The sequence below is a fragment of the Lontra canadensis genome, unplaced genomic scaffold, assembly GCF_010015895.1.
Source record: "Lontra canadensis isolate GAN:19392208 unplaced genomic scaffold, GSC_riverotter_1.0 scaffold4, whole genome shotgun sequence".
Classification (NCBI taxonomy): domain Eukaryota; kingdom Metazoa; phylum Chordata; class Mammalia; order Carnivora; family Mustelidae; genus Lontra; species Lontra canadensis.
In genome coordinates, this window is record NW_022630998.1 from 36,511,202 (window position 1) to 36,583,290 (window position 72,089).

General features: G+C 39.3%; 2 protein-coding genes and 2 pseudogenes across 8 annotated transcripts in view; 2 read left to right on the top strand and 2 right to left on the bottom strand.

Annotated features, from left to right (window-relative positions):
- LOC116863946 overlaps positions 1-26 on the bottom strand; it is a 752-nt pseudogene extending 726 nt beyond the window's left edge.
- A 5,151-nt stretch (positions 27-5,177) lies between these two features.
- On the top strand, positions 5,178-44,149 carry POC5 (POC5 centriolar protein). Of its 7 annotated transcripts, none has more exons than XM_032848190.1 (13): positions 5,181-5,311; positions 6,549-6,594; positions 9,337-9,432; positions 16,473-16,614; positions 18,508-18,594; positions 20,941-21,146; positions 22,594-22,770; positions 25,005-25,109; positions 26,726-26,905; positions 29,079-29,232; positions 32,475-32,749; positions 39,258-39,434; positions 42,655-44,148. In XM_032848190.1, exons 3-13 carry the CDS (start codon positions 9,349-9,351, stop codon positions 42,796-42,798), a joined length of 1,731 nt encoding a protein of 576 aa, XP_032704081.1. In that variant the 5' UTR covers positions 5,181-5,311; positions 6,549-6,594; positions 9,337-9,348; the 3' UTR covers positions 42,799-44,148. The 7 variants fall into 7 exon arrangements, with proteins under 7 accessions (XP_032704134.1, XP_032704081.1, XP_032704092.1 ...); XM_032848201.1 differs by having other exon boundaries at positions 18,511-18,594; XM_032848192.1 differs by lacking the exon at positions 5,181-5,311 and adding an exon at positions 5,352-5,450.
- LOC116863569 lies at positions 27,501-28,928 on the top strand (annotated as a pseudogene).
- Positions 44,150-47,032: 2,883 nt separating the features above from the next.
- Positions 47,033-72,089, bottom strand: part of ANKDD1B (ankyrin repeat and death domain containing 1B) — a 63,780-nt gene continuing 38,723 nt past the window's right edge. The window contains 8 exon segments of the mRNA XM_032843880.1: positions 47,033-47,265; positions 48,132-48,263; positions 50,472-50,673; positions 54,568-54,663; positions 59,699-59,797; positions 62,492-62,590; positions 65,135-65,233; positions 71,340-71,438. Coding sequence (XP_032699771.1) covers positions 47,204-47,265; positions 48,132-48,263; positions 50,472-50,673; positions 54,568-54,663; positions 59,699-59,797; positions 62,492-62,590; positions 65,135-65,233; positions 71,340-71,438 — 888 coding nt within the window. The 3' untranslated portion in view covers positions 47,033-47,203.

Below are 72,089 nucleotides of genomic sequence, written 5' to 3' on the forward strand. Positions count from 1 at the left end.
GAAAGGGAGACCATCCCTGGAAGAATTTTCCTTGTTTCTCCAGGGCTGGATTCCTAGAAGATGATACTCTTCTCTTCCTGCTTCTTTCCTGACTAAAAATGCAGTGTCAAGTTCTGACTATAAACTTCTTCATGAGAGATTTTGTGGGTTAGGCAAGAGCAGGAGCCCGCGCTGCTCCTCCTTCCTGGGCCCCTCCCCCGCCCCACCCCACCACCTCTCACCTTCCACCTCCCACCTCCTGGGCTTCTGCAACTGTAACCCCCAGATTGCAGGGGGACCATGGCTGGCTCCGAGGTTCAGTCCCAGAATCCCAAGAGAGGTGACCTGTGCAGACCTGCAGAGCTTTTACTGAACAATCATATGAAATCTGTTGATAAGTGCAGTGGCTTCTGGTAGGTTTTCCATGTGCATTCTTAGACTCCAATGGCACAGATTCTTATCACTGGGCTGAATTACCCTGATTTGCAAACCCATCTCAGAACCCCTGAAGACCCAAGAATACAGCATCTGTGTAGCACTCAAAACATCAGTGGGACTCACTAACCTTGTTCTCTGAAAAACAAATTAATCCTGCCTCTTGCAGTTGGACCTAGATGGTTTCACCCCAGAAAAAGAAATCCTAAGGGTAGGGAAGATTTTACATGGCGAGAGGATGCTAATGGAGAGGGTCCAGGATGAATCGTTAAATAATTAGGAAGAACAGAAGGCTGATGAGGAAACTAAGAAATGAACACCCTTCTGCAATAAAAGGGCCAGGGAGTGGGCCCAGATTTGCAACTAAAGAAAAACAAATCTATTTCTTTCTAGAACTTATTTCTTTTTCTCCATAAAATCACAGTGATGGGCTAAATTACAGTTGCCACCCTAGGACAAGTCATCAGTGTTACAGATTCTCAGGTTGAGGAATGTCCAGCTAAACAAATCATAGCGTAAGGAGACAGAAGCCCTTTTAGATGAATTAGGGATGACCTGAAAAAGAAACGAGTTTCAAATCAGTCTCCTAAGCCAGGTCTAGCAAAAATGACATGGATTTCAACTCCTGCCACCACAAATACTAAGTGTTCCCAACAGGTAATGAGAGCCAGAAAAGCTTCCTGCTGACTTCTTGGAAAAGGTTATGAATTCAAACCTTATGTGATTTTTGCCTCACTTTAAAAAAATTTCTAAATAATCTCACATATGTTACCTCTCAACAGCATCATATATCCATCTATACCCACCTAGAAGTGATATTAGAGTGATGGCTGTAACAGACTGACCCCAAAACACAGTGACTTTAAGGGAAAAAACATGTTTTTTTAATATTACAGAACTGGCAAAGGAGTTCTATTCCACATGATCATTCAACACAGTGGGGAAGCAGAAGGCTCAGAAAAAAACATACCTAAAGTCTTAAAAACCAGTTCAGGGAGTAGTACATTTCACTTCCATACATATTCTATTGCCTCACTTAACTGCAAAGAAGACCGGCACATGTAATCTAACCAGGTGGCCATCTCCCCAGCTTCAAGAGGGAATAATTTTCGTAGGTAGATAGTTGATTCAGGTTCAGGTTCAGGTTCAGATTTAGTTTTGAGAGGTTCTATTATTTTCTCAACTTTAAAAAAACAAGGCTTAGGCTCATAAAAGATATAAAGCTCCCCTAAAGTTGTACACCTCTTACACGAACAATTTAAAGACTCCAGCCTAGATCTTCCAAGTTTAGGAGGGCTTCAAAAGCCATATAACACCATGGAAGATTTTAGAGGAAGAAGACATACGATGCAATGTTCTTTTAAGAAGATAATTTGTCACTATTGTGAAGGGTAAATTGTAGAAAGAAGATCCAAAGACACACAACTATAGAAACAATGCAAGCCAAACTCAACAATGGCCGAATCTAAAACGGTGGTGATTAAAAGATGAAAGATTATTAGAGTAGCAGTTCAGAGTTTAGGGCCTTTGGAAACGCCTCCATATTGTCAAACTCATCAGTCACTTCACTGCCATTTTACTGAAGCCTCCCCAGGTTCTCCTCCCACTTCTCTGGCCCCTCCTTCTTGGTCTCCTTTGCTTCTCCTCCACTGATATCAATTCCTAAACATTAGCTGACTCCAGGGTTCCATTCTGAACCCTCTTTTCTGTTCACCTTCCTCTCCCCATTCCCTGCCCCATCCCCAAGGCTCTCTCATCTAGGTCCTCAACTTTAAATTGCATCTTATGCATTATCTCTTACAGGGTAAATCTACATAACACACCACCCAAAACACAGTGCCTTTCAACAGTCAATGTTCATTGAGCTCAACACCCTGCAAACTGGCCTGGTGGTCCTGCCATCTTTGACTGCACTTAAGTACTGTCTGGGTGTCCCCTGGCTATAGACTGATCTTGGAAGGCCTCCACTGGGATGACCAGGCCCATCAAGTCTAATACACTTGTCTTTCATCTCCAACTGACTAGTCTAGGGATGTTCCCATGATCATAAAAGAGGGCAAGAGTAAAGCCAAGCCAATCACACAAGTGTCTTCAAAGCCTCGGCTTCCATCATGTTTGTTAACATCCCAATGGCCATTAGTGAGAGGGCATGGTAAAGGACATTGATATGGGAGAGATGAAGAAGTAGAGTCATTCTGAAGTCCTCTACAGATCTATATGCAAAGCCACCCCAGTTTATTTCTCTGAGTCCTGATCTCTTCTGAGCTCTAGACATGTATCTCAAATGGCCTAATGGACAGTGCTCTTGCATATCTCTAGGCATTTCAGGCATATTTGAAATTGAACTTTTCTTGAGCGCCATGGTTCAGTTGGTTAAGTGTCTGCCTTCAGCTCAGGTCATGATCCCCTGCTCAGAGGGGAGCCTGCTTCTTCCTCTGCCTCTGCTGCTCCCCCTGCTTGTGTTCTCCCTTTCTCTCTTTCAAATAAATAAATAAAAAAATAAATAAAATAAATAAATAAATAAATACATACATACAAGTTTTTTGTATAATAAATAAATAAATTAATTAATTAATTAATTAAATAAAACAGAACTGAACTTTCTTTTCCAACTGATTCTCAGTAGCACCTCCATCTTCTTCCATGTATCTCTTTCTCCTATAAAGACACTAGCTTTTGGACACTAGCCCCTACCCCAATCCAGAACAACCTCATTTTAACTTGATTACATTTGCAGAGACCGTATTTCCAAGTAAGATCATATTCACAAATACTAGGGGTTAGGACTTGAATATCTTTTTTGGAGGACACCATTCAATCCATAACTGCCAGGTTGTTCTCAACAGAACATACTGAGTGATAAAAATATGGACTTTAGAGTCTGGACTACCTTGATTGGAACACCAGTTCTGTTCTTATTGGCTGTGTGATCCTAGGCAAGTCACATAAATTCTCTGAACTTCAGTTTTCATATTTGTAAAACAAGGATAGGTATAACATCTACATTATAGAGATAATGTGAGGATTAAATGAGTAAATGAGTGCCCAGAACATATTAACACATGTGTGTTTATTAGATAAAATAAGTTCTTTACTCGTTCATCCTCAGGTCTCAGCTTAAATGTACGTTCTCAGACAGCCATTTCTTGATTTCCCCTCTCTTCAAACATAATTCATAATTTTTTATTCACATGTGTGGGTTCCCAGTTCCATGAGGGCAGACTGTGTCTATTTTGTTGACCACTGTATTCCTAGCACCAACAAAACGTTTTGCATACGATGAATGTTAAATAAATGTTCTTGAATGAATAATTATGGAGGGTTCAAGCTGGCAACTTAATTACTATGAGTTTGAGGTTGCTTGATTCTCTCCAACTCCCTCCTCTCCCTTCTCTAAGAAGCTTAGGAAAAGAATCAGTTTCAAATTCATAACATCCAGATTAGGTTTGGTCTCTTTCTCTCTGTAGCTTCACAGAAGAATGGAGATGTCTTAACCAGTGGTTTTCTATAAAATCTATCCCCTAAGAGAGAGAAGACGAAGAAGAGCAACATGGAGCCAAAGTGGCGGGAGCAAAAGGATAAGTGCATCCGTAATGATCACAGTGTATGCAATCACCAGGTGGCAATTCAATTAAAAAACACCAATCTCAACCAGTTATGAATTCGTACGCATTAGTAGGAATGTGTTCTGTTTATAATAACCATGGGATAGAGGGGACTGGGCAGAGGAATACAAGCATAGCTTGTGCCAGAGAAACTGCCCGCTCTTCCTCATTGTTCGTACAAGTAGAAGTCTGGTTCTACCAACAGGTAGGAAGATGAGACCCAGGTTTTGCCATTTTTATCTACAGAAACAAACAAATAAAAAAAAAAAAATCCAGATACCTCACCCTCCGGGTAACAAAGGGAGTCTGAAAACTCACCCAGATCTCATTATTTGATCTCCAGATTGAGGCGCGTCCTTTGCATCCTGGATCCTAAGATACCTTTAACCACATCTGTTGCCAATACAAATTGAAAGACTAGTAGTTCTGATATTGTGTGGTAGGTATTTTAGCTATATTTACTCATTTAATCTTCCTACAGCCCTATTATGTGGGTAGCATTATCCAAGGTGACTGAATAGGCGAGAGAGCCAGGATGTAATTATGACCTGATTATTACAGGGTTCATAATCACTTCGCCAGAAGGGCCCGACTTGGCAATTTGACACCTTGAAGTTATTAGTAAAACCTAGTCCAGCAGTTTCTTAAATCGTGGTCCGCTGAACCCTGCATCGAAATCAATGGTAGTCTTTGTTAAAAATTCAGATTCCCTGGCTCTAAGACGGAAGGAATCAAGGAGAGGGGTGGGAGTCAGAAAAAGCACCTCCAGGTGATTCTGTTGCAGGACATTATGGACGCAGATGATTCTTATGCACGAGGACCACACACACTGGCCTCGGGTACTATCGAAAGTTGACAACATACCGCCCTGGCTGAATAGAGCCCAGCTTGCCATCCTCTAACCAAATCCACTCCCACAGCCGCCTCAGTCGCAGCCACAGTCGCAGTCGGAAACTGAGCACGCGCTCAGTACTTAGCTCTCAGAAGCTGGGCGGGGCTCCCTGAGGCCCCGCCCCCTCGTTACACGCCTGCGCCGGGAGCACGGCTCTCCCTAAGTAACCTAATGCCGGCGTCTCCCCGTAGCGGTCCAGAGCCCCGCCCCCGAGTCTGGGACCAATCAAATCCCAGGTTGCTGAAGTTCGGGGCCAATGCACAGGGCCGTCTTTTATTCCTCTCTGCAGTTTGAAACTGTCAGGTCGCTGCCAAGGGATCCGCTTTACCGCTGTTGTTTCGGCTACGACGCGGCGAGGAGAAGGGGAGGCAGGCGTCTGGGTTTGTGGAGACCCGCGACGGTGGGTAGCGGCGCCCCCACGGAGGGAGTGGAGTGGGGTTGAAAGTGCCTCGGCTCGGGTTTCCGTTCCCGGGACTCAGTACGGAGCCGGTGGCGTCTTCCCCGAGACGTGGGCTATATGCTCTTCTGCGGGTCACAAGGTGCAGACGTTTTTCCTCCGAGGGTCCGGGAACAGAGGACAGGAGTGAGGGGTACTTGAAGTATAGCGGTTCCTATCGCCATAGGTTCCGGTCATTTAAAACGTAAGGGGTAAAGTAACCATGGCTAACGTTTTTATAAGAGTGTGATTCAAACCACGGTGGGAAAGAAGGTGATCGAAGAGAACTCCCAGCCCTTCCAGAACTTCACACCTGGTGTCCTCTGCTTCTAGTCCCTTACGGGGGGCAGAGTTGGCGCATCCCCTCTCCTTCCTGCAGCTAAGATGGGTGAAGAGCGCGGGGACGTCACCCTGCTGCCAGCTTGCACTTTAATTCACTCTTCCTGTCTCTTGGGGTTACATTTGAATTCCCGGACCCCTCTTTCCTTAGCAGCCAGGTATTTACCAAGACGTACTTTGATTTCTCTGGCAATCGAGAAGTACCCAGAACTTCTTATCTCCTGGTTTCTGGTATCTTGGGTTAGAAAATACTGGAAATTTAGTGAACTGATTCACATCTGCCACCCATTAAAGCAAGCTTCATTTTTCTCCTTTCTGAACCTAGAAACAGTAAGAAAATGCTGCGGTTGTAGAGTTTCAAAGAAACTGTCGTACCTTGCTGGCATCAAAGCAGGGCGGATGGAAGGCTTAATGTCCTATTTTCCAAAAATACAGTAGTTGTTTTGTGGCTGCAGTGCCTATTCAGAGACACTTTTTGAATTCTGACCCAACCTTTCAACTTATTTCTTTATTGAATAATCAGCACCGGCCCACCTCCACTCCTGCTGTCTATAGGGCATGCGAATACATCCTGAAAGAAGTGAGTGAATATAGAAATTAACCAGGTTACCAGGGTGGTGGATTTGACGTCCATGAAGCAGCCCTTCCTTGCTGGGCATGTGTGTGCTTATTTTATCCTCCCTAATTGGCTTAACTAAAGACAGCCATGCTGCCAGTTTACTTACCAGGCGTGTACACAGTAATACTTAATGAATAAAGCTAAGTTTCCATGAACAAATCCCAACCTGTTTCCTTTCTAATATTGTACTTTTCCCTGTATCTGACTTTTCTACTTGAATTTTCTTATTTCATTTATTTTCAGGCCGCTGTGATTGAGACCTGTTTCACCTTCCACTGAAATTGTTCAGGTAAATGTCTGCAACTTCCTTACTGCCGTATTCAGGAGACCCCAGTTTTCATCTTTCTTTGGCATCTGACTAAGCATTCCCTTCCCCAAGTTTTTATGATGCTTTTCTTTCTGATAATTCTACCACTCTGACTTCCTTTTCTGTCCTTGCTGGCACTTCTTTTAGAAGAGCTAAATTAGAAACACTAAATGTTAGTGTTTCTAGTTTTTAATCTCCTTCCACTACTGTAGTAGGCCTTTAACTTTGTTAGGGTTATAGACCCCTCTGAACACATATTAGAAGCTAAGTATCCTCAGGATACCTGGGTGGCTCGGTCAGTTAAGCGGCTGCCTTTGGCTCAGGTCATGATCCCAGAGTCCTGGGATCAAGTGCCACATCAGGCTCCTTGCTCAGTGGGAATCCTGCTTCTCTCTCTATTTGCTGCTTCCCCTGCTTGTGCTTTCCATTTCTCTCTCTCTCTGACAAATAAATATTTTTTTTAAAAAAGCTAAGTATCCTCTTACTAGAAAAATATACATAGGCATTTATTCTAAAAATATTGCATATAATTTGGGTGTATGGACCTCAGAATGAGAACTCTTTCTGACACTCCTTTTCATACGTGATCTTATCCTTTCCCATGTTCAGTATTTCCCGTTATGCTGATGATTCTTCAAACTTTATCTCTAGCCTATACCTCCAGGGAAGAGCTCCCTCACTGCTTAACTCCAGAAAGCACCATTCACATTGTAGCCCTTGTAAATGGCAGTCTTTGGTGTATAGTGTAATGGTTGTGGCCATATCCTGCATATCTAAAGCTTCACTTCCTGTCTCAGATGCCTCACACCCAACTGCTCTGATACTGAACCCATTGTCCTCCCCCTGCCCAACCTGCTTACCTTCCTACATTTCTTGCCTTGGAGAGTGGCACTATTATCTGTCTGATTACCAAGCCAGAAATCTGGAAGCTGCCAACATTACAATACAAGCCTAATCATGTCATCACTTGTTTAAAACATTGCAGTAACCTCTCTAAGGTAAAAAACACATTTTTCTGACCTGGCATGATCATGATCTTCCATGTTCTGGCTGCCCCTTTCCTTGCCTATTCAATCCTTTGCCAAGCCTTGCTCTGCACTCTGCGCTTCAGCCTTACAAACCACTTATGTTCCTGGCATACACCCCCTGCCTCTGTCTGCTTCTGCTGCTCGAATGCCTAGCACATCCTCACAGCTTTTGTCTGTTAGATCTCAATACCTGGTTCATCTTTTCCGTGAAAACCTACTCTGGTTCCGTTCCACTTCTTCACCCTCATGATCCCACCCCATGAAAAATAGCTACTCTTTCCTCCCTACTTTGTACCTCTGTTGTTTTAAGGTGTACTAGCTTTTTTTTTGGGGGGGGGAGTTAGTCATTTATATATATTTTTTAAAGACTTTATTTATTTATTTGACAGAGAGAGAGATCACAAGTAGGCAGAGAGACAGACAGAGAGAGATGAGGAGAAGCAGGCTCCCTGCTGAGCAGAGAGCCCGATGTGGGACTCGATCCCAGGCCCCTGGGATCATGACCTGAGCCGAAGGTAGAGGCTTAACCCACTGAGCCACCCAGGCGCCCCTAGTCATTTATATTTTATGTATGTCTGGCTGTCTCTACAGATTATAATCCACGAGGACAGGACTTTTCATCTTACATTCCTCACCATTGTCTTCCGTATAGCTGTGTTCAGATAGTTTGAATAGTCACTACTTGTCCTTTATGGTTTTTTTTAAAAGATTTATTTATTTATTTTAGAGAGAGAGAGAACCCAAACGAGCAGGGGGAGAAGAGGGGAAAAGAGGGAGAGAGAATTCCAAGGAGACTCCATGCTGAGCCCAGAGCCCAACATGGGTCTCAGTCCCAGGACCCCAAGATCATGACCTGACCCCAAATCAAAATTCAGACACGCAACCAACTGAGCCTCCCAGCTGCCTCAAAGGACAAGTATGTCCTTTAAATAATTTGTTTACTAAAAATGCAAACGATAATTTATTTACTAGAAATTTTATTTTTTTGGTTAAGGCTTTTAACAATTTTTCTGTGGCATGTAGGAATCTATTGTTCTGTACAGTCTTGCTTTTCTTAAAATATCCCCAAATGTTAAGTTTCTCAAGCAAAGCATTTGCACAAAAGCATTTGCACAAAGCATTTGCACGATTATCTTACAGGAAAACATACAGCACACAGATTGCCATACATTGCTCAAGAACGCTGATCATGGGACGCTGTGGGTGGCTCAGTTGGTTAAGCATCTGCCTTCAGCTCAGGTCATGATCCCAGGGTCCCAGGATCAAGCCCTGCATCCAGCTCCCTGCTCTGCAGGGAGTCACAAAGCTCTTGCTTCTCCTTCTGCTCCCCCCCGCCCCACCTCATGTGCTCTCTCTTGTTCACTCTCCCTCTCAAATACATAATAAAATCTTAAAAAAAAAAAGTACAATGATCGTGGTCTGTTCTCAACAGACCCCACTGTGGATGTGTCTGACAAGCTCCCATTTCTCTTTAACCTTTCATAGATTTGTGTCATCTTCTTGACTATATTAAAAACTCACTGCTGTTGGGAATTGAGTCTTTTACTTTTTTTTTTAATTAGTTATTTGTGGGTGCTCAATATGGTGAGTGATTTTAACATTTCACGGGATTATTATTTACAGGATAGGATGTGTGTATATGTAGAGAACATGTTATTTTAGTTTAAATATCAAGTGATTTTCTATTATGTTGTAGTGTTCGTGTAGAATGTCATCAGATGAGGAGAAAGGCTCACTTCCCGTTATACAGAATGACTCTGAGCAGGGCAGTTCTGTCTCTTCAGATCTTCAGGTAGGAAGACATGTCTAAATTTGTCGTGACTTATCTATTTTAAACAAGGGACAATATGAGGGAAAACTCGGAATACATTTTCCCTTATTCATGCCATTTACATTTATAATTATGTTTTATATATAGTGTATATCAAATTATAATAATATCAGATGTCAAGAATTCACAGACTGTGGGACACACATACCTTACATTGTTTGAACCTTTCAGAAAATAGTCATGAACGCTTCACTTTTCATGCAAAAGATTCAAACAGCACAATGAGAGAAGCTGGAAATCTCAAGAAACTTTTTTCTGAAGGTTTTCTCATTATAGGTCTCTCTTCTGAATGACTTCACTTTAATGCAAATTAGTATAATATCAAACCACCCAGAGTTCTGGGGACCTAGATTTCCTCGTGTTCTATTCAAGGTTCTAATCCCTGTTGCTACAACGTTCAGCACATTCTGCTGCGCGGGACCTGGATGGTGACAGATAAATGGTGTGGTTTTTTAATGAACTCTTTTACATTTATTTCTAAATGTTTATTATTGGAAATGTGGATTCAGATTTCTAGAGTAGATTTTTAAGTGTGAGAGCCTGATACATAGCTTGAATTTTATAGTTATATCAGTTGCAAGGGGAAAACTGGATGTTATGTTTATGCTTCAATAGAGTAAGTTGTTTTTGACACTGTAATATGAGAAAAGTTTTAAGAAGATATTTTATGAAACATATGTGTTCCTTTAATTGAAATTACAGATTTAGAAATTGGGAAGCTATTGAAAAAATAGCTGTGACTTTTTATTAGGGTAAAAGTAGTCTGGAATTGTTATGTACATGTTTCATCCTTGCCTTCCGTTTGGATGTATTTCTACCTAGTGCTGTCTTTTAAGGTAACAGTGCTTTCCTGAAGTTTTTATCTCTATTTTCCAGACTTCCTTTAGAACAGAACTGATTAACTCATTTATACTTTTGATATTGCAATTTATAATAAATACATTTTGGTCTTCATCCCTATTTTTTGCACACAGTGTCAAAAACCTTTGAAATTTCTTAAATAATGAGAGTGATAAATGTGTTACACTACAAGGTGACTTTTGGACCCCACCTGAGAATAGAGGCTGGTTGCTGAGGAGCCAACCACATGTTTAGAGAATTGGAACTTTTAGACCTACCCACCCTGAGCTCCAGGAGGCTTAGGCTTGCTACTGGTGTCTGAGATTGGGGGAGGTGAAGTAAATAAATAAAATCTTTAAAAAAAAAAAAATAGCCCATTTGCCCCATATCTACATAAATGAAACAAAAATAGTTGTTTAAATACCTTTAATTATGTACATAGAACTGATATATCAGGCAGGAAGTTGTAATAAAATAACTCTGATTGAGCAAAGCTGAATTGGCTAAATCTAGTGATAATTGCCCCCAATTAAAAAGTTAATTGACCTCATACATTTCAACCAGGTTCAAAAGGGAAGAAGGGATGCAAAAGTAAAACTACAGTAATAATTTTATTTATTTATTTATTTTTAAGATTTTATTTATTTATTTGACAGAGATCACAAGTAAACAGAGAGGCAGGCAGAGAGAGAGGAGGAAGCAGGCTCACCACTGAGCAGAGATCCCGATGCAGGGCTTGATCCAGGACCCTGAGATCATGACCCGAGCCGAAGGCAGTGGCTCCAACCCACTGAGCCACCCAGGCGTTCCTACAGCAGTAATTTTAAATACCATACTCCATTTTCCCTGAAATCTTTGTCTTTGAGTTAGTATAATGGTCTAAATTTTGCCCAAAAGAAACTAAGAAAAGTATGTCTTCAGTTCTCCAAAAATTTAAATACTTCCTCGGTTTTCAACTCAAATTATATGTAATCACAAATCTATAATAAAGTACAAAGTTAGCAAAACATTAAAAAAATATTAACCTCAAGTACCCTTTATTGTTTCTAGGTATTGATATACTTTAATAAAAAATAATACATTTACTAATAAAATAAAAAGTTAATTGACCTCAAAATACAAATACAGGATAGTCACTATATTAGTTTGCTTGGGCTGTCACAACAAAACACCACAGACTGGGTGGCTAAAACAACAGAAATTTATTTTCTTGTAGTTCTGAATGCTGAATGTACCAAAGCTAGGTCTGGCAGGGTCCGTTTCTGGTGGGCTCTCTTCTTCGCCTACGGAGAGCTGCCTTCTCATTGAGTCCTCAACATGGCCTTTCCTAAGTGCACGTGCATGGGCTGAGAGAGAACTCTCTGTCTTCTCTTCTTAGAAGGACACTAATCCTAACATATCAGCCCCACTCTTGGGACCTTATGTAACCTTAATTACTTTAGCTTCCCCATCTCCAAATATAGCTGCTCTGGGGAGTCAGGTTTCAATATATGAATTTGGGGAGGACATAGACGTTCGGTCTATAACAGCCACATTTTTATATGTTCTCAGCCAAAATCAAAAGTTTATTTCGGCTCTTTGGGAAGTATAATAGTGTGTTATTTTGTCCACTTTAACAGGAACCAAATAAGATTTGCTTAAGTGAATTGCTTAAAAGCCTGAGCTGATACATAGACTCATGTAAGTCAGAGCTGATAGAGAGTCCTGAGGTCACCCCAGGACCCAGTCTCTTTCTTGTGTTGCTCTGCCATGCCCTAGGGTGTTGAAGAGGTTTGTATCATTGGGTGCCTAGCTCACCACCACCTCTAACCCACGAGAAGGAAGCAAGCAGCTTCCTTTCTAAGGACATGACCTGAAGTTGTACACATCATTTCTACCTGGACCTCATAGACCAGGTCTCTTGATACCTGCTGAAGGGGAGGTTGAGAAATGTTGCTGGGTGGCCTTTCCCTGGTCAGACCCTGAGGTTTTAGTAACTTAAAGGAATAAAAGGAAAACAGCTGCTGCTGGACTGTTATACTTCTCTGTGGCAGAGAGTTACTGAACTTGAAATTTTATGTGTTTTGTTAGGACTGACTCAGGTTTATAGAAACCAGTAGATTTTCTTGTGTATGGCTTCAGTTTATCAAACTGTTTGGGTATTTCCTTTTATTGTAATAACTGGGAAACTGATGTGATTTAAGATTTCAGAATCTTAAATTTAAGAATTTAAGATTTAAGAATATTTAAAATTTAAGAATATTTAAATCTATTTAAAGAATTATAGTTATTTTTGTCAACATGAAAATTAAATGTATCTGTAATAGTCTAAATCACTTTTTCTCTAATAAGAGCCTCCTGCCTCAGTGATAAGTGATAAGAATATTTAAATCTATGGGATGCTGGGGTAGCTCAGTGGGTTAAGTGTCTGCCTTTGGCTCGGGTCATGGTCCCTTAGTCCTGGGATCAAGTTCTGTCTTGGGCCCCTTGCTCAGTGGGGAGCCTGCTTCTCCCTCTGCCTGCTGCTCCCACTGCTTAATGTAAGCATGCTCTCTCTGACAAGTAAATAAATTTAATTTAAAAAAAGAATATTTAAATCTATTTTAAGAATTATAGTTATTTTTGTCAAGATAAAAATTAAATGTATCTCTGATGGTCTAAATTGCTTTTTCTCTATTAAGAGCCCCCGGCCTTGGTGATATGATCATGTGAAATACTGACTTTTATTTTCTGTCATGAAATGTAAATTTAAAATTAAGACATGTGTTTATTATTATGAAGGGGACATCTCTAACAAAGGAGTTGACAATGGCAATATGAAGGGGGGATTATTTTTGAAGATTTATTTATTTATTTTGGGGGGTAGCAGGAGAGGGAGAGAGAATCTCAAGCAAGTCCTCTGCTGAGTGGGGGGGCCCCATGCAGAGTTTAAACCACACCCCAAATTCTGATGATTGAATTTTCTTTCTAATGATTCTCCCTTTAGAGTATCTGTTTCTCTTCTGCCCTTAGCCATGACATGTAAAGAGCTGTGTTTGCTATGACTTAACATTTACTTTTTATAAGTAATCTATGTTAAATATGCAAATCAAGACTGAAACTGAAACCAGGTCACTTCTTTACATTTAATTACCCTAAAGACTTGAAACTTTCAAACATCTGCCAGCATAAACCGTCTTTACAAAACAATTTTACTTCAAATTTCAGTAGGAAAAGGCTAAAGCAGAAATATAATTGTATAGATTTATGTTATAAATGCAAACTTGTGACATTTACTTCTCACAGACTCAGGAAAAACAATGAAGCTGCTTTTATGAATGCACATTTGATGTTAATGGATAACAGAAGACCAGCATAGTTTGATGACTTAAGTGACCTTTTTGCTTCTATATGTTATTTGGGATATGTGATATCAAGAAAATTCTAGTTCTTTTTTTTTTTTTTAGATTTTTTTATTAACATATACACATGTATATGTGTGTATATATATATACATATATATATATATACATACACACGTATTTGTATATTCATATATAATATATATTAATATAGTTTTTGCTTCAGGGGTACAGGTCTGTGAATCATCAGTCTTACACAATTCACAGCACTCACCATAGCACATACCCTCCCCAGTGTCCATGACCCAGCCATTCCATCCTTCCTACCCCCATCCCCTCCAGCAACCCTCAGTTTGATTCCTGAGATTAAGAGTCTCTTACAGTTTGTCTCCCTCCCAAGTCCCATCTTGTTTCAAGAAAATTCTAATTTTTAACATAAGTAGTTGAAAACGGTAGCTTTTTTGTTTTGTTTTGGTTTTTTTTTTAGTATAGTTGACACACAGTGTTATGTTAGTTTCAGGTGTATAACATAGTGATTCAGTTTCTGTATGCATTATGAAAAATTGGTAGCTTTTTAAAAGCTTATCTCATCTTCAAATAAACTGATCCAAAGTATAAAAAAGGATTGATAGAAAATTTTTGATTCAGTGTTCAATCACCAACAAAATCTGTCGCTTCTTCAAACTTTATATAATAAATTAAAAAATCACAGAAGAAGCACCCAGAAGACTAAAACTTGGAATAAGTGCTGAAACTCTTTGTATTATGATAAGCATGTAACATGGTCTGAAGTCATTTACTACTGCACTGCTAGCTCAATACTCATGTAAGGAGGGACAGGAGCCATCAGATGTGCTTGAGTTTGAGTGGTTCGAAATTGTTGTGGCCACATGTGTTACAGTTGTCCATTCCTCTGTACAAGTTACATGAACATAGATATATAGATGTGAATTCAAAACAAAAAATAAACTTGTGCAGAGTTACAGTCATTCTAATTGGTGACACGTTGACAAGACCTTGACATGTACATCAATGGGAGAAGCAGCTTTAACCAACACAAAAATTTAAGAATTTATACTTTGGGGCCTGTTAAAATTTAGCATTTATGGTATATCTGTTAGCGCATGCTCCTTTTATTACTGTTTCTAAAAGAGCTAAATAGCTTAAAAATGAAATTTGAAGAAAACATTGTGGATCCCTTGAAACACCTCCTTGGAAGCTAGTTTGAAATGCATTGATATCGCCTACTGATGCAGTATTCAAGGTAGTTCCAACTACAGAACTCTGAGTGCAGTTACATTTGTTCCTTTGGGAAACACCAAGACACTTAATTTGTTAACTGTGATACAACCATGGCTCGAAACTTGAGTGTGGTGGGCAGTTAAATACTCTTACTCATAGAAAACCAAAGGGAAAAAGTAAAGATTGCTAATTTTTGAATACCTATATCATATCATAATGATTTTATTAAATATAATACTAGACAGGGGCACCTGGGTGGCTCAGTGGGTTAAGCCTCTGCCTTCAGCTCAAGTCATGATCTCGGGGTCCTGGGATTGAGCCCCACATAGGGCTTTCTGCTCAGCAGGAGCCTGCTTCCCCCTCCCTCTCTGCGTGCTTCTCTGCCTACTTGTGATCTCTCTCTCTCTCTCTCTGTGTCAAATAAATAAATAAAATATTTTATATATATATAATATATATGACATATAATTTATATATATATAATACTAGACAGAATTCACTTAATTCACTTCAGCAGGTATTGACTAGGACCCTTCAAAGAGGTAGCTTTGACCATTGGTTATCTTCAAACTGAAGGTGAATCCAAATAATAAAACAGTTATGACTAATAAGATGATAGTTCTCTATCTGAGCTAAACAACTTCTTACAGAGAAAAATTAATACAAAATAATCCTTTATAATAATAACATTTAACATTCTTGAAAACCTTCCCCCCAGTTTTATAATACAAAGATATTCTCTGGGTCTGTGCATAAGACTCTTAGAAATGACTCCTTTTAGTAGGAATATTTGTTACATTATGACCATTCCCTTGTGAATAGAGACTAAGTTCCACTATATTTTTTACTTCACAGGTATCCTTTTTTGATTTGGCTAAAGAAATAGCTAAATATCTATGTTAGGAAATTCTAATTTTTTTTAAACCTAAGGAATATTCGCATAAGGTCTACACTTTGTCTCCTCTGGTTTTTATCGCTCTTTTCTCATGCGCCATGAAGGTGTCAGCAGCTAGAATGGAACAGGTTTGCATTCATGTTCTCTTTTTATCTTCAGTATTTGTTCTCTTCCAATATCTCCCTTATACTCTTTCCATGCTGTGAAAAGAGACTCAGGGATGTTGCTGAGTGGCTGTTTTTGGATCGTGGCTGTCGGAAAGCCACGATCCAACTCCTTTTCATCCCTAGACTGTCCTATTGTGGAGTCTTTGGGAGCAACATCTTCAAACTAGGTTTCCGAAAAGCAGACAAGTGGCTAACCGTGTCTCTGCCCACCTGCAAGGAGCTGCCTTGGAGGGAGGGCTCTTCTGCCTTGGAGCTGCTGATTGGCTTCGGGCACCTACTTTAGGTTAACTTTGTGTCACCGTTGCTAAATTGACATACTGAAGGAATCTGTGTACTAAGGTCCTATCACTGGAAGCAATCTGGGTAGGTTTACTTGTTGGATTTGTCCTGTTTTTAAGAAAGTACACATTCCTTATGACATGGGAATACTATTTTGAGAAGTGAAGTAGAGAACATTTTTAATTGGGCCTTATTGTTCCTTGCCTGAATACCCATTGTGACTGTTGTAATACATTCTTTGTCCTTGGCTTCTCATAGGAAGAGTATGAAGAACTGCTTCGTTACGCTATCGTGACTCCAAACATTGAATCAGGTGCTCTACAGCCATGTCATTCTAAGGGAGAAGTGGTACCAGATGTGCGGGTTCCTACTATAATTGATGATATTCTTCATAATCAAGGTTATGTATATTTTTAAAGATATCTCTTAATTTAAGATGTTACTGAGCTCATTAATGCTGTTGACCTAGGATTGCAAAAATGCTTCTCCAGTGATTCTTCTCAGTCCTGTGTATCACTATCATCTGGGGGGAACTTTTTCCATTTTAATGTTACTCTTTGCTCTTATATGACAGCTGGATTTTTATATGAACTTTGTTGGACTATTACTTTTATGAAAAACAATAGTGTTAAAGCAACACGGTAGCCATTATATGTTGCTCAGTGGAATATACTGCATCTCTACTTAACTCCAGTCGGTTATATACCAGGATTATTTTGGAAACTAAATGCCCACCAAGGCCCCAAATTAAAGATAGGTAACCCTCAGAACCTTTTAAGTTTATGAACCATTGCTAGGACTTTGTCGGCAGACTGTTTGGATTATCACCACAAAGATGAACCCGTTTTGGACTATGTCAGGAACAGAATTGAAAGCTAATACATACTAAGAAGTATAGTGATAGATGAATGGAAGGTGGAAAAAGGAGGATAAACCTCCTTTCACCTATCCATTCTGTATTCAGTAAAGTACAAGATCCGAAACAGCTCACCCTAAGTAAATATTCCTTAAAAGGGCACAGAAAGCCCTCCTAAGATGGGCCTGGCAATGGGCAGGTACCAAAAATAGTCATAACTCCAAGGATCTCTCCTTGAAGGTACAGGACACAGCCTACTCAGAGTCAGCGGGCTTGTGGGTTTATGGGAAATTACAGCCCTGGTATTTGGTTCCTCTCCCTCTGTAGATATGGAATTTTCATTGCTCTTCAGTCTTCAGCCTACTGCACTGGATCATCAAATAGGACCAGAACCTACCACTAAACATTCTAACACTGAACATTTTCTGCCCAAAATTTTAACTGATTTCAAGAGATCGGACCCTGGGATTTATTCATTCTTCATCAGTGATCTTGACCATGTTTTGATTATACTGGGTACCTCAGCCTGTAGTTCCTGCTGAGCAAACCCGAAGTGCTGCCTACTATCATAAAATGTTTTATAATCAATCCATGTGTTTGCCTTCTGTGTCTCTACCCTTTTGGTGATCAGCAAAATTTTGTTTCCCAGTGACACAATATGGGATTCCTTTCCTTGCCCCAGCTCCAACCTTTCAAAGTCATCACTTGGGATCCAAGACCCCTGTTCTTTTCTAGCATGCAAGATAGTATTTATTCATTAATACTCTGCCTTTTTCACAAAGAGTTTGAGATCTAAGCGTACAACATACAGTGAATTTAGATATCCCAATTCACACGTAGACTTGGTTAGTAAATTTATCATCCCATTTTCTCCTCTTGGTATTGCTGTTGCTTGGTATAAGGCTATGTGGAGGTTGGTAAAGTATACATAAGCCTCAAACACAGCCATCCTTGTGAAGTTTTCCTGTTTTCTTTTCACCATATATTGAGTGAGGGTTCCTTAGGTGGAAGTGAGGCAGTCCCTGTTCTGGGGGAACCGCTGTCATTTTTGTTTGATTACAACTAGTGAAGAGCGGCAGGCACCTGGAAATACCTGTGTTATAATATAGCACAGCTCTTTCCAAGTTCTAATGTCATTCATCCACTTAGTCTCTTAGTATGAATTGAATGCTATAGTAGGCTGAATTCTCTTTCATCTATATTTGGTGGGTAAAGTTGAGCTTCCTGATAATACAATAAGATGTTTTCTAGAATCAGATTTTTTTTCTTTCTTCTTATTCTTTGACTTAGTGTTCCTCTTTCCCCAGCATGTTGTATTTTGCTTGTTCTAAAATCTTAGATACTGTTACCTTCTTAAATTAGGGATGTGCATTTAGGCATTTAATATGAGAGTTGTTTGGTTTAATAAAAAAAAATTTTTTTTTATTTTCTTTTCAGCAGGAAATAGCCCTGTAGTAAGAGAAACAAGGATGGAAGTTGGAAAAGGATGTGATTTAAATATTTCAAGTCATTCAAAGACGGATGGTATGACTTTTCCTTAGCTTCTTTTTATTAGTATATGATATTGTGTGGTTTGGTGAAAAACATTTGTGTAGTAAGAGGAATAATTTCAGCATATTACTTATTGGCAGGATTTTTAAATGTTGCTGTTGCTAATTTATTAACTAATAACTGTTTAAAATAATTTCATAAAATTCCAAAATACTACAATTAAGACAGGTTAATCTATTACAGTGTGTGTCATCCTTTCTTAAAACTGCTAGGTTAGAGGGCAAATCCTTTAGAAGAATTATTGGGATGTCAGAGAGTTTGGCCCATTTAAATGTTTTCATGAACCAGTGCGTTATTTCCCAACATTCAGGCATTTGTATATGATTTTTGTCCTATCTTCATACCACTTGTTCTTTTTGTGTTTTTTCTTCAGATATGTTCATTTTTCGCTTAAATTCATTAAAAGGAAAATTTGTATGTGCCATTGCTGATTATAGCATAAAACTCGAATATGCCCTTTTTATAAAAGAAAACAGTGGTAAAAATAAATGAAACTAAAACACAATTATTAAGTTTTGATTGAATACCGCTGGTGAATGTGTTGTGTTCAGCCCAAAGTCTGCTTTTTCTTTGTTGAAAGGAGAGAGGAGCAAGTGTTACAGAGGTTATAAAAGGATACTAGCACCAGACTGAAACTTTTCCTTTGACACAGAATGTTTTAAAATAATTAAAATAGAACATTTTCCTTGCCCTGTGACTCAATGTTATATAATGTATGGGCCATTTAAGCCATCGCACAAGAAATAATCTTTACCCTTTAGTTTCCTCACTTGTAAATAAAAGGCTTGGGCAGTGTAATCGCTGGGGGACATTTCAAGTTCTTCATTTATGTGATTCTATTTTTAAAAAGTGAATATATGTTTAAAAATAAAAAATAAAGGGGCGCCTGGGTGGCTCATTGGGTTAAGTCTCTGCTTTTGGCTCAGGTCATGATCTCAGGATCCTAGGATCAAGCCCCACATCGAGCTCTCTGCTCAGCAGGGAGCCTGCTTCCCCCTCTCTCTCTGCCTGCCTCTTTCCCTACTTGTGATCTCTCTCTCTCTCTCTCTCTCCCTCTCTCTTGTCAAATAAATAAATATCTTTTTAAAAAGGTAAAAAAATAAAAAATAAAAAGCAGAGCCTCTTGCATTTCCCACAAGTGCTGATCTTGGTGAAATCTAGTGAAAGAAAACATTCATATACTTTGTCACTCTGCTTTTATTCTTTGGAATTATTCTTCAGAATAGGTAGGTAGTATCTCATATTTGACTATGGTAAACCATTTGTTGATAAATTGTTTATGTAAAAATATATAATAGCGAATGACTTTCCCTTTCACAAAGAATTCTTGATTTACTTTTAAGTAACAAGTTCTATACTAGCCTTATCTTTGTTTGACTCATCTCATTCACTAAGTTAGATAGGGAGGGCTTTTAATCTTGGTTGTTAGGACCCTCATAACAAAAGCAAAGTATGTGAGAAATGATGATAAATAGTCTCTAATTCCAACATGCACATGTGATAAAAGAGTAACCTTTTCTATTTTTTCTATTTTTATTTCATCTTTTTAAAAGGAGATGCCAGTTCTTCTGGCTCTTTCACCCATCCCTCTATCCCCCACCCTTCCACCATGTATAGGGGCAGAGGGTGGGAATTATGTATATACATATATAGACCTATATGTATGCATATATATGTACATATTTTCACCCATATGTTGAAGGCCAACAGTGTGCCTTACAACTGATTATCTGATTATCTGTACTAGTATGTACTAGTCTCCTTCTACTTAGAGAGTTGAATTTTAGTTGTGTTAAAACCCATACCAGTGTTTTACATAAAGTAGTAATGACCTGTATACAACCACTGGGACCTTGGTTAGTTGCTTAACCCTTTCTGAACCTGTTTCCTCATCAGTGAAGTGGAGATAATAATGCCTGTATCTCAGAGCAGCATGTATTAGGAGAGCTCATCTTTACAACACTTTTATTACAGGAACATAGTAAGCACTTAGTAAATGTTGATATGATGCAGATGATAATACCTTCAGTTCACACTGGAACTGGATATATGAAGCATCCTTGATTGGGACAGAGGTCGTTTTGGGGGAGGGAGGGTAGGAGGCATCTCATGCTTGTCAGTCCTGAATCAGTGACAGGACTAAAATTACAGTATTAATTTCAGCCTAAGCGCAGTTTAAAAGTAAGTACACTGAGAGGTCATTTCTCTGCATTTTTCTCCACCTCTGTGAGTAATTGACATGTCACCCTCCATTAGAACTCCTTACATTTGGGTTATCCATCCTCCAACCTGACCACAATACCTTTCCTTCTTCTACAGGGTCATCGCCAGTGTCGTCACCGAGGAAACCCTCACACCCTGTCATGGATTTTTTCAGCTCTAACCTCTTAGGTGACTCTTCCTCACCAGCATCTATTTCTAGTCATGCAGACGTCCATGAAATCATTGTGAGTGATTTTCTTACTTCAGATGAAAACCTTCAGAAGATGGAAAATGTACTGGATCTTTGGAGTTCAGGGCTTAAGGTATTACACTTGTTCAGTTACAGTTGTTTAATATGTAGGATAACAGTTCTGCTCGTGATCCCACTACTCACTGTCTTCTTTGAATCAAAAGATTTTGTGAAAAGAACTAAAAACTAAAGAGTTTCCTGAGAAGATCAGTCCAGTGTTTTAAATCTGTATTTCTCAGTCTTTAATATCCATACGGCTCATCGTGTTAAGCAGCAGCTTGTCGTTCAGCAGGTCTTGACCAGGGCCCTGAGAATATGCATTTCTGACAAGCTCCCAGGTGATTCTGCGAGTTCAGGACCCATACTTTGAATAGCATACTTTTTAGTAGAAAGACCTACTATGGGTTTCCACTGGATTTCTTAGATGTTTTTAAAGACTCAGCCTATGTGTGACAGAGACACCTAGTGAACCCTGACCATATCATAGCTGTGATGAAGGGAACGTCTCCTTTTGTAGGAAACACAAGATCATATTTTAGCAACATGTATTCATTTTATAGCTGCTTTGAGCAACCACGGTGTGTAACTGCTAAGACTATAAAATCTGATTATTTTAGTGATATTATTGGCCTCTAAATAAAGTATTACAGAAATAGCTTTTCTTTTCTTTCTTTTCTTTTTTTTTTTGCTATTTAATATATAATGCAGAAAATGACAGTTTTTCTGAAACATAGTTTGAGACAACTGATTTCACATTCATAGTGAAATTATGGTCATCAGAGTTCTATGGCATTTATATTTCTCTACTACTTAAAACTATATATTTTAGAAATAATCTTTCAGTATAGTTGTTACCATTTTTCTCCTGTGGAACAGGTTTCATCCTTCTAATCATGGTGCAAGTCCAGTGGAGTAGCCACTGCCACTCATTTAATTTGTTCTAGGTTCAGATAATCATATTGTTACCTAGTTTCTTTGGTAACATAATTATTTGGTATTTTTACTTATGCCAGTCAGTAGGGTGAAAAGTGGTCAGATTCAGCAGTTTGTTGTAAGATGTCCTTTGTGATAAATGATTTCGGGGAAGAAAGCATCAGTCCCATGGTTTCCACTATCCACTTCTATCTAAGTAACTTCCCAGTCCTATGGCTGAGCCTCGGCCATACGCCTACATTTCTGCTTTCCCTGGGCCATCTTTATGGACATTGAAGTCCTTGAATAAACAAAGTATCTGTTTACTAGTGAAGGAGACCTGAAGGGTTTTTTTTTTTAAAGAACAACAAGGTTTCATACCAAATAACTTAAAATAGGAAAAAAATTCATTTCCCTAGTATGGCAAATATGAACTGAGAAAAACAGTCACAGCTGTTGAACTTGAAGACATTTTCATTAGGGATTTTTATAAATAGCTCTTACGTTGATTGCTTGTTCTGATGATCTTTAATGTTTCTTAATTTCGGTGTAATTTTAAGAAGTAATGTTAAACAAACTGCTTAATTGCTGGTGTATTTATTTTTCAGACAAACATCATATCTGAACTAAGCAAATGGAGACTGAATTTTATTGACTGGCACCGAATGGAAATGAAAAAAGAGAAAGAAAAACATGCAGCACACTTAAAACAACTGTGCAACCAGATCAACAGCTTGAAGGAGCTGCAAAAAGCCTATGAAGTTTCCATCGGGAGAAAAGATGAGGTCTTCACTTTTACATTTCTTTTTAAGTGAGATGCAATAAAGATCTTGCTAGGTAATAAATGCCAGGAACGGATTATTTAGGTCATACAAGATACAAAGGGAAGATTGTTTCAGAAGCTGGAAAAAACAAAAACAGATGCATAGAGGGGCGCCTGGGTGGCTCAGTGGGTTAAAGCCTCTGCCTTCAGCTCAGGTCATGATCCCAGGGTCCTGGGATCGAGCCCTGCATCTGGCTCTTTGCTTGACGGGGAGCCTGCTTCCCTTTCTGCCTGCCTCTCTGCCTAGTTGTGATCTCTGTCTGTCAAATAAATAAAATCTTTTAAAAAAAAACAAAAACCAAAAAAAACCCAGATGCATAGAAATAAGATACATTCATCCTATTAAACATGCCAGGGTCATGTCATTTAATCTTTGTCACCACCATAAGTGTGCTTAAAGTTTTAAAAGTGCATGCTAAATATTGGGACACTTAATTGTTTTCCCCAGTCTTTTTCTTCCTAACTGTTCTTAAGAGAATATCATGGAACCAGCATTACCCCCATGTTAAACTATGTTTTAAGAGGCCATTTTAAGTATATCACATTTTATTTGTGATATGTCTTTATTCATTGATAAAAATTTTTTCCTATTATTACAGACACAGAGAGCACCTTTTTTTTTTTTTTTTTAAAGAGAGAGCACAAGTGCCCAAGGGGTGGGTGAGTCAGAGGGAGAGAGAGAAAGAGAATCTCAAGCAGGTTCCACGCCCAGAGAGGAGCCCAACACTGGGCTCAATGTCACCACCCCAAGATCATGACTTGAGCTGAAATCAAGAATCAGATGCTTAACAGACTGAGCCACCCAGACACCCCACACAGAGAATACTTTGTACTTCACTTTCTTTTAGCCTCTTAAGAACAAAAGAGTAAGGTTCCGGTCTTTACTAATTTTGTACCTCACTACAGCACCTTCAACAGCAGAATGGGCAATATATCCACTGTTTTTCCTGCCCTTCCCCTGCCATGGTGGTTTTCAGAGACAATGCCTCAGCTATTTGTCTGCAGATGCAGCATTTACTGTTTTAATGAACTAGATAAAGATTATATATTTTTAAAAATATATATTTATTTTGGTGTTCAGGGTATTATATAAAATCAAACATTTAATTTACTTTTTTGAGACAATAGATACTAACATCAGTCATTTTCTCTGTTGCCCTCAAAACTCTGTCCTTAGGTTTTAAAATATTTAAGTTTAAAGATTTTATTTATTTATTTGGGAGAGAGTACATGAGCAGGCAGGAGGGGCAGAGGGAGAAGCAGGCTCCCTGCCACAGGGCTCAATCCTAGGACACCGAGATCATGACCTGAGGAAGGCAGACACTTAACTGACTGACCCACCCAGGCGCCCCAAAATATTTTAAATATATATTTTTCAATTTCAAAGTATCACACACAAAAGAGTATACATGGGCCCAGTTTGAAAATGAAAAAGATAAACAGCTATGTGCCATTATAGAGCTCAAGAAATGGAATATTACTAATGTCTTAGCATGTATACCCTTTTCCACTTTTGAAAATTATTTGAAGAAGAGCCAGAATAAATGTCTTTCAGTAAATATGCCCAATTTACTAAATCTTGCTTTAATGTGGCCAATTTAAAAAATATATTTCGGCTTCTCAGTTCTTTGTAAGAGAGAATATCGTTTTAAAATTTAAAAGTCTTCATAGGTTTAAAAAAAAAAAAAGAACAGGAAAAACTGAAGAAGAACATTATAGTATAACTGTTGTTTGCTTTTTTGAGTTTGTTGAATCTAGAAAATCCTTAGCAACTTCTAATCCAAAGTACCAAAAGTATTTAGGGACCAGAAAGATGTTTAAAACCCTGGTCGCTACCCTCAAGTCTAGTGAACAGGGACTTTGTGTATATGTAGCAAAATAATCAAATATGTAGTTGTCTTTCTTGAATTAAATGCCAGTGACTATATTAATTTTCACATATGTAAACTTTTTTTATGATTGCCAAGATACACATAATGAAGATTTTTCTTTCTTTTGTTCCTTTTCATTCATTGATACGTAGTGCATTCATGTGGTCAAGGTTTTTGGCCTTTTTACAGATAATAAAGAGGTTAACTGGACGAATATACAAGTGATGCATAAGTATTCTCTTGAGCATTTTTGATAAATGAGAAAATCACTGTGCAAATTACTATTATGTAACAACACAATAATTGAGTTAATTGCTACTTACAGGTGATTTCTAGCTTGTCTCATGCCATAGGCAAGCAAAAGGAAAGGATAGAGTTGATGAGAACATTCTTCCACTGGCGAATTGGCCATGTTAAATGCAGACAGGATGTAAGTATAAAAACAAAATGATAACTGACAGATATTAGACTTCTGAAACTCAAAAGGGTTTAGGATCACATTTTAGAGTTATTGTTAAAGCTAAAGAAAGATTTATTTTCTAATAAATCAAAATGAATTTATAATTTAATGTCGCTCTTATTTCAAAGAATTTTAGTTTGGGAAAAACACCTCTTTTATAGATCAATTGATCTTTCATTTCCCACTTTGTAGTAAGTTAGTAAGGATCTTACCTGACTAATAGATGCCCATGTCATGGAATCCCTTTAACAAAGTTAATGTCAGATGTGATTATGAGGAGAAAGAATTTATAATCTTTAACATATCATATTGTTTCTCCTTCAGAAATGCCTGAATATATCTTCTTCATAAAGAGGCAGTACTGTATCAATATATTATAAAATTGTGTGAAAGTTTATTGTGTAGACTTGCCTTAGAGATGAGAATCAAAGAAAACTGTGTCTATATAGCTTCTTAAAAATTCTTTAGTTTGTTTATAATTTAAACTTGAACATCTTTATTTTAATAAGAGCTGAATCAGGATAGCAGAGTAAATATAAACCAAGAATAGTAAGTTACAATATCAGAAGTGGAAAAGTATGAGAATATATCTATATCCCACAAGAAGACAGTATAGAGACTCAAGAGTATAGGGGATGGATGTGTGTGTGTGTGTGTGTGTGTGTGTGTGTGTTTTATTTGATGTTCATGTGAGCCATGGAATGAACTCTGTGCATTTACTTCTAAGAAATTAATACTTAAGGAAAAGGCTACTACTATCATGGAACAGGATTTCTCTTTAAAAGATACTTTCTTGTGCTTTCATTGTTTTTTATTAATCCTGGTAGATTAATTCTACACTAACCTACACATATTGAAAAGAGCTATTTAAATGAGAATGCCGTATTTTAAAAGTTATTTATCAAGTGAAATGATGAGAATATATTATGTTTAAATGTTAGTTGAAATACTTGAGGCTACCATCAGTTTTTGAATAGCTTTTCAAATTTAAGAAAATTGAAATTGGAACTACTTCAAAAGAATTTCAATCCATTGATAAAAGAAGACTGGCATATGCTTCTATCTGGATCTATTTGGCACTCTATTTGATGGCCAAGTGTGTGAATTAAATTAGCCTTGCTTATGGCAGTGGCCACCAGGTGGAAGAGGAAGCAGTGGCATGTAAAGCCACAGGCCCCACCTTATCGGCCTTGCAGCCACTCTGTCCTTCGCCTAGACCTGATTTCAGCTGAAAGGTGATACAGACTCATAATGCCAATGTCAAGTTACTCATTTTGTTTCTTTTTTTTTTTTTTTTTCCTCCTAACTTGATGGGTGGCATACAACAGTGATGTAAGGATAAGAGCTTAGGTTCTGAAATGAGGTGAGGCTGGCTTTTCCCTTTCTATTTGTATGACCTGGGCAGGTTACTTAACCTCTCTCTAAGCCTGTTCTCCTGTCTGCAAATGAGAATAATATGATTATACAGGATTAGATGATAATGTATGTACACTGCTTACCTCAGGGTTTCATTATGTTTTTTAATTTCACTGCCAATATATTTACCAGTTACTGTGTTTTTGAGGTTGTATATTACTTTCATTTAGGCCTATGAAGGTAAACTAGCTGACCAGTACTTCCAGAGAACTTTACTGAAGAAAGTCTGGAAAGGCTGGAGATCCATAGTACAGAAACAGTGGAAAGATGTGGTAGAACGAGCTTGTCAAGCAAGAGCGGAAGAAGTTTGTGTCCAGATTTCCAATGATTATGAAACCAGAGTTGCTGTGGTAAACTTTTTTTTATACTTTCAATTTCTTTTAATAAAAATTAAAAAGATAAAATACTGTTTGTAGTTAGGCAGAGTAACCCATTTCTCCAGTTCCATTTAATGCCATGTAGATACAAATGAGACTTCCTGGCAGAGAACACTAGTTAAGACTAACTTAACTCTGACCTCCAAACTTTAGTTGGCTCTCTTAAATGTACACTTCCCTTGGCAATCACCTGTAGACCCTTACATTTCTAAGAAAGCATGCTTTCTTATGCTTCTTTACTTGGCCTTTATTGAGCCAAAAATAAAGACCCAAAACAAAAATGTTTATCCTTATGTTAATATAAGTAAATTATGTTCTGATAAGCAGTTGCATATAAATTGAAGTCATTTTCCCACTGACTTTTATTAACAAAATAAACATTGTTTCCAAGGGAAAATATTTGAGACCCAAAATTAAATAAAAACCACGGTGAAGAATGCAGAGGGCCTCTTGAAATCAAATATTAAAACCCTTTTTTCATCATTATAGGACTAAGTTCTTAATGTTAAAAATAATATTCATTATATAAATAGTTTGCTGCAATTCAAGATGACTTGCAAAAAGAAAAATGCAGTCCCTTGAGATTTGGCCTATGGGATTGTACCTAATGTCACTTTACCCTGTAAAGTCTATAGATAATGTTTAATTAAAAAGAAAGAATGAAAGAAAAATTCTCTTAATAGTGCATTTAGGTATTTTTTTTCTGAAGAGATGAGAGTCTGTCTGTGGCTTTTAATGTATTTTGCTTAATAGTCTGCATAAAAGTTTTATGGTAAGAAATGACATATCTATTGGTATAATTAAAAACACAACAACCTTTGGTGGGACCAGCATGAAATTCCCCTTGTTTGAAACTTGATTTTATGGTTAGGAATGAAAATGGTTTATTGATAGAGACAGTAAGAGGTAAAAATGCACCTTTTAAAATAAATTGAGATACGTGGTGGAAGAGGTAAAGTGTTTTTAGTATTTTACATAACTTCTGAATAACTTCAGAGCTTGACAAGAGGGCCACACTAACAGTGCCAGCAAGGACTCCTGCCACCACTCCAGCCCCAGCCCCAACCCATCCCTGGCTTCAGCACCAGCACTGGCTCAGCTCCGGCTGTTGTGCAGCCCCTTAGTCCTCTTCCCTTCTCCCCACTGCAGCCACGTGGTCCAGCCACGTCAGGTCATTTTGGCCTCCATTGTGAAGAGCGACAATGCAGTAGAAGCATGGCCTGAGTTTTCGGGACCCTGTTGAGAACTGTTGACAAGCATTCAACGAAAGTCACCAACAGCTTCTTTTCAGTACCTCCCAATGAATCAAAAGATGAAGTAGTTGTTGACATGAAATTCACTAAGAACGTGTATGAATTACACAAGAAAGTCTCTCCAAATGAGCTTATCCTGGGCTGGTACCCAGCAGGCCGTGACATTACAGAGCACCCTGTGCTGTTAAGTACTATGGCAGGGAAGTCCCCATTCCCATTCACCTCACTGTGGGCACCAGCCTCTCTGAGCAGCAAGGCCTAGGTCAGCACTTTAATGGGTGTCCCTGGGAGTACCATGAGAGTAATGTTCACACCTCTGACAGTGAAATAGGCATACTATGACACTGAACACATTAGAGTCAACCTGATCATGAAGACCTATTTGAGCCCCAACCAGATGTTCAGACTCTCGAGCAATCTGCAGCAAGCCTGAGGGGCATCGGTTCACATCTGGGATGCCCTGATAGTGTTGCAGTACACAGAGGATGTGCTGTCTGGAAGGGTGTCAGCTGACAATACCACGGTCCATTTCTTGAGGAGTCTGGGTCACCAAGTACCCAAGATAATTCCCAGTGACTTTGAGACCATGTTCAACAGCCACTTGGCCAATCTCAGAGAGTCACAGATTGCCCTCACTGAGAAACTTATAAACCTGTGAATGGGCCCAGGCAGCACTCTGGCCAATCTAGGCCACCCTAGGATTCAGAATGGAGTGAAGTAGAATGGTTTCCTTGTAGTTTGAGTCACACTGAGTCAGTCAACTCCTTGTGACTGTAAATAAACATAGCCTGCTTTTTGTAAAAAAAAATAACTTCATAGTATAAGTCTGTGTTTTGACTAATATCCTTCCTTGTGTCTCAATCTGCTTCTTTTCAAAAATTCCCCTTATTTAGTTATCTGGAGCTTTGGAAAATGCAAAAGCTGAGATTCAAAGAATGCAGCAAGAAAAAGAGCACTTTGAAGATTCCATGAAGAAAGCTTTCATGAGGGGTGTGTGTGCATTAAATCTCGAAGCCATGACTATATTTCAAAACAGAGGTGATACAGGTTAGTTATTTTGTATAAAGTTCTCTGCCTACTTTCAAAAAGGATTTGAGGAGATTTCAGTGATTGATGTGGTCTGTAGTACTGATTTTCTGCAATGACTATGTCTTTTCCAGGTACTGGTATTTTTAACTTGGTGGTGTCATACCCAGTTTTAAATCTGCCTTGAAAATTCACTCAGTTTTGGTTATTTATGGTATCTTAGATCTGATCAAGTAAACTGTCAACTCTTAAGTGTTTTGGCTCAGTGTTAAAATGATGTTTTGAATACAAAACAGTATTTTAAGGCTCTTTTAACTAATAACCGCAATGCCTTCAAGTACAAAATTTTTATTTATTTTTTTAAGTAGCCAAATTCCTTGGACCATTTTGTTTATTAAATATTTATCTAGTCATGGTTTCCCATTTTAAAAATTCTCGTTTTCAGTTTAAGAGTGACCCCAACTAAAACTAATTTTCAACAAATATTAATATAGGCCTATCTACAGCAGTCAAGTAAAATAATTTTATTTCAAGAAAAGAGAAGTCCCTGTATTAGCTGGAATCTGTGTGGTTTATGTGGGTGTTTCTCCAGCAGGGCTTAGAATAGCACATGACTAGAGTCTTTGCCACTAATTTGCACTGAGGCCTATTTTCCTTAGTGAGTTTTAGTATTCTGCTCTGAGCAAAGAAGATAATATAAATCTTCCCTACCTGCTTCACAGAGGGTTCTTTTGGAAATGCAGTGAAATATAATTGGAAGCTCTTTAAAAGACAAAACATACTTTGACATGTAAGATGATAGCAATGATAAAATTATCACTATCTTAATTCACATCAACCTGTTTTATGAAAATATGTGAACAGTTTTTTGCAGTATACCCTCATATTAAATCATATTTGAGATTCACAGTTTATCAATGACACAGTTTCATTTAGAACATCATTAACATTCCAATCCAGTGAATAACTTTTCTGTGGTTGTCATACCTTTATTTTAAAAACATCTTCAAACATTTATTATTTAAATTGCATGTGGTGTGGATACTAGCAAGTTAAGGCCAATTATTTTTTTCTGAAGCAGTGAGAAATCCTAGAATCTCAAGGCAGAATAGTTTATCTTGCTAATACCCAAAGGAGTACTTGATTTCTTCAATAAATGGTCTTTTAATTGAGTGTCAACAGTGAAAACAAACTCACCACCACCAGTTGTAATTATTAGCAAGTTATATGTATTAAATTGAAGAATTTAATTATCTGCTTCTAACAGATCCTAGATTTCACAAGTGACAAATTATACTTCCTACATTCAATTATAAGAGACCTGTTTCTCATAACCTACATAAGAAGATTATGAATTGACTAGGACAGAGTGTTCTACCACCTTAATAACTTTACTGTCTTAAATTTTTAAATTCAGATACAGCTTTGTCTCCTACAGGCAAATATCCAGAACTGGATTTGGAGAAAAAGTATTCTGATAATTACACAACATGATTTGTTTTGCCCCTGTTGCTTTTAAATCTCCTTTTATCTGCAGTTAATGCCAAGTCCTGGGATCTTAATTGTTCTGAGTGGCTGTCATCACAATGGGGGATAAAAATGACAGGAAAGTAAGACACATTAGTAGTAGTGTTGGTAAAGCTACCAAAAGCAAAAGTTCAGTGTTAACTAATGCAAGGTTTGCTCTGTGATTTGTAATTTTGTGGCATTTCATTAAAAGCTTTAAAAAATTTTTAATTCTAACAAGATAAAATTACTTCTGGCCCTTTTTCCTCTAAAACAACTGTTTTTTTAAAAGCAGTTTTTAATAATGATGTATCTATCTTGTCACAGCAGAACAAATACTTGGTTTTTTGTGTGTCCTGATTTTCTGCTGTCCATGATCTGCAGTGTATCTCAGTAGTATCCTAAATCTTAAATCTAAATCCTAAATCCTGAATCTCAAATCTGTATAGTATCCTAAATCTTAAGGATTAGAAATTAGAAGTTTTATGGAGAAGGCAAATGTGACAATAAAAATGGCTACCTCTATTCCAGGGAATAACAATAAAAATCAGCTACCTCTATTCCAGGGAATCCCATCATGAGAACTCACCTTTGTACTTGTTCCACATCTGATTAAGTCTGCCACCCACCTAAAAAGACACAATCAGAATCACTTGCTATCAAAAGCATGTTAAAAACTTTGTTTTGCTTTTAAAGTAAAAAGCAGTACTTTATTTTGAATTAGTCCCTCTCATCAAAGGATTTCAAAAGATCTATGAATTATAATTCTCATTCAGCTTTGTTAATGAGGTACTGTTACTCTGTTTTATATAAAGATAGCCTAAGAGAAGGACTTACAGAAGCCCAAATTTCAAATACAAAGAGGATAACATCAAAAACCATTTAAACGTAGGGCCATAGAACACCCTCTGTTCAGACATTTTGAAGCATCTCAGTGGCTGAATTTCCAAACCCTCACCCTGGTGTTGGGTGCTACATAGATACAGTCTTATAATACTTATACAGTGCTTATAATACTGGGGGGGGGTGGACTGGGATCTAAAATATGAAGAAACGCTTTGGTTTAGCTTCTGGAAGCCAGTGTTGCTCCTTTGATCCAAGGGTAAGGTTCATTTTTGAGAGAAGGTTACTATATAGGGTGCCACTAAAATTAGTTAAGTGTGCAAATATACCTAATCCATGAGTTTATTTAATCAACTTGCAAGAACTGATTTCTTTTACAAAGTTAAAAGTAAAAATTTTAGTGTTACTGATTTTTAGTGTTATTTACTGATTTATTATTGTTTGCTGAAAAATCAAGTTTAAAATATATTGATTTTGTTTGGATAGGAACAACAGATGGAAATGAGAGGGTATAGTGATATCAGAAAAAAATTCTACAGATCTAAATACCAGGCAGTTGTATGAAATGGTTCAGAATGAATCCTTAGACTCAGTGTGACCATATTATTATAATGGCTGTTTTGGGAATACATTTTACTCAGCTGACAACCTAGCTGAGTACATACTTATTTTTATCTTTTACATAAGAGCAAATCTTCATTAGTTTTCACATATTGAAGGAAATGGTCTTTAGTCTTTAGTGGTTAATGCTAACATTAACCAGTTAATAATGCTAAACATTATATGCAATACATGACAGATTCCTACATTTTCTTTAGAACCAAATTTCAGCTATTATGTATTTTCATTGTTGGGGGGCATAAAAGGAATCTTAACCTGGAAGACTGTTAATGGAATTATTTTGCAATTTGTAGGGATAGACTTCACAAATAAAAAAGAAGAGTATGGCCCTGGCGTTCAAGGCAAAGAACATTCTTCTCAGTCAGATTCTCTGGCCCCTCAGATGCCCTCAGTGGTTGCACTGCCACCATCCCCGCCAGCAGCAGCCATGGGAGCGGCCAGCGCCTCTGCTTTTACCTCCGCTGCCTCCATCACTTCTGCTGGGGCCACTTCTGCTTCCTCTGCTCACCTTCCGGTTTCTGCAACTCTTGGCTCCGGGTCTACAGCTGCTGCTGCACCAGAAGAAATGGTCAGTACGGTTAATACAGGTGCCCGTGTGGGGAAAGGGGCTCAAAACTTGCATGTATATTGGAGATTTTTCAGTTAGGACATACTTTCCCATGGAGGAAAATTCTATATGGTATTTAGGCCCAGCCATAGAAAATAGTTAATATATGAAGTAGCTAAAACAATTTTAAATGAAAATAATGGCTGAGTTCAATTACAGTAGTGAGAATTAAAAACTTCTTCATTTCACATTTTTCAAGAATTAGGAAAAATAGATTTGAGAAAGAGTTGATGACAGACTTTATTTTGAAGGGAACTCTTATGGATATGTCTTTTCAAGAGCTTAGAAGATTAACGGCTCTTTTGAATATTTGTATTCAACTACAGCTTTCCCTTTCCCTGAATGTAGCTATATCATTAATACTATTCTGTAGTTACTCTGTCTTGATTTGAGTAGGTTTGTGTTTGTAATTCACAGCTGGAATAAAGATGGGAGTAGTTTAAAAAAAAAAAAAGATGGGAGTAGTTTTTCCTAGTCACTGAGCTTTTTTCAAGAGAAATGCATAGAGCATAGAACTGTTGAATGGGAGTATTTGTGTGAGAACTTGCCTGAAAGGGAATTAATCAAGCTAATTAATATGGAAGAGTTACAAAGCATGTCAGGGTTCTGATTCCTGAGGGTCCCCTTGTTAAACCTGTATTCTTTATAAACAGCAGTTCTCAAAAGTGAAGGGAGTAGAGATACAATCCAAACTTATCAGACTCATTCTGCTGGGCTTTTTAAAAAACAATGTATCTCCTGGGCACGAAGGCATGTCTAGTTTTAGAAAGCTCCTGAGATGATTCTGATTTGCTTGTGTCCCTCTCCTTCCTGACCCCAAGCACTTACCTGAGAGGAAAGAAGATGGCAGAATAGGTTTGATGTCCCAAAGCTCTCCTGGCAGACCATCAGAAGCTGCCATTGCCCTGGACAGCTCTTTGTAGCTAAGGAAGGCATGGAGTCAGCCAGACAACTGTCCATCTGGAGTATTCCAGCTGACATGAATTTCTGCCTTTTGGAAGCTACTAACTTTAGGGGGAAAATACGTTGAGATCTGCTATTCATCACATTTGCTCTTGATTCAAAGAGGTTAAAAAATATAGCTCTTAAGAGAAATTTGAATGTGTGAGGGAGTTTTGACTTAGAAATAAGACACTGAAATTCAACTCTGACATATGTTCAGCTGTGTTTATTTTTCATGATTACACATTTTCAAGTGTGATTCTATACAGATGATTTCATTTAAGTAAATACAGTGAGTGTTTATTTAAATTTCTGGTTTGTCATTCATGTTGCATATTCAGATAATACACAGACGTAAATTTTTCAGAAATTCCCTTCAAGTATGTCTACACCATTTGTACATCTGCATATATGTATAAACCTGAACATGCACAGGAAGAAAATGAATGAGTATGTTTACCACTCTATTTTTTACTTTTTGAAATAATTTGAGATAATTTTGAAACCTGAAAAACACAATATTGTGGAGACAGCCCTTTCAACTACATCCTCCTCTATTAATAGATATACATTCAATTTTGTTCACATAAATACAGCCTTTAGGGTTAGGGGGAGAGGAAAATCAGAAGTAAATCACTCTAAGTATAATGCTAATTTTCTTCCTTCCTTATATAATTACAGTCCTCAGATTCAGGTTTACCTCAGATTTGTCTCCTTATTTTTAAAAAACTATAATAACAAAAAAAAGGAACAAGGACATTAGTTGGCTAGCTTACCTAATGTGAAACTGTCATTGTTGGGACTAGGAACGGAGAGATTTGTGAGGTAGGCCTGGTTATCTTTCTTTTCATTTTAATCACAGAGGCTTCCTAGGAACTATTCAAAACTTTTTCCAGTCTTAGTATTTTCAGTAGCTGAAAGGAGCTGTTTACAGAGAATAAACTGCAAAGCCTGGGAAACAAATAACTGGAGAAAGGAGGATTACCATCCTAGTAAAATAACACTTCCCTCTGCAAAATTTTTAATTTCTGCAGACATCCTCAGTATGTTAAATAAAATGCCAGAATTTCATGGTGGAAAGCACTCTTTAAGAAATAGATTAGGCAGTTATACAAGCAAATATGTTGTAGTTCACAAGGCTGGACAATGGGTGACAGACACTTTATTCTTTTTCTAACTCCCAGTTGGAATAGTTGAGAGGTTTCAGTTGGATTTTTAAACTCTTTAGTAATACTGAGGCCCCCTCTTAACTTTCCTCTTCATCTGAATGTAAAGTAAGAGGGTATCATTAGGCACCCAGCACTGGTTTCCTCATTTTATAAATAGAAACTAAGGTTTAGAGAGAGGGAGGGGTAACTTGCCTGTGGATATAAGCAGTAACAGAACTGGAATTCAGACTTTTGACAGTTTGACCACAGAGCCCTGTTTCTTTCTTTTTTTTTTTTTTTTAAGATTTTATTTACTTATTTGACAGAGATCACAAGTAGGCAGAGAGGCAGGCAGAGAGAGAGGGGGAAGCAGGCTCCCCGCTGAGCAGAGAGCCCGATTCGGGGCTCGATCCCAGGACCCTGGGATCATGACCTGAGCCAAAGGCAGAGGCTTAACCCACTGAGCCACCCAGGTGCCCCTAGAACCCTGTTTCTTAACCAATAATTGAGTTTGTCTCCATGTCAATTATTAAGATAAAATAATGAGTTTTAAAAATATGTCATTTTCCTTTTCTTTCTTAATCCTTTTGATTTTGTTGCTTTTGTTGATATGGCATAAAATGCTAGAATTTACATTTTTATAGCATTTTTAAAGTCAATTAAGCTGATAAATTTAATGTGATTCAACATGACTGGGACCAGTAAGTGGTCATTTTAGTCAAAAAGTCAGTTAAAAAAAAAAAGTTAAAGCAGGAAATTTTTAAAAATTATATATACATACCTTACACATCATTTTATGTTCAAACATGAGTGTGAGTATTTGCTAGTGTAGCTGAACTGAGTATGGGTTCACAGATTGTAATTAAGCCATCTCTTTTAAATAAGCTACACTAAGTGGATTATTTTTTCTGTAATTTCCAATTTCACTTTTTGTAAGTAAAGCAAGAACCTAACAGAACTTGCAATATAATCTGATTATAGAACAAACTATTTGAAAACAAAAAGCAGACTTGGTAAACATGCAAGTCAATTAAGACAACTATTTCAAAAAAGTGATAGAGGTTTCTTTTTAGTCTTTATTGTTCTTTACTAGAATATGTATTTCTTATCTTACTGAAGGCATTTTATTTTATTTTTTTAAAGATTTTATTTGAGAGAGTGAGAGAGAGAGAGAAAGAGAGAGAGAGTGAGCACGAGCCAGGGGGAGGGGCAAAGGGAGAGGGAGAAGCAGGTTCCCCGCTGAGCAGGGAGCCTAAGTACTATGTACTACACACTATGCACTAGGTACTATGTGGGGCTCAATCCCAGGACCCTGAAATCATGACCTGAGCCAAAGGCAAGTGCTTAACCGACTGAGCCACTCAGGCACCCCCTACCAAAGGCATTTTAAAACGATTCTCAGCTAGTTGGATGAAGGTTATCACCCATGGACATTTTCCTAGCTACTCTAGTTTTTCTCATGCCACATGTTTCCCTGTCAAAATTTACCTAGTTTTTCTTTCATTCTTTCGTCCTCCAAGTAAGAACACCTGTTAGAGTTGGGCGTGTTTATACCCCTCAAATGTGACTGGGCAGCAATATGGTTATCAGCTTAATTGTACTTCAGTTTTAAATTTTTTCATAAAAATATTCTTACCTGCAATCAGTTTTACATTTGTATATGGTTTTTAAAACTCTTGAGCAGTTCATAAAGTCTTTTTTGTACTTTAATAAGAAATAGGATAAGGTTTTCCTAAGGTCAAAAGTAAAAGTACACAAAAACATATTTGTAAATATTTTAAGATCAGAGTTTTGGTTTCTTAATTTCGTAAGACCCATAAAAATTTAAATAGCTGGGGCACCTGGGTGGCTCAGTGGGTTAAGCCTCTGCCTTTGGCTCAGGTCATGATCTCAGGATCCTGGGATCGAGTTCCGCATTGGGCTCCCTGCTCAGCAGGGAGCCTGCTTCCCCGTCTCCCTCTGCTGCTCCCCCCACTTGTGCTCTCTCTCCTTCTCTCACTCTCTGTCAAATAAATACATTCTTTAAAAAAAAAAAAATTTAAATAGCCAAATAGTTTCTGCAAGTATATATGAGAAGCAGTTGTCTAAATATCTCTCCCTAAATTCTGTTAGTTGTTTCTCCTATTTACCCTTTTTTCCCTAAATTATATGCTCATATCATTTCCACATGCATCAGTTTCAGACATTATCTGTTGACTTCCTATTATGGATGGAAGAACTTGGCCTTTTCATACCACCTTATTCCTTGCCTTCCCCTCCCTCATTCACTGTATGTATGTATGTATGTATTAGAGAGAGAGAGAGAGAGTGCAAGCAGGGGGAGGGGCAGCGGGAAAAGGAGATAGAAGAATCTTAAGCAGGCTTCATGCTCAGCACAAAGCCCAACATAGGGCATGATCTTACAACCCTGAGATCATAACCTGAGCCAAAATCAAGAGTCAGATGCTGAACCTACTGAGTCACCCAGGTGCTCCTCCACTTATATATTTAGATACAAATATTCCAACTTTGCATTAAGTTAAAGTTTATGATGACGATGTAAATATGTCTAAGCTACAAATGTACATTATGCCTATATTTCCTTTCTAGTACAGTTTTTTGTTCCTGGAATTGATCCCTTCATTTTTGTCTTTACTTGGTTTTCTCTGCAACTCTAAGTAAGTCTCAAATCCAAACTCTCCAAGGATTTACAAAACCTCACTGAGTGCTGTTTTCCCAGGGTCTTCCTGACATATCAATATTCTGTCATTTTAATTTTCCCAGAGACATTTCTCATGGAACGCATGTCATCCTACAGTTGTAACCATCTGTAGCTAGATGCAGATATGTAAAGAACTTCAATGAATGAAACCTCAGATAGATGAGACAATGAGGAAAGATCACTAATAATGCTTTTGGAAAAACTATGGTTAGAGGGAAAATTAATTTAGGTTCATAATTCACACTGAAATTTCACATGTTTTAATAAGTTAAACCCAAATAAGTAAATGTTAGAAGAGTATAAGTACCCCAGCTGTCCAAGGCAAGCTGCTTGATTCAATTATGGAAGAAATTAATGATAAAATTAGCTATAATTTTTAAAATTTATGTGCATTGAAAAATAAAACAGATAAGTGAAATAGGGAAAATACTATAAGTACCTTTATCAGGAGCAGTTAAACGTTTTTGAGAACAATACCCATTCCTGGCAAGTAATTAAAGAACATGGATAGTTGAGAAAATGAACTGCAAATATGAAAAATTAATAACCACAAATTAAATATATATGTTATTCCTGATAGAAATATCTTTCTTGAGTATCATCCAGCAGTAAGTAACAAAAGCTGTATAAGCTGACATTACCTTTTGATATGATCATCTCATTTTTGCAAAATACTCTATAGAAAAAACTCAAAAGGGGAATCCTCATTTACAAAAATTTTGTTTCCTTTTATAGTGGGAAAATAACTGAGTTAGATAAACCTTCATTTGTCAGTTATTAAAACCTCTCATTAAAAGTTATAACATGGAGCGCCTGGGTGGCTCAGTGGGTTAAGCCTCTGCCTTCTGCTCAGGTCATGATCTCAGGGTCCTGGGATCAAGTCCCACATCGGGCACTCTCCTGGGCAGCAAGCCTGCTTCCCCCCACCCTCTGTCAAATAAATAAATAAATTTTAAAAAATTTTAAAAATCTGTTAAAAAAAAGTTATAACAGGTCTCTGTATTCGTGAGGAAAAGTATATTAAAGCAATAAGAAAAAACACAAAAGCATATGCCTAATGAGAGGCATATGCGTAAAGTTAATTATACATAAGGATCAAAAGCATGCATAAAACAGAATAATGGTTGCCAAGGGTTAAGGGTGGATGAGGAAGGGAAATGGATATGATCCTAAAAGTTCACAAGAGGGAAACTGTGGTGCTAGAATAGTTTTGTGTCTTGATTACGGTGATAGTTACAGGAATCAAACGTGATAAAAATGACATGGATCTATAATACCAAGGCATTTTTACCCATGTCAGTTTTTTGGCTTTGACGTCATAATTATACTATACTTATATAAGATGTAATCCTTGCAGGGAACCAGGTAAGGAATATACAGGACTTCTCTATACTATCTTTGCAACTTCCTATGAATCTGTATTTCAGAATGAAGAGTTTATTAAAAGTTTATAAAATCCTATAAAATGGTTGGTACACCCAATTAAAGGGGCGTTTTAGGGTGCTTGGTTCTATATTTTGCTTTTTGTCTGATTGTTTTATTTTTTCCATGTTAAAGTTGCTTAATATACAATTTTTTTTAAGTGCCTGTGTATTTCCCTCACAAGTTACAGAAGCAAAAGTACTATATATTTTGCTATGGATTTTTCTACCAGCTGGATATTTCTTTGTTTTTTTAGTATGTGCCCAGAGTTGTGACATCTGCACAACAGAAAGCTGGAAGAACAATTACAGCCCGGATCACAGGGAGATGTGATTTTGCCTCCAAAAACAGAGTTAGTAGCAGCTTAGCTATAATGGGAGTTTCTCCTCCCATGAGCTCAGTTGTTGTGGAAAAACATCATCCAGTCACAGTGGTGAGTACATATTTGATGACCTTTGTCAAAAAATCTTTTTCCTCAGAGTTTATAGACCAATAAGCACTTAAGCTACATGTTGAGGAAAAGATGAAAATTCATGATGACTCTTACTTATTCTACCTTTTATTATGGTACTTTATATACTTATAATTCTCAAACCTGCTCTAAATCTACCTTTCCTCTTTTAAAAAAATTAATTTCAGAAATGTTGTTTCTTCTCAACAGTGTAAAAATTAGCAACACAAAAAGTTATCCACTATGTTGGTGACCAAAAGAGACAAATGATTTCTCATTAATTTAAAAAGAGAGACAAAAGCAGTTTCCTCATTACCTGCTGTTTCTGTAGCAGCTATTTGATTACAAGAAACACTTCCCTATTTCTGTAGTCTTTAATTTTTGCTCTTTTTTTAAGTCTTCTTCCCCTTTTTTCTGTATAACTGTCAGCATACTTGTAGTTTCAAAAAAAATTTAAGGGGTTGCAGTAAATTCACGTGATAGAAAAGGAAACGCTTGGAATTTAAGCAAAAATAAACAAAAAAGCTTGAGTTAGTGCCTCAGTTTTGCTACTTACTGCCTTTGTGATCATATACAAATCAAGTAAAATATTTGAGCTTCCATTTCCTCTTGTGTAAAATGGGAGTGTTAAGAATACTTAGCTCCTAGAGTTATTTTCTGGATTCAGGAGTAAATGAGATAATGTGAAAATTGAATGAGATACACTTAAAAAAAAAAAAAAGGCACTTTATAAATTGTAAAACCATAAGCAGATTTAACTTAATAAAAATTACTAGAGAAAGGTACATGGGATACCTCTGTATTATTTCTTAAACTGCATATGAATCAACAGTTGCCTCAAAAAGTTTTAATTTTTGAAAGTTATAAGATCACATCCTTAAAGACCAACAAGAATTGACTTTAAAAGAGAATGCCCCCTTTATAAATTTTCAATATTAGACAACACTCCTGTCTACATAATGTGTCAAAATATTAGCAAAAATATATGTGAAATAAGTTTACATCCTTTTCTTTCTGGCACTAGATGGTTGCTAGATGATTAAGAGCAGCTGGAGTATTTAAATTTAGCCTCAGGTAAAGAATGACCACAGTGAAGTGGAGACTGAGGCACCAAGTCCAGATGGAGGATATGGAGGGTGGAGGAGTGTCAGCCTTCAGAGGTTGTAGACTCGGAAAGTCCTTAAGTGACTTCTCAATATATGTTTAAGTATGTGAGATTAGTTATCAGAAATAAGAACAACTGAAGTCATTTCTATTTTTGTCTGCACATATGTGTACAGAGAGGGAGAGGAACTATCCATTTCTAAGATAAAGAAGACATAAAGAGACCACATATATGCTTACTTTTAATTTAGGCAGCCTTTTGTTTTTGTACTAATGATAGGAATTCTTATTCTACGAAAACAAACAAACATAGAAATAAAAGACTTAAAACCCCTGTTTCTTAGATTCACCTCCCTAGCTGTCCTTTGCTGATTCAATATGTATAGTACTTCTCCAGTTAATTGGTTATGAACGAGACAGCCATAAACTGCTTGCATGATTACCTAATTAGGATTGTTTTAACGGACACTATGGCAGTCCTCTGTACTATTTTTCATTTTATCCCCAAAATCAAGACCTGTAACTACCAAAAACAATTATTACTAATAAACCAGTAGTCAGATTTCTGACACTTTAGCCCCATCTGCTGGCTAATTGCTTGTCCCTAATGCTACTTGATTCTCTGCCCTATGTTTGTAGATCATGAAACCAGCCACTGGTAAGGTGAATCTGTTTCTACATTTCCTCTTGCCCATCCTTCCCAAGGAGAAATAGCTCTTTTAATGGGGTCGGATTAGGTGGTTAGCAACTAAATTTTCATACTAGTTATGGAAACCGGAAGAATCTCCCCCATCTGTAATGGTTATCCAGTTATTTATGTACAATGAAACATTTATATAAAATACCTCTTAAAACAGGAAATCATTTTTCCATTTCCTTAAAGAGGAACTCTTAAAGCAGCACCTGTCATGAAGACCTTGTAGTAAGTTTTTTAAGTAAAGGGTTTTTAAAATACATAGTGAATATTTTGATCAAGTACATATAATCTTGCTTCAGATATTTTAAGGATGACTTTTCTAAGGGGAAGACTGTACTACGAATGTACATGTACTGCTCAGTGACGTGGACTGAGAATTGGATAACAGGTCCCACTGTTGCCTACTCAGAAGCTGTATCCAGTATAATAGAGGAAATCCTTAAACTTGTACATTTTATACATATGAATGCATGTAATACGTACTTGTATAGACAAAGTGAAGTCGACTGTGTACTGACTCTAATGCTTCGGTGCTTGAGTCCAAGATGTTCCCCTGAGCTCTGATATGGTGTGGGTATCCTCCTCTCAGCGTATTTCCTCAATGTCTAGTTATTTGTATAGAAAGTTGTAATCCACACTAAGGAGCACCAGGCTTCTGGAAATATCTCCTCTTGTATGATAGGAAAAGGTTTAGTCAGCTCCCAGGTGAACCAGGGTGATATATAAAAGATGTGCTTTACTCTGGTTTGAAACAAGGACCAGGCAGGATTCCTCAGAGCTTTCCCCATGATCCCGGAGATTGAACTCCATATGTTAACAGAAACAGGAGAAAATTGATTAGAATAGAGGGATGGTGTCTTCCAAACACTATAAAGTCCCTTTCTGTAGTTGGTCTCTATAAACATTATAAGATTCCACTTGAGCCTTCTTTGAAGAATGACTCCCGTGGCTCTTTTTGTGATCCTCTGGAATATGGCTCTGATACTGAATTGTGGGTATTGAGCACATCAATCTAACATATGGATTAAGAGCCACATCTTCTTTTTTTTTTTTTTTTTAACATTTTATTTATTTGACAGAGACACAGCGAGAGAGGGAACACAAGCAGAGGGGGTGGGAGAGAGAGAACCAGGCTCCCCACTGAGCAGGGAGCCCGATGCGGGGCCCGATCCCAGGACCGTAGGATCATGACCCGAGCCAAAGGCAGATACCTAACAACTGAGCCATCCAGGTGCCCCTAAGAGCTATATCTTATTTGTTTCAATGACTGCTTTACCAACTTAACTGCATGTATCTACTGGATGCTTAACAAATGTTTGTTTGGTTAAATTATATATAATGAAATGATATTTAATATGTATAATTTTATGGGATTGTTAAAGCAGATTTTTACCTTTTCAGCAAACCATTCCTCAAGCTGCTGCAGCAAAGTATCCCCGGACAATTCATCCTGAAAGTAGTACCTCAGCTTCTAGATCCCTCGGAACCAGGTCAACTCACACCCAGTCTCTCACAAGCATCCATTCCATAAAAGTGGTTGACTAAAATGAATATGCACATATTGAGATCTTTTAATTCTTCTGGTTTTACCAAGGATTAGAAGTCTCTCATTTTTAAAATTTCATATTCTTAAAACATCATGGATACATCATGTTCATCTTTTCAAAATTACAAGAGACTTTTTCAAGCCATACCATCCTTTGTAACTATATGTAGGATTATTTTAATGTTATTTTTTTTAATTTAAATGATTAAGTAAAACTTTTTTAAATTAAAAAATGACTTAATTTTTTAATAGGTTCAGCCGGTCACTGATTACATCATCAAAGTATATAAATCCTGTTTCTCAACATTATTTCCAAAAGGGTCAATCATTTCCAGTGTTACCAAGTCAACTCTGAGAACTTTACTAAAAATATTAAAATAGAATTAAGGTATTTTTATTTTAAAATTAAAAAGTAATAATGATACTTTAATACAAAGTTACTGTGATGTTGGTATATTAGTCTTCATTTTCCTAAGATTATTACAATTAAAAATGGGAATCGGTAAGATCTATGAATAATTTTAATGTTAAAAGGGAAAGATTTTTTTGCTGGACAAAAAGAGAGACACAGAAACATCAAAAAAATTTCCTCTTAGAATGATCCTATTTCTGATGTTCTTTCTTGCCTTTCTGAAACTGTATGGTGTTGAGCCTTTTTTCTCTCTGCACATCTAAACATCGCCGTATGGGAGTGGGTATAGCACTGGGCAATTCAGCAAACCTTCTAGGCCTGGGCAGAGACTTTTCAGTGGAAGAAACCATCTGGGTAAAAGTGATTGAGGAAAGCAAGACCAGGCTTCTAATGGTTTTATTGCTGGCTGACTGGGTTATCTTGGGCCAGACATTTAATGTCATAAATCATAGGATACCACTTGTGAAACAGATCTACCTACCCCTCCTATTTCATAAAGTACTCTGGCTTACATAAAAACAAGTCAATTCTAAAGAATCTTTCCATAGCCTCAATTTTCATATCTTTCACAGAATTGGATGGACTTAATTAGAAGCCTGTTTCACTTTGAATGTGATCTAGCTCTGTGCTCTAACTTTATTATAGGAAATAGTTTTTCTTACTGTCTCACCTTGTAATAGAACATGAGAATAAATGTGAGATAGGCAAATATCCTTTTTCCTAAAGGGCACACCAAGGCTTTTCTGAATTAAAGAATAAAAGAATTAGAGTATTGTGTGTTAGAGTATTAGATCCTTCTTTTGCAGCACTGTTGTGAATTCTGGTCCAGCTACCACTGTGGCAGACAGCGCATCAGGAGTTACAACAAACACAAACCAACAGTGCCTCTTGTGCTACCCGTACCTCGGCCATGCTCTTCTCTAGGACTTCACCATGCACTCCGAGAGAAGCACAACCGACCACAGGCTCCACTTGGAGCCTACTCATGCAGCCCAGAGTTAACACCCCATTGTGGTAACAGATCAGTTCTTCCTTTCTCCACTGTATGAATCGGCCCAAGGTATACTAGTCCATCCCTTCTCTCAGAAGAAAGTACCCTGGAAATCAGATGATCAGTTACGCTTCATACCAAGTGGTAGCCAATTTGGTATTTCACCCACCTTCCCCATCGCCCTCCCTTTTTCTGTCTTGCTTCCTTGGATTTGCACTCCTAAAAAACAGTACTCATGGACTTTAGTCTCAGGCTGTGCCTTTTGAGGAACCTAGATGACAACTAGGTATGGTTTTTAATATCCAAGCCATAACCATATGGACAAACTAAAAGGAATATTATGAATATTGTAATTAAGAATATCATAACCAGGGGCGCCTGGGTGGCTCAGTGGGTTAAAGCCTCTGCCTTCAGCTCAGGTCATGATCTCGGGATCCTGGGATCGAGCCCCGCGTCGGGCTCTCTGCTCAGCAGGGAGCCTGCTTCCTCCTCTCTCTCTGCCTGCTTCTCTGTGATCTCCATCTGTCAAATAAAATCTTTAAAAATATATTTACATATATCATAACCATATTTTTAAGCTTTAAGCTCTAAAGATTGTATATTGTCCAAGGTGGAAGCAAATAATTAGTGCTAGCCTAAGTTAAATTCCACAACTAAAACACTTACACAGTAAGAGTATGTATTCTATTTGTTTACTTTTGCATAAAGAGGTTACCCAGATTTTGAAAGAGGGAGCAAGTAGCATGGTCAGTGGAAACCATCCATACTGAAGAACAAATGAGGACAAGACTTTTCACTGAATACCTTTCTTAAAAACTTTTTGGACTCATGTGGATATATTACCTATTTTAAACATTCATAAAAGTAAGTGAGACATTTACAATCAGCATGAGACAAAGATGTAAAATCATAAATTCATGATAGAATAACTGTACTGATATTGCTCAGGATTTTATCTCTGGCCTTATAGAATTAAGATCAGAATTTGAAAATGGAGAGCCTTAAATTATAATGAATAGGTGCAGATAAACTGATATAACTTGATATCTGGTTTCATATTTATTTCATAACTTTCTCAGATTATAAAAATACTAAATGCTGACTGTCAAAAAAAAAAAAAAAAACCTGGAAAGTACCAAAAAGTACAAAGTAAATGAAAATCACCTGTGATTACATCACCAAGAGATTTAAAAAAACAACAGCAAACATTGGTGTATACACTACTGGTCTTTTCTAAGCAATATACTACACATATGTGTAATTTAAAGCCAACAGTAACTGTAAATTTCCAAAACTAGTTTTTCTCAGTGAGGAGAAATAACAGTGGATGATTTCAATATGGTGGGCATGAGATTAGGCATTTCTCTGGCATTCAACCTTGATCTTCAATGCTGTGGAAGCGTGAGACACTACCCCATTTTATAAAGAAGGAACTGAAGATCTGAGAACTTGAATCACAGTTAATAAGTGGCAAACCGTGCAAGGGAAGCAAGGGCAAAAATGAACTACTGGGATTTCATCAAGATCAAAAGCTTTTGCACAGCAAAGGAAAACAGTTAACAAAACCAAAAGACAACTGACAGAATGGGAGAAGATATTTGCAAATAACATATCAGACAAAGGGCTAGTATCCAAATCTATAAAGAGCTTAACACCCAAAATCTATGAAGAGCTTAACACCCAAAGAACAAATAATCCAATCAGGAAATGGGCAGAGGACATGAACAGACATTTCTGCAAAGAAGACATCCAGATGGCCAACAGACACATGAAAAAATGTTCCACATCCCTCAGCATCAGGGAAGTACAAATCAAAACCACAATGAGATACCACCTCACATCAGAATGGCTAAAATTAACAAGTCAGGAAATGACAGATGCTGGCGAGGATGCAGAGAAAGGGGAACCCTCCTACACTGTTGGTGGGAATGCAAGCTGGTGCAACCACTCTGGAAAACAGCATGGAGGTTCCTCAAAATGTTGAAAATAGAACTACCCTATGACCCAGCAATTGCACTGCTGGATATTTACCCTAAAGATACAAACGTAGTGATCCGAAGGGGCACATGCACCCGAATGTTTATAGCAGCAATGTCTACAATAGCCAAACTATGGAAAGAACCTAGATGTCCATCAACAGACGAATGGATTAAGAAGATGTGGTATATATACACAATGGAATACCATGCAGCCATCAAAAGAAATGAAATCTTGCCATTTGCAACGACGTGGATGGAACTAGAGGGTATTATGCTTAGCAAAATAAGTCAATCGGAGAAAGACAACTATCCTATGATCTCCCTGATATGAGGAAGTGGAGATGCAACGTGGGGGGTTTGGGGTATAGGAAAAGAATAAGTGAAACAAGATGGGATCAGGAGGGAGACAAACCATAAGAGACTCTTAATGTCACAAAACAAACTGAGGGTTGCTGGGGGGAGGGGGGTCGGGAGAGGATGGTGGGGTTCTGGACATTGGGGAGGGTATGTGCTATGGTGAGTGCTGTGAAGTGTGTAAACCTGGCGATTCACAGACCTGTACCCCTGGGGCTAATAATACATTCTGTGTTTATAAAAAAAATTTTTTAATAAAAGGGGCAAACCATGATTAAAACCATGTCTGTCCAAAAAAAGAGAAAAAAAGAAAAAAAATATGTCTGTCTATTCTAAATCTCTTGGATTTTTCATATACCGGGATGCTGCTCCTACCAACATTAAAAAAAAAAAAAAAAGGATGTGCAAAACCTAGACATATATTGCATCAAATGACAGGCAAAAATCATACACAATTTGCTTTAAGTAAAAATTGAAAAGAATTTCTGACCTTTCATATCTGTAGTTGGAAAGTACTAATACCATTTTTTCATCTGGTAGAGCTTCCTGTCACCACCATCGTCATAGTTGAAAATCAATACTACTGCTAGAATTTTATGGCATTAGAGGACTGAATTTAAAGGAAAATGCTGAGTGGAAAATCAATTAAATACAATTCCTTTAGGCATCTATGAAACTGCACATTTCTTGGACCTTGAGTCTGTTTCGTTTTTTTGTTGACGGATCTTTTCTGGAAAAAATAAGATAACATTTATTATTAAAGCTAACATTTATTAAGTACTTACTATGTGCCAGGCCCTATGACTCACTTAATCCCCCAACAACTCTTTGACACAGGCAATTTTCTAGTTAGTAAAGGAGGAAACTGCCACCATGAGGGTGTAGAACTTGCTCAAGATCACATGCTGTCAGTGCTGGAGGTCAAGTACGGACCCACACAGTCTTGCTCCTGAGCACATCCCTGCACCACTTCAGGGGAGTGCCTCTTACTCTCCCCTGGGAGTTCTTACAGATACTCTTATAGAAACAGAAATTTAAAGTAGATGGAACAATCCCAGTGCTATGAAGATAATGTCACAGGAGGAGCTGTCATCCATGCACGATCTCTTGAAATGGAGTATTGGCTCAGTGGTATGATTCAGACATTTTAAGCTTAGCTTCAGGTAAAACTGCATCAGTGAAAATAATGGCAGATGTGCCTATATTTTGCTTGAATGGTTATTATTACATGAGAGTTTTAACACCCCCTAATTTATCAATCAGTTTTGAAACTCTCCTTTAACTTTATGAGATGGCGTAGCGTTCCTGCCCTCTCCTGCTCCCCACACGCCACACACACTTCCACACCCTGCCACACATTCACATCAACAGAAATCCTCCCCCACTTTTTCAAATGCCCAGCAGGGGGGTCATGCTGAGAACCAGGCTAAGGTGGGCTCAGTACTGACAGTCACTCACCAGAGGAGCTGCGGATTTTTTACAAGCCACTGCTCTCATCAGATTGGGACTGCCACTGTTAACGGACAGTATTGTTTCTGCTGGCTGTCCCCCACCATTTGAAGGGAGGAGGAGCTTCTGTCTTGAAAACTAACTCACCAGCTAGTTCTGGGAAACCTGCGCGTATCAGCTCTTCATACAGATGCTTGACCGGAGTGGCCTATGTCATCAGGGTCCCATGCAGCCAGATGAGCAGAGCCCTGTGGCCGTGTTCACGGAAACTTCCCTTCCCTGTGCCAAGTACATAGAGTCAGAGGCAAAACACCACATGCTTTTTATTATATGCTTTTTATTGTGATCTTGGTTCTCACTGAATTTTCTGTATGACTGTGGTTGCCACTCACTCTTCTGATGGCTGTTAGATAAAAAGGCCAGTGGATGAAAGCCCTTCCAGTTCCCCTCACTGGAACTGCTTTAGGGTGACCAGAGTTTGGATTCACTCTAGCACTTGTCTTGCACCTGCTGTGCTTGGCACAGACTGAAGGAGCAGGTAAGACATGAAGCAGCTGAGTCCCTGCCCGATGGTAAGGAACAATCTGAATGAGATGGGGAGCTCTCCCTCAGCATTCACGTGGCACTGCTATCCACCACCATTTCTCACACGCAAAGTGCATACTTCAATGGGAAATCCTATTACAATGGAGGGAGTCTCATGCAGTCGGTCTGGGGTTAGAATCTGCACTTTTAATCACTCAGATGCTGGTGTTGCTGTCTGTTAACCACACTTTGAGCAGCAAATGTGTACTGGCCTGCCACTCCAGTTTCTGGTGGAAGTATGCATCCCCTGGACCAAGATTATTCACTGGATACCTGAGCCCTGAGAGATGTTGGGGGGAAGTGCTGAGCTGAGATGTGTCTCGCAACAGGAGTTGCGAGAGAACAGGCAGAACACAGAACAGGACGAGAACACAGAACAGGCTCCTAGTTGTAGCCACTCGGTGTGGGAGCAGGCAGATACCACAGAAGGAGGGCCTGAGCTCTGGGGAGGAAGCTTGCTGGACAGACTTAAAGAAGCAGGTGTTGCAGGAAGAGTGAACTGTTACCATAAAGAATGTACTCCTCGGTGAATCCTGTTCCTTTCCTAATCTTGCCCTTGCCAAACTAATTCTTCAATAGCACCATCAACGTGTCACTCCTTTGCTTAAAATTAAGCCCACAAACTCCTTAGTGCCAGAACCATTAACCCTGGATTGTATCTGGATTATGAATGTTGCTGTTATCCCGCCAACTAGATTATAAATTCCACCAAATAATGTCCCTTGGCTCCTAGAGCAGTTGCATCCCTCACCTGGTAGAGCTAAACACAATCTAGGCACTCCACATTGTTTGACTAAAACACTTTAAATCGCCTTTATCCTGCTGGCAGGCACTCTGAAGACACACTGTATTTTCAAATCATTTCTTTAGGTCAAGAGAGATTTCCAGAAGGCAACTAAATTTCCTTAAAAATGTCACAGGATGCCAAATGCCTAATTAGTGAAAAAGGAGAAAACAGGAAAAAGAAATCTTTTCAGAAACTATAGTCAATATTCAACATTTTCGATGCATTATCTTCTCCATAATATAGCTGTAGAATTAGCAATTAAAAGTGCCTACTTGTATGTGGTGTGAATGGCATGTGTTCTTAGGCTGTGATTTTGCCATCTACAGTCCCAGCAATCAATAATGCAGATCAGCCCCTGAATATGGGACTTGTTCACATCTCATAATATCCATGTAAGGAAAGTGCTCTGGATAGAATGTTTCGCCAAGAAAAGTATCTGTTTCCTTGTTTTTAAAGCTAATTAGTTGGTTAATGCCAAATAAACTTTATGTATTTCCCAGGTTTTGGTCAAATCATAAAAAAGGAAAGCTAATGACTCCAGCTGACTTGACCTCACTAATTCTGACAGCTGGAGTCTGGCTGAATTGATTCCATGGCTTGGGATCTTCTCGGGAGAGCCCTGAGTCTGTGTCCCACATCTCTCATGGGATAGGTGATATCACTCAAGACTGCATCCTATAAGAATTCTATACCCAGATGTGGCTTAAGGGATTCCTCCTGGAGTGGAAGCGCTAAACAGTAAGCCTTTTGTTAGAGAATGAACATTTTTACCCCAAGATAATCTCAAGGAACACTAGAAGAAGTTGCTTTCCCAGGGACAAGCTGTTAAGTCCTTGCTTCCCTAGTGTCTATTCAGTTGGGAAACTTCATTTCCCTAAAGGCTAAATGCCAGCTCTCCAAATGGCTCGTTAATTATCCTTTGCAAACTTTAGTTTATTGCAGAGTCCACGAACGTTCATGGTTTGCAAAGTTCTCAATCTCTGTGGTCCTAAGCTAACTGTTCCAATTCCTGGGCCCTTGTCTGCTGCTTGTTGTGAGCACCAACCACTTACTTGGAAGATCTGCCACCAAGAAGAACTGCTGTTCCTTCCTGCCCACATCTAAACCATGCTCACCTGTCCACTGCTCCTCAATGGCTCTGATCTGGTCATCTGTAAAGTTCCAGGAACGGGCCAGCCTCTGCCACTCATTGGCCTTAAGCTGCTGGTAAGCCAGTTTCCAGAGGAGACTGCAAATATGTCTGGTCTCCAAACTGTGATCTTGCTTGAATGTCAAAGTAAAGCTGGTTGATGGGTCCCTGATGTTCTCACCATGATGCTAAATTAAAGATAACTACATCAGACGATTTCATTTTCTGCTTATTGCCTTATTTCATTGTATGTATACAGTTTTTCAGATATAACTGGTAAAGTGGTAACCAAGACTTACGCTGTCAATATTATCTGACATTTTTGTCATCCAAGATAACAATGGAGATAAATGTCTGAAATAAAAAGCTTGAGTACTATCTGACACAGGAAACGTGAGGGCTTTTGCCATGTTATATGCTTCTATCCCAGCCTGCTGATATTTATTCACCCCACGAGAAAACAGAGGGGTTGCCTCAGCTAAGGAAATATCACAATAACATATGTATCTTTGAAGGCCTTACTTTCAACCAGTATCCTCTGTTCTTTTTTTTTTTTTTAAAGATTTCATTTATTTATTTGAGAGAGAAAGAGCACAAGTAGTCAAAGTGCTAGACAGAAAGAGAGGGCAAAGCAGGCTCCCGCTGAGCAGAGAGCCCTATGCATGATCCCAGAACCCTGGGGTTCTGGGTCATCAGGATCATAACCTGAGCGGAAGGCAGACACTTAACCAGCTGAGGTGCCCCTCCCCTGTTCTTTTGTCTGTTTGATTTTCTCATATCAAAGTTTCAGCCCAGATTGGACATACTCTTTTTTTTTTTTTAAAGATTTTATTTATTTGACAGACAGAGATCACAAGTAGTCAGAGAGGCAGACAGAGAGAGAGGAGGAAGCAGGCTCCCTGCTGAGCAGAGAGCCCGATGCGGGACTCTATCCCAGGACCCTGAGATCACGACCCGAGCCGAAAGCAGAGGCTTTAACCCACTGAGCTACCCAGGCGCCCCTGGATATACTCTTAATAAGACCCTAAAGCTGGTCCCTCCATTTATCCTGCTCTCTGGTGTGAGGAGAGCAAAGCAGAAGCCTAACTCCGGGAGCCAAAAGAATGGAGAAGACAGGGGTCGATACCATTTAGTTTCAAGTCACTGCAGCCAGGCTTAGTCCAAATGCACTGTGCACTGATAGCTTGTTTTCTCAGTTTTCAAAGGTTCCTTTTGTCCCTTCTGCAGAATCCAGCCAAAGAAACTGGAGAAAAATCTCAAAGTGAAAGCAGGTGTCATGGTTTCCTAGCGCTGCACCTGTCGTACATGCTATCAGGCCTCCAGATTATCCTCCTTTAGGAGGTTGCAGATCAGTTAAGGACACGCAGGACACACAGCCCGAGGATTGGGACTTCCTATCTATTCTCCTTTTTTATATATGATAACTCCTATTTTTGTCCTTAATTAAAAGTGAATCTTAGTGAAAGATAATCTGAACAGCAAGGGAGGAGTCCATGCTGAGACAGGAAGTGGAATAAGAGGACATAGACACCTGGTTGTCAAAACCCCTGGGAAAAACATGGTGGACCTTGTACCTCAGCCCAGTCACAGAGCAGCTTGTGTCTTTCACAGCATCTGTGAGCTCCTCTGTAAGGTCTATAATGTCCTGGGAAGCATGCCCAAGCAAACAGGCCAGTCTTTTCTCTAGTATCTGAAACTTGTGAACAGAAGTTGGACTATAACAGGAGGTATAAATTACCTGTAATTGTTTCAGAGGTTGTAAAATACAGGGTCTTCTCTGTCCCAACCTTAGCTTTACTCCCACAGTGCCTAACTCCCGGGGAGTCCTGAAAGAGGAAAGGCTGAGGGTGGGGGATCCAACAAATTTGGAAGCCATGGGAGCCGTGGCCCCTTCACTTTTTCCTTTTCTCTTCATTCCCTCTCCTGAAACAATGAGGATTCCAATAAGAACAAAATCTGAAACATCACAAGGTAGAGGGAAGAACTGCAAAATGCATCAACTTTTGCACCACAGCATTTTTAGTTCTTTGAGAAACACACATGCTCTGCATTCTAGGATTGGGTTGGGTAGTCCTTCAGGATTCCAAAGGAAAGGGTCATCAAGTTGGAAAGCCCAGGTCTTGTGTTTCAACAGTTCATGGAAGCATTAATAGTTTGTCTGCCAAACACTGAAATATTTGCAGGAGTATCATGTGCCAAAACTGGTGGAAATTAAAATAGCATGAGCCAGATTTTGGGAAGCTTCCCATTTGCCTCTTAACCACTGGATTTAATGATGGATACAAGAGAGGAAATGTCAGTCCTCTCTTTGAGGTTCTTTATTAGGAATCATTTTATATTAGGCCAGAATAGAAACTTGTTTGATATACAAAGAGAATTTGAAATAATAATAAATGCATTTGGTTTAAAAAAAATCAGGGGATAGATTTGTTTAATGAACAAAGTCAACTTAAAATAAGTAATAAATAGGGGCACCTGGGTGGCAGTCAGTTAAGTGGCCGACTCTTGGTTTTGGCTCAGGTTGTGATCTCAGGGTCCTGGAACTGAGCCGCCCTTAGCTCAGAGTCTGCTTGGGTTTCTCCCTCCCCTTCCCCCTCCCCCTCCCCTCCACATGCTCTCTCTAAAATAAATGAATAAATCTTTAAGTAATAAATTTGGTTTAAAACATTTAAAAATATATATTAAAAAACAAGCCTTCCCCCCACTCCAGATGTCTGTCCCCACTTGTCATTAAGGTTAACAATGCTCACATTTCAGAGAGTCTCCTTTATCCATTTATGTATTGCATAGGATTCTCAAAGTTCATCTAACTCTCACATCTTAAAGATTTGTTAGGAAAAAGGGCTTATTCATTTGGTGGAAAGTAATTTATTCTCCTCTAGGAAAAAGAATCTAAAAATGCTAGCAGCATTAAAACATTAAAAAGAGAACCAATGACTATTTCTATTTTCAAAGAAAATGTGAAAACAGTCATTTAAGAAGCAAGAGAAAAGGTGGAAGTTGGGAAAGTTTCCTTCAATCAAATACAGTGATGATCTAAGAAAATGAGAAAGAAGCTAAGGCCAAGAAGAAAATGAAGGAGCAGGAGGAATAGAAATCAAGTAGGAGGAGGAGAGAGAAAGCATTTCTAAAGGTCACAAAAATGTTTTGTTTAATAGGCAAGTAAGAAAAGTTCGAGGAGGATGGTGTGGCCTTTAAATGACATATATGTCATATCATCCAAATATATATATCAGGACCCCTGAGCCAATTAAATAGGATTGTGAGCAAGGAAGAGGCAAATCAATGCACTTTACCTTAAAGATTTAAGGGAAATTTCACAGATTGATAAATCAGACAGCAAACCAGCCTGAGTCTCCTCAGGGTAAACACATGAGGGTTAAGACCTGAATTCTGGCACCAACCTACGAGACTAGGGGAACCATTCAGCTTAGGATGGAAACAACCGAAAGTAGAAACTGAAGCTGTTGCCCAATAATGCAAATCCTGCCTGAGGGCTTAGATTTTGATGTTGGAGGGAAGGCCTGCTGTTGAGAAGCTGGATGTGTGGTAGCTATCAGAGGAAATAATAATGAAAAAAGGGACAGAGAATGTCTTGGAGTCAAGTCATCTGTTCCTCAAAATGAATAAGGTTTTCGTGACTACCATAGGACACTTGAGTGACAGCCAGAAAGGGGTGTGTAGAAAACAGCAGAGCCATGAACATAAACTTCGTTATCACTCATTAGAATATGGGTTTGAGAACTTCCACAAAGTAGCAGAGCCAGAGACTCCGTGACAGAGGGCACAACCTGGGAGCCAACCATGCAGGGCAAGCATGCTAAGCCCGTTAGCCCGGACCAGCCTGCTTAGCCCAATGAGCTCTACACACCTCAGTTCTGACTACTGATGCTGGCAAAGGGAGGAAGCAGCAGCTGTTCATTCCATGAATGGAGCAGCACAGGCCAAAGGGGCTGTTATAATTGTACTGACCAGGCCCCTCCCATTAGAGCAGAAAAAAGAATTAAACAAACCCCACACTACCCATAAGAAGATGGTGGTTGCAGAAGAGCCACAGCTAAGCTGGCATCATGCTTCCTTACCTCCTTCCAGGCATAGTATCTCTCTGCTTTAATGATCATGTCCACAACAAGGCTGTGGTTGCTCCTGGAGGCCACAGCCAGGGCAGTCTTCCCTTGCTAAAAGTTAAAAATGAAAGTGTCAGGCAGTATGGTATAATGTTTAGGAGCTCGAGTTTTGGAACAGAGGGACCTGCATTCAAATCCTGATCCAACTGCTTCCCTGCACTTGGGAGCTTGAGCTAGTCCTTGGCTTCCCTAGGTCTCAAAGAACCCCATGGTGTACTGGTGAGGGGCAAATGTGATAGTGCATATCAAGCCCTTAGGACTGTGCATGCCACGCGGTAATTATTCAAGAGATGCTAGGTATTGAAAGTGTCAGGTGCTGTGGCAACAGGGCAGGGGAAAAGATTTGGGTTTAGGGACCAACCATCAGCAGATGATATTTTACACATGCTCTATCAGTGAGAACCCAAACATGTCTCCAAGATCCCCCAGGGGTCCCCCTGGCTTACTGCACGAGGGAGTCCTCAGCAAATAAATAATATGATCACACACTTTTCTCCTCAGGACTGACTCTACCTGTGGTTGAGACTTTGGTCAATATGCCACGCTTCCTTACCCCAATAGCCTTTTCCTTCTTTTATGGGAAGAGACCTCCTGATTCTAGCTAGGCACTTGGCCACTCCAGACATTTCCTAGCCTCCCTCGCACTTAAATATGTGACCTAAATTCTGGTATATAAATAGAAGTGGCAAATGCAACTTCTGGAAAGTATTTTTAAAGAAAGGAAGGATGTTATTCTCCTTCCTTTCCTCCTCCTCCTGCGTGGAATGCTGACATGATGGCAGGAGCTTGAACAGCCGTCTTAGACCAAGAAGTTGAAGCCATGTGTTGTAGAGAGTAGGTAAAAGACAGAAATTGCTGGATCTCATTAAGAATAATAGCATTCGGGTGCCTGGGTGGCTCAGTGTGTTAAAGCCTCTGCCTTCGGCTCAGGTCATGATCCCAGGGTCCTGGGACCGAGCCCCACATCAGGCTCTCGGCTCACTGGGGAGCCTGCTTCCTTTCCTCTCTCTGCCTGCCTCTCTGCCTGCTTGTTATCGCTGTCTGTCAATTAAATAAATAAAATCTTAAAAAAAAAAAAAAAAAGAAGGGGCGCCTGGGTGGCTCAGTGGGTTAAAGCCTCTGCCTTCAGCTCAGGTCATGATCTCAGGGTCCTGGGATCAAGCCCCACATCGGGCTCTCTGCTCAGCGGGGAGCCTGCTTCCCCCCACATGCCTGCCTCTCTGCCTACTTGTGATCTCTGTCTGTCAAATAAATAAATAAAATCTTTTTAAAAATTAAAAAAAAAAAAGAATAGCATTCATCAGAGAAAGGGCAATCCTCCTACACTGTTGGTGAGAATGCAAGCTGGTGAAGCCATTCTGGAAAACAGTATGGAAGTTCCTAAAAAAGTTGAAAATAGAGCTACCCTATGACTCAGAAATTGCACTATTAGGTATTTACAAATACAAATACAAATGTAGTGATCCGAAGGGACATGTGCACCCCAATGTTTATAGCAGAAATGTCCGCAATAGCCAAACTATGGAAAGAGCCAAGATGTCCATTGGCAGATGAATGGATAAAGATGTGGTACATATATACAATGGAATATTATGCAGCCATCAAAAAATGAAATCTTGCTGTTTGCAACAATGTGGATAGAACTAGAGGGTATTATGCTAAGTGAAATAAGTCAATCAGAGAAAGACAATTTTCATATGATCTCTCTGATGTGAAGAATTTGAGAAATAAGACAAAGGATCATAGGGGAAGGGAGGGAGAAAATGAAGGAAGATGAAACCAAGAGGGAGACAAAACATGAGACTCTGAATCTCAGGAAACTAACTGCGGGTTGCTGGGGTAGCTGGGTGATGGACATTGAGGAATGTATGTGCTATGGTGTGCACCGTGAATTATATAAGACTGATGATTCACAGACCTGTACCCCTGAAACAAATAATACATTATATGTTAATTAAAAAAGAGAATAATAGCATCCATGACAAAACTACTAATTCATAGTACAGAATTCAGATCACTTGGATTCCTATCTAGAATTTTTCTCTATTATATGGCCTCTAATCAAGGGTGAGGGATTGGAAACTTAACCAAATGGAATGAGCAATAAAGGATATTCTGAACATGATTTTGGTTATGAGTGGCCTAGGATCCCATCTGGTATCTTTTACAAGTTACAAAAGGCTCACCTTTGTTAAGATGGATATAGCTCAAAGCTACAGCACACAGCTTTACAAGCAATGTCCCCTAGATTTTATGCAGTGCACAATCTACACATCTCTATATTTTTTTTTTTCCTAAGCAAAAGATGGTGGTTTTCATCTATTTTTTAAATGGCACATTAAAAATTTGCTCAGGGGTCCCGAAGATAATCAAAATGAATGTCAGAAATAACCCCAGAAAAAGTTCTTAGCAACCCATGCTTCTCTGCTAAAGGATCCAGCAATTTATCCACTAATTCCCTCACATGGCTGAGCAAGTGCAACTCCTACCAACCCAAATGATCCGGCTGTTAGTGAAGGTGATAACACCCAGGTGGGCCAGAAAGTCAGGGATGACATTTACCAGTTTCTAGTCAAATGACACAGTAATGAAATTAGGAAGAAGTGTACTGTGCTTGCAGTTAGCAAGTCTCTCATTGCATGCTACCTAAATTCTGGCTTAAGAAGCCATTGGAATCACCATGATTAGCCTTCTGTGGGAAGGCAGCATTCTGAAGCCAGTGTTAACAAATACCTAGGAAAACCTTCCCAGGGAGTGTGCCCTGGAGTGGAAACCCAAATAAAACTGCTGTTGAGTGTGGGAAGCCCTCCAGGAGCTTGGGGACACCTCAGACTGAGAGAACAGGTTTCTGGGAAAGTCATTCACACCAAACCCTGGCTCCTTTTTCCCATCCACAGTCTGAATCACTCTTACAGCATTTATCCTTGGTAAAACTTGTGGGAGTAAGTAGAAAAGGTAGTTTTTATTAATTAAATAGGTACTGGGGGCCAACCATGTGCCAGGCCCAGAGAAGAAAGAGGGAGGCAGAGAAGGGAAAAACGGGAAAATCAAATTATGAGTCAAGTTGCAGCACTGATGGTATTTACCAGGACACCCAGTCCACAAGCACTGGGGACCCAGCCTGAATTCCCTTCCCAGTGCGACAGAGTCTTTACCCATAAGGGGTGGGTATCCCACAGGAGTTAAGTATTAATGAGAAAGTGAAATAAAGTGAGACGAGAAAGCACAGGAAAATACGAATGTGAAATGTTAATACCAAAGCTAAATGTTAAGGGATGGTAAGGAGCCACAGTGGTGAAAGTGGTAGAATGCCACCTATGTGACGAGTTCTGGGTGGTTGCGTTTTCCTTCCATATGCTTCTGTTTTCCAGATCATACACAGTAGGCTTGTATTACTTTTCATGATAACTTAAAAAACTGACCTCTAGAGAAAAGTAAAATAACACATCACTACTCCAAGCCCCACAAATGTAACATGTAAAAAAGATTCTGAAAGAGTACATAGGGTGAACCCCGCATGCACTAGGAATTAAAGACGTGTGGAGCTAATGAAGAGTTTGGGTGAACACAAGAAAGAGGAAAGCAGCAAGTTTCAGAAGCAGTCAGCTCTGCTCACAGCTGTGGGAAAGCGCTGGACAACCAAGTTTTGAAGCTTGGCTCTACGTCTTACTGTGCACATGACCCTTGATATCATAGAAATCGCTTCAAAACTGGGATAATTTTGCCCACCTCACGGAGATGTGAGTACTGAAATAAGGTGCACGTGTGTGAGCACCTAACAGGACTGCCACACCTCAGTCTCCTGTGTTTATGTTTTTCAGTAAACTGGAACCTAGCCGATGGCCACCCTGCAATCCTCCTGACATGGAGCCCAGCTTACTGCTTTACTTGAGAGAAACAAAGTTGTCTTTCTTTTAAAAAACAAGTCTACACAATGCCCAAAATGTGGGAGCAACCCAAGGTCCATCCACAGATGCAAGGTTACACAAAATGTGTTCTATACACAGCGGAGTATCATTCATCCTTACAAGGAAGGCTAGTCTGACACACACCACGACACGGATAAACCTTGAGAACATTACGCTACACGAACTTAGCTAGTTGCAAAATGACAAACGCTGTATGATTCTATTTACATGAGGTACCCAGAATAGTCAAATTCGTGGAAACAGAAAATAGAGCAGTGGTTGCCAGGGCTGGGGAAGGAGGAGGAAACAAGGAGTTGCTGTTTGGAGTTTCAGATTGGCAAGATGAAAAAGTTCTGGAAATTGGCTGCGTAACAGTGTGAATAGACTTAAGGCTACAGAACCATACACTTAAAAATGGTTAAGATGATATATGCTATGTTATATTTATTTTACAATTAAAGAATTTTTAAGTAAGAACAAGTTTAGACATGTGTATGTTTGTTCACTGCAGCTCGGTCACGGCAAAAGCTTAGGAACAATTTAAATGCCCATCCACTGAGAACGAAACAAATTATGACATGTCCATGCCACAGTCTGTTGTATAAAGAAGAATGAAGAAACTCTCCTTGTACTAATATGGAACAGTTTCCACTTTATATACTTAAAGAAGAAAAGCTAAATGCAGGATAGCATGGAGAAGTACATCACCACAATGTAAAAAGGATGGAGTAATATGGTAAGAGTATAATATATTTATGTTTGCTTATTTATGTGTAAAGAAACTGGAAAGAATAAAGAAATTTTGACAATAGATCTGTATGGCCAGAGTGTGGAACCCAGATAACTAGGGTCAGAGGCGGGGGGCACATTTTTATTGTAAAACCTTTACTGATTATGTTTTTAAAATTTTGGACCAAGTGAATCTACCATCTTTCCCAAAGATTAATAAATAATTTTAATTTTAAAAAATACCTGTTTTATTATTCAGGGTAAAATATCTTACCTACACAACTCAATCGAAATCAGGATGTTCTACTGACTGCTTGGACACACGGTTTCTCTCATGTGTGTCCGACTCACAAGGGGTGTGCTAAGTAAGGCTGCCGTTCAAGGGTTATAGACAACAGGGAGCTCTGCATGACCATCTCCGCTGAACACGGTGAAGACTGTGAACTTACCTTATCAACAATCTTCAGGTCACATCCTGCCTTCAGCAAGGTTTCCACCAGTTCCACATTGCCAAGATCAGCAGCAACATGCAAGGGAGTCTGCCGCCTCTGCCATGAGAAATTTCAAAAATGTAATCTAAGCACATTAAAGAGGGGGAAAAACTTGCATAATCAAAAGACACAGGGAATGCAGAGGTGTCCTATATGGGCATAAGGGAACATAGACTAAGATCACATTTTCATTTTTCAAAAATTTTTTAAAGATTTTATTTATTCATTTGAGGGAGAGGGAGAGAAAGAGAGAGCACACAAGCAGGGGGAAGGAGAAGAGGGGGAAGCAGACTCCCTACTGAGCAGGGAGCCCAACTCAGGGCTCAATCCCAGGACCCTGAGATCATGACCTCGGCCAAAGGTAGACGCTTAACTGACTGAGCCACCCAGGCGCCCCGAGGTCATATTTTTACATAGGTACAGGGGACATTCACTACAGTGTTATTTTTAACAGTGAGAAACTGAAAGGAAGTTGCATGTTTCACTAGGAGATCCGTTTGATAAATTATGGTAAATCCACATGCTGGATTAGTAGGCAACAATTAAAAATTATTTTAAAAAAATGATTTCAATAGGAGATACTAGACTAGTCAAGTTCATAGAGACAAGAAAGTAGAATGGTGGTTACCAGGACTTGGGGGGAAGGGAGAATAGGGAGTTAGTGTTTAAAGAATACAGAGTTTCAGTTTGGGAAGATGGAAAAGTTCTGGAGTTGGATGGTGGCCATGGTTGCTCAACAATGTGAATGTACTTAATGCCAATGAACTTCACATTTAAAAATGGTTAAATTTCTTTCTGGGGTAATCATTTTCTTACCAAGAGGATAACAGTGTTTCAAAGAAAAAGACAAAATCACAAGAAAGTCACCCACTTTAACCTTTCACTGAAGGGATATGCTAATGTGCAGATACTTCTAAAATATTAGTACTGAGGGGTGCCTGGGTGGCTCAGTGGGTTGAGCCTCTGCCTTCGGCTCAGGTCATGATCTCAGGATCCTGGGATCAAGTCCCAGATCAGGCTCTCTGCTCAGCAGGGAGCCTGCTTCCCCCTCTCTCTCTGCCTGCCTCTCTACCTACTTGTGATCTCTGTCTGTCAAATAAATAAATAAAATCTTTTAAAAAAATATTAGTACGCTATTTATGGTCTAGCCCAACCCTTGAACCAGAGAGAGGAAGCAATTTCCCCAGAGTCACACAACTGGGCAATAGCATCTAGCTCAATACTCCTCCAACCAGAGCACTGGGCCAACCTGCTTGGGGTATTAGCATAATTAATATCAGAAAGCATTTATTAAAGACTCACTTTTGGATGGCAATGTGCCCCTCTGGGGGCTCATCAGAAACATCACACTTACGATGACAAACTATCGAAGGTCTATATCAACACGGAACAGAGATACAAGTGTCACACATTAAATACCAATAAAATTTCATTGCGACGATACTGTTATAAGTCTAAAAGGCAGGAAATGAACCAAAATGTTAACAAGATTGTCCTTCCTTGGGGGGAATTACAAACAAATGGAAGTTTTTTACCTTATTTATGTTTTTTTATTGTTATACATTGAGGGTTTCCCAATCTAACATAAAACTGAAATGAAAAAGTCTAATTCTATAACGGGCGGGGGTGCAGAATAAGCCATCCTTCTCTAGAATGAATCTAGCCAATTCTGGTGAAACCAAAATCATGTGTAAGTTCTGTGTATGGAGCAAAGATTCTGCTCATTTGTAAATATTTGAGGCATTAGCAGATTCAAACACATAAGCATATATAATAACAAAAAGGTCCTCCCCAACCTCCCCCAAACATTTGTGATAATGAAACACAGGGAGGAAGATCCGTTGTGGGGGGAAGGAATGGAAGTGCAGGTAAGTCTCCATTCTGCTCCCGCACAAAGGAACACCTAGGCTGGAGATGGAGGTGACTGGAGAGACCTGAGACTCTGGTTCCCCAGACAGAAGCTGAGGGCCACCCAGCAGGTTAGGACAAGCATGTGCCCCGGATCTGGCTGCTCCCTCATCTCAGGACCCAGCAGAGGCTTCTCTAGGTAGAGGCAGTCAGAAAAGCAAGACGTGTCCAGAGTTCTCATCTGTCCCCAGGGTTCCAGAAGGGCTCCTCCCCAAATAGAGTTTCTCTTCCTACTTCCAACAGCTCTTGGGAGAGGCAGCTCAGCCCCAGAGTTGGCCCTGATTCAGACAGCGCCCACTCCCATCCTCTTAATCTTCCACCTCAGCATTTCCATTTCCAGCCAGTGATGGATTCCTTTTATGGAGCATTTGATTCTGTTCCAGTGGACTGAATTCATTGTGATTTTTTTTTTTTAATTCCAAGAGGTCTCTTTTGCCTTTGGGTAAAAGGAAGACCATTTACAGTCTTTAATATAGAAACAAAGCTTCCTCCTTGTGGCAAAGGGCTATCACTAGCCAATTATATTTCATGCAGGGGGAGTGGCTTTTGATTTAAAGAGCCGCTGGCAATCCATCCCTGAGCTACTGTTTATCAACCAGAGGTGCTGGACCTATTAAGTGCAAACAGGTTAAGAATGCACTAGCTGAACCCCAGTTGTGCATCTGAAAAAGTATGTGTGTGCAAGTGGGAATGGGGGGGATCACAGAAAAAAAAGGATAAGATATATATATTCTACTTGGAAATTTTTAAAGTAACTTGAACTTGCTCAAAACTACCCTTAACTACACAACGCATTGAATCATAAGAAAACAGACTCTTAGGTTTCTGATATACCTTGCTTACCTGATTTAAGGTGTCAACGTCGTGCTGTGCCCTTATTAAGCTGTTCACAACTGAGATATGGTTGTTGATAACAGCTAAATGAAGAGGGGAGTCCTTCGGCTGCAGAAAGAAAAAGAAACAGAATTTCAAATCCAAAAGATTCTGGGTTAATCATTCAGAACAAAAAGCATTCATTTTGATAGAGATGTCCTGATAATCTCCTAGTACTGGAACTGCCCAACACAGCATCAGGCCAATAGCAAGTGTTCAGCATCATTTCCATCCCAGGGTTGTGCAGCAAACCCACTCACCAGCAATCAGCTCTCCCCCTCATTTGTTCTGGAACTATACACTGAACACCTACTATGGAACAGGCTCTTTCCAGGAGGCTAAGGATTTAGTGGTAAACATGGCCCATTCTCAGGAATCTTCCGATCGAGTGGGGTAAGAAAATATTAATTTTTTAAAAATCACAAAATAAATACATAAATTGTGAAAAGTGCTTTGGAGGTACAGGAGAGTACCAGGAGAGCATATTGGGATGGGCAGATTGCTAACCTTTCTGAAGATGAAAAAAACTTTCCTGAAGAACTGACACTTTCACTTAGATAAAAATGATAAGAAATATGAAATAGGCTTAACTGCAGGACTTCTCAGTGCCTTCCAAGACCTAAAGTATGGTGGGAATAGCTACAAGGAGGAAAAACTATGCACATTCAGCATTTCCTGAATTGATGTGATTTAGAGTTCTTTCTCCCTAGAGCTTTCTGTGGGACTAATGCTGCACTCACCCAGGGGCACCATTCTCATGGTTAGCCCTCCCATGGATATAGAGTATACAGCCCCAGGATGTTCACCAAGACCCTCCAGCCTGCTCCCCTTTCCTCCTCAGTTGTGGTTAAAATGCCTGTCCTGCAGCCTCACCCATGTCCAGTCCCTCTAAGCCATCCCCGAAGGCAGGATTCTTTCCCAGGAGATCATGACTGCCTCTAGGATCACTCAATTGGCTCCTGCTGCTTCACCACCACCCAGCTGCCACTGGCCTATGGAGGCACTAGGGAAATGTCTCTAGGGGTACTGAAGGCAGCCAAAAAGAAAAACAGGTGTGGGAAAGGGGTTAGACAGGAGAGAGAGTGAGCTGAGGGGCAGTCAGGATGGAGGGAAGGCAGCAGGAGGCAAGGGGAGGGGGGTGCAAGTGTGAAAGAGCAGGGTCTTCAGGAGATCCAGGGAGGCTGTGAACAGGAGGAGAGCTGAGAGCCAAGGCAGCTGACAGGGAGTACACCTGTGTGTGAGGGCAGGTGTGATGAGGACAGAGCATGGTGTTGCTCAAGGGAAAGAGATATTAATAATAAGAACAACTTAGACACATTGAACATATTTTTATAATGCTACTTAATGCATACTCATTTCTCCAACAGTTTATACTCTGTTTTAAACTCTGGGCTAACAGTTTTCATTCACAATAACCCTAGCAGCTAGATCCTCTGTTCCCCACTTTATATATGAGGTCAAGAGCAGTTACATAACTTCTGAAAGGCCTTGGGGTCAGGAAGTGGCAGAGATAGGATTTGAACCCCTATCCACCTGACTCTAACATTGGCACCAGGCTCCTTCCTAGGAAAACTACTAGGAAAGAAACCTATGGAAGAGAGAGGTACTGATTTTGCAAGAGCTGCACCAGCACACAGAGGAAGAGGAGAAAAGGAGGAAGTAGGACTCCACAGCTGCACAGGTCAGGCTGCCACAGGCGTGAACAAGGAAATGGAAATGATGGGACTGGTTAGGGCAGAGTGGGAGGAAGGCTTTCAGGGCAGGGTGGGAGGAAGGCTTTCTAGGCAGGCCTCTTCTATTCAGGAAGAATGTTCTCTCTTGAGGCATGAAGCATGAAAAAAGAGAAAGCATCCCTTGGCCCAAGGAAATGGGCAGTGTCCTTCCTGCCAGGGCCACCGGCCTTGCTGGGACCCAGCCCCTCCCGAGAAACGGGAAGCATCCTTGGATAGACCAGGCGAGTTCAGAGCCAATTCCCTAACGTCATTCTCCAAAAACTACCAAACGTGATCAAATCAATCCCTTCTCTCCAGTTAATATAATAAATAATAATGGCTAAGCAAAATCAGAGGAAATAACATTCTCACAGGAGAAATGAAAATAGAGTAAAAAACAGAGGAATGTTTCCCATCCAATTCCAGCACAGAGGGCTTTTGTTAATGCTACCAAAGCCAACTCAAACTTCAGAAAATGTAAATCAGAAAAAAGGATTGACTTTCAAAAGAAAAACAAGATCACTCAGTGAAGTGGGGGTGGCGAATGATCATTCTTCTTCCCATTTATAGCAGTGTCCTTTCTTTTCCCAGACTGATAAATTTAATACAAGAATAACAGCATCTTTAGATACCTGAGAAAGTTTTATTGCAGCAAATATCAATATTTAAAAGACAAAGAACTCATTTAGTTCAGGAACTTCAACGACTTTCTAAAATTCATCCCTTGGATTTTATTTCTCAAAATTAAGACTGAGTCTCCAAAAGAAGTCAGTCAGCGTTCCCAGAAAGAATTCCTCCTTTGTGAACATCTCATCCCCTCAAGTATCTGTGAGGAGTATCTCCCCGCACAGCCAGGCTCACGGCACCACGGTCCAAGCGCATGTTACTGGAATAGACTCACTTCTGTGTTCTGGTGCAGATCAACATTCTCTCCAAGAAGACAGCTGACAAGGGATGTATGCCCATTCTGGGTTGCCATCTCCAAAGCAGTGATGTTGTGCTGCAAGACACAGGTGGAAAGGGCAGGGAAGACCCCATTACAATCCAGCATGCTTTCTGGTATCCATCACGTGGTAATTGATTAATACAATGAAACAGTGCAACTATTTAAAAAAGAAAATCCAACGTGTTTTTGATCATTTGGAGGGCCTCTTCATTACTTCCTATAAGTGTTTCCCCTAAGAGTGAGAGTCCTAGGTAACACATGCCTCAGGCAAATACAAGCTAAATCCCTGTTTCCCTTCTAGAAGGAGTACAAAGCGGACAAGGGCCAAGTCTTCTCTCCAACATCCTGCAAAACCCCTCCTTGAACCAAAACGGCTGTCCTGGTATTGGTCCCAGGAAATGCCTCAACACCCTCGTGCCCCCTGGCCAGCTTACCTACAGCTCTCCCTTCCACCAGGTCTGGCTCCAAAGCTTAGCATGACTGTGATCTTTGTGCAGGGTTCCCTCGTGGCCCCTCACTCAACTTCAGTGCCTCTCCTTCCCTGCTGCGTGCTGCCTCCTACCGCTCCCTGTGCTCACGTGGCTTCACTTCATGCCCACGCTAAATGGCAGAACTGCATTTGATTATTGTGCCGTCTTCCGAAAGGTTTTAGCATGCTGCCCTGCAGTAATATAAGATCAATGGATAATTGCTGGCCAATTAATTATAAGATAGCTACAAAGTATTTCTAGCTCCACCAAATAAGATTCTGTAGGATGTTACGTTTTCCCAAAAATGGCTACGTAAGTAACCGCCATTTCACGGGCCCATTGGCAATGTGAGCCTTCCACTTCCCCAACATGCAGTCTACCCTTGCATCTGGGTGGACTCTGTAAGTGCTCGGACCGATCAACAGAATATGGCAGAAGGTACAGTGTGCCCGTGGCAGGTGTAGCTGTTAACCGGCCTGGCAGGGTCTGCTCCCTGCCTATTAAAATCCAGCTGCCTTGCCAGGAGAAGAGACCACACACATCAGTGCCGCTCAACAGCCCCAGCTGAGCTCCCGGCTGACAGCTGACACCAACTGCCAGGCATGTGAGTGAGCCACCGTGGACGTCCAGCTCACTTACGCTTTCAAAGGACCGAAGTCCTGGCTGACATCTGACTATGACTACATAGTCTGACTAACAGACCCAAAGGAAGAATCTCTCAGCTCAGCCCAAGCCTCAGAGCGGTGAATGACAGATACCAGTGTATTACTGGTTCAAGCCACTGATCTTCTGGTGGGTTTCTTGTGAAGTAACAGATAAGATGCTCATAAGAACGATACACAGCCTGACCACCTGGACTCTAGCTTGAGCAGATACTAAATGTCTCTATGACATTTGCGGGCCTCTTCATCCGTAAAAAAGGATATAACCACCTGTACTAATTTTTATTGCTGCTGCTAATGAATTGCCACAAGCTCAGTGGCTTAAACAATACACATGTATTATGTTACCATTCTGGAATTCTGAAGTCTGAAATGGGTCTCACTGGGCTAAAATAAAGGCCTTTCTGGAGGCCCTCAGGAAAATCCCCTTCTTTGACTTTTCCAGTTTGTGGAAGCTGCTCATATCCTGTGGCTCACGGGCCCTTCCCTCCATCTTCTGAGCCAGTAATGGTGCGCTAAGTCCTTCTCATCCTGCTTAGTTTTGACCTCCTCAACTGCCGTCCTTTTCTGCTTTAAAACACCTTTGTGATTACACTGGGCCTGCCTGGATAACTGAGGATAATCTCATTTTAAGGTCAGATGATTAGCAGCCTTAATTCCATGCACAACCTAAATCTTTCTTTGCCTTGTACCATAACATATTCGCAGATTCCAAGGATTAGGACATGGACGTCCTTGGAGTGAGGGGGCATTCTTCTGTTTACCACACCATCCTACCTCTTTTTCCCAAGCCATAGTAATACTGGGAGAATAAATGAACTAGTAAATATGTACAGTAATCATAACTATCATGTTATTCATTTCACACACACACACACACACACACACACACACACACACACACACAGAAAAATAGCTTGAGCCCTTCTTATGCACCAGGCACTATGCTAGATAATGGGGAGATATGCTGGTAAACAAGCTCTCCACTATTACATTCCAGTAGAGGTGGACAATCAGTAGACCTCTAGACTGGCAGACAGATCAGCACACCAGCAGACTGAGAACAAATCTGTTTACTAGCTCTAGATGTTACGAGAATAATAACAGCTATACTAAGTGCAACAAAACAAAGTAAAGCAGCAGGACTGGATGGCTACTTTCTAGTAAGTGATCAAGGAAATCCTAGAGGATAGGGTGACACTGGGACTGAGATCTAAGAAGATCTAAATCAGAAGCAAGTCTGTGAAGAACCCAAAGCCAAGAAATAGTAGGAAGAGCTGTGGGACTCTGGCATCTTACCCCAAAGGTACCACAGGCAATGAGTGTAGGGCCTACAGACTTTTTAAGAGCCAAATAAATGCTTAAAGTTTTTACCAAAAAAAATATTGATTCCAAGATACCAAAAGAAAACCGTGAAATTGAAGTGAATAAATATTTAATTGACATAGTCATACCCCATTGATTGTAAAATGTAATAGTCATAAAATATTCATTATATTCGTAAACACTTTGTAGGTTAAATTTTTTCACCTCTTCAAATTCCCAAGTATACACAGAGTTCTAAGAAGACCAAAGTCAATCATAAATTGAGGGAGTGTATCATAGCCAAATCATTATGAAAGCACCAATTAAAGAGCTTTTAAAATAATTTACAGCAAACACAACTTTTTTAATGTAGAATGTTGGGGCCTTTAAATATGTTTGATAAGATATAAGGGTAAAGCCTCCAAAAAGGAGTTGTTAGGGTCTACAAAAGTCTTCACTGGTCCAGGGGCATTTTGTATGACCCTGAAAGGGAACCTCCTGCCCAGCTCTGGGCAGCATAATATCAGCCCAAACGGAGGAAGCCTCTGCTGTCAGCTAAATCCATAGTCTCCAACTACCTCCCCAGAAATGGCTCCATCCCTTACCCCTTCCCCTTAGTTTGGGTTGGAGCACAAAGGCAATCTCCTGGACAGCAACACTAATCATTGTCAAGTGGTGAAGCATTTCCCAGATCAAACACAGTAATCACCTACAGATGTAAGAGCAAACTAAGCCTAACGTGTCCCCACAGTGATGTATCCGTGCTGCTGGCTTCTTGCTGCCCACGGCTCAGTCCCCCAGGATCTTCACTGGGTTTGGTGGAGACAGGTGTGAACAACCAGTAAGAGCTGAGGCTGTTGATGCAGGAAGTGTGCTAATGAACTCAGGGGAAAACTCAAGAAAATGTACAAGTTGAAAAATGGACCCAGGACAATTTCCAGGCTGCCTAGATAAGGTCAAGGCTGTAAGGATATGGATAACGTGGAGTCTGCAGTCTTAGTTGGGTGGGGAGAATGTGAACACGTGAAAACCATTACAAAGCAAAACCTCTCTGGAGGCTAACAGAATTAAGTACAGAAGAGAGGGAGGAACCGAACAATGGAGTCAGCCAACAGAAGTGAGCCCAGCAGGACCCCAATAACGAGGGAGGCTTTTCCAAGGACTTCAAGGAGGCTGAAGACTGGGGGCAGGGAGGCGCCTGTGAATGCCTGAAAAACACAACAGCTCTCCACACTCGAATATTTCGTGGGACCCACGAATTCTTAAAGTTGTGTTCCTTTATTGCATAAATAATGGTGCTCATTTACTGCATAAATAAGCCTGCAACTCCAGTGGGAATCAACTCATGATATCTTTATTTACTACTCTCTCTCACAATCTTGTCCATTATATAATTTTAGACAGTGAAGATGTATGTACAAATACATATCATCTTTTCTATTTGTGTTCTATCTTGAACTTTTTTTTTAAGATTTTATTTATTTATTTGTGAGAGAGAGAGAGTGCACAAGCAGGGGCGAACAGCAGAGGCAGAGGGAGAAGCGGGATTCCTGCTGACAAGAAGCCCAATTCAGGACTTGATCCCAGGACCCTGGGATCATGACCTGAGCCAAAAGCAGACACTTAACAGACTGAGCCACCCAGGCATCCCATATTATGAACATATTTATGTGGAACATGGAACATATTTAGTATATTTAGTATTTATCATTAATATTTTTAACAGCTACGTAATTTTCCAAGAAAAAGATACACCAGGCTTATTTGGCTTTCCTCTAGAATTCTTAGCATGTATAGGCTGTATCTAATTCTTGGCTATTGGAGATAACTTCATTATCTATCTTAATGCATGTACCTTTTTCCCTTTTTAAGATTACTCCCTTAACAGAATTCTTCAAGGCTGGGTGAAAGAAAAATGACAAATTGCTTTTCAAAAGCATTGTACAAATGTACACTTCTACCAGCAGAATAAAGAGCATAAAACATCACCAATTTCTGACTCTGTTCTTGATCCTAGTGTTATCTTTATACCTTTTGAAAAGGTATTGTTTCTACAGACATACCTCATTTTATTGATTTGCTTTATTGTACTTCACAAATACTGCTTTTTGTTTTTTTTTTTACAAGATGAAGGCATAAGACTTCAGTGGAGAAAGTAACTGCAGATGAGGTAGAAGTAATACAAGAAATAGAATTAGAAGTGGAACCTGAAAATGTACATAAATTGCTACAATCTCGTGATAAAACTAAGAGATGGGGAGTTACTTCTTACAGACAAGCAAAAAAAGTGGTTTCTTGAGATGGAAACTACTCCTGGTGAAAATGCTGTGAAGATTACTGAAATGACAAAGGATTTAGAATACTGAATACAGGGACAGGATCTGAGAGGACTGACTCCAATTTTTCATTAAGTTCTACTGTGGGTAAAATGCCAAACAGGATCCATGCTACAGAGAAAAGGTTCACAAAAGGAAGAGTCAATCGCCGCACCAAACTTCACATTTAAGAAACTGTGACAGCCACCTCAACCTTCAGTAATCATCACCCTGATCAGTCAACTGCCATCAACACTGAGGCCAGACCCTCCACCAGTGAAAAGATTGTTAACTTACTGAGAGCTTAGAGGACAGTTAGACTTTCTTAGCAATAAAGTATTTTTTAATTAATGTATGTACGTTGTTTGGGGGGATATAATGCTATTGCACACTTAACAGACCACAACAGACCACCAAAAAATTCATTTCATTCACTTTATTGTGATAGTCGCTTTTTTGCAATGGTCTGGAACCAAATCTGCTCTATCTTAAAAGTTTGCCTGTACATTGTGCTGATACGAAGGGAGTCCCAAAACATACTAGCACTTAAAAAAACAAACAAAAACAAAACCCAAAGTCCAGAACAGGAGATCCACGTAGTGGTGTCAGTATTTATACATGTCCATGCTTCATCACAGTTTCCATGTAAATGCATGGCAAAAACAGATTCAATGAACTATTGATTCCATTAGTTCTGGGGAGATGAAATTGAAATCTGCAGTTAGAATATACCCTTCGGAACTATTCAAGTTTTTTGTTACTTTCATTGTAATTGAAAATTACTTCAAAAAATGGAAAATGAAAGCAAAACCATCTGAAGGGCAAGACCACTGCAAGGGTGAGAATCCTCACCACGGTCACTGACTTGTCAGATAATCCTGAACGAGTTCCTTAACTTTCCTAAATTCCAGTTCCCTCACCAAGAAATGAAGGAGACGCAGGATCTTAGCTCCATGCCTAAATACAAAAGCATTCTGTGTTTACAAGAAGGCATCATAGTGTCTTCTTCAGTCCCAGACTGACCACTTGAGCTTTCACACAATAATGGGTTGGTTTTTTTTTTTTTTTCAGCACTTACTGTGTGTAAGCCAGGCACGTACAGTGGCTAGGGAGAAAACAAGGTAGAATGAGAATGTCTCTGTATTTGAGAACTAACAACTATCTGCTCCTTTTGGCCCTGTTTTCAATTATTCCATCCCCAATAAATAGGAAGAATGGCAATGCTTTCAAGGAGACAGTAATTAGGGGACTATCAGAGGTAAATCATTAATTGTTACCCCAAACAAAGCAAATTATAAATATCAATTCTACAAAAGCTTAGTGAGTGGATCTGTTCAGGACTAGATTAACCAAAGAACATTCTGAGTCCCCCACCATAGTGTGAGTGAACATGGCATGGCACACATACTTTATTTGGAATGTTGACATCACTTCCTGCTGCCAGAAGCACTTTGCTGCATTCTTCATGACCTCCTTTAACAGCCAGGAAAAATGGTGTTTCTCCATTCTAAAAAAAGGAAAAAAATTAAAATTAATTGCCCTTTGGCATGGAATGAAATTCCTTGAGAAACAGCATGCTTTCTCTATACCTTTTATGCATTAGTTTTAATGGATAGCATTGATTAAGTTTCTATATGCCAACTTATATTACCAAGACTATATGCCTTGGCAAAGTTAAAAGCACAACTCTGTGAGGTCAGGATTAATATTACCCCATTTTACAGAAAGGGAAACTAAGCCTTAGCTGGAAAGTGACAAGTCTAGTACACAAATTCAGCTGTTTGGCTCCAAAGCCTGTACCCTTACCTATCCTGTTATGCCTCTTGTCAAGATTTCCATCCACCATTGAGACTCTTATCTTTATTAATTTATCTAGCAAATATTTACTAGACACTTACTGCCTGTCTGACAGAGGTACTGTGATTAGGAGGATGAATACATACAAACCCTGCCCACAAGAAGGGAACAGCCCAGCAAGCAAGATAATCACAGAAATATGAATTACAATGCAGTGTGCAACTCATAAAAATAGATATAGAGACACAAATGGCACACATTTGTACCAAGAAGGCTTTACTGTTTAAAACTGATTTAAGCGGTTGTGTGTCCTTTAAAGAAAATAAACAGTAATACTCTTTCTCAGTAATTAGGTTTCCTG

Coding starts and splice junctions, on each gene's coding strand:
- POC5 (XM_032848190.1), top strand. CDS start 9,349: ATGTCATCAGATGAGGAGAAAGGCTCACTTCCCGTTATACAGAATGAC. Junction 29,233..32,474: donor TCAAAACAGAGGTGATACAG/GTTAGTTATTTT, acceptor TGCAATTTGTAG/GGATAGACTTCACAAATAAA. Junction 39,435..42,654: donor AACATCATCCAGTCACAGTG/GTGAGTACATAT, acceptor TTACCTTTTCAG/CAAACCATTCCTCAAGCTGC.